General features: G+C 48.6%; 1 protein-coding gene across 1 annotated transcript; it reads right to left on the reverse strand.

Moving 5' to 3' along the window:
* Window positions 1-7495: 7495 nt before the first annotated feature.
* On the reverse strand, window positions 7496-59476 carry SLC14A2 (solute carrier family 14 member 2; the record flags this gene model as incomplete). Its single annotated transcript, XM_080820976.1, has 19 exons — window positions 7496-7696; window positions 10631-10680; window positions 11776-11910; window positions 12577-12724; window positions 15460-15652; window positions 16450-16578; window positions 16939-17128; window positions 17834-17993; window positions 18694-18776; window positions 20874-20996; window positions 35925-36096; window positions 36596-36645; window positions 38365-38499; window positions 39559-39706; window positions 44042-44234; window positions 48451-48579; window positions 53207-53396; window positions 54579-54759; window positions 59327-59476. The coding sequence occupies 19 exons, from the start codon at window positions 59474-59476 to the stop codon at window positions 7496-7498; spliced, it is 2760 nt and encodes a 919-aa protein (XP_080677102.1).
* Window positions 59477-71666: the final 12190 nt, after the last annotated feature.

Here is a 71666-nt window from a genome sequence, read left to right on the forward strand (position 1 = left end):
TTAAGATTTTATTTATTCATTTGACAGACAGAGATCACAGGCAGAGAGAGGGAGGGAAGCAGGCTCCCTGCTGAGCAGAGAGCCTGATGCGGGACTCGATCCAGGGACCCTGGGATCATGACCTGAGCCAAAGGCAGAGGCCCAACCCACTGAGCCATCCAGGTGCCCCGGAAGTCAGGTGATTCTAATCCAGCAATGACCTCAGAGTCTGGACCTTGACCCAGCAGCATCCGTGAGATCTGGGAGTTTGCTAGAAGTTTAGATCCTTGGTGCCACCCAAATCTACTAAATCAAAATGTTTGGGGGTGGGGGCCAGGAATCTGGATTTTAATAAGCATTGCCCACTATGCTCATATGCACACGTTTGCAAACCATAGCACTACAACCGGCAGAACAAGGGGGAGGGATGACTGGAGGCAACATCCTATTTCTGAGTTTACACCAGCGGTTTTCAAAGTGTGGTCCCTGGTCCCCATCATGCCGGTACTTGTTAGAAATGCAAATTCTCAGGCCTGGCGTCGGACTTACTGAATCAGAATCTGGGGGTTGGGCCCAGCACTCTGTTTACAGAATGGTATAGGTGATTCTGGTGTGTGTGCGTGTGTGTGTGTGTGTGTGTGTGTGTGTGTGTGTGTGTACACGTTGGAGGGCTACTGGTCTACCACCCACCTGCCTGACCTTAGACAATTACATGATCTGGGTCCAATCCACAGACGCTCTGTAAGAAAATGATGGTGGCAAAGGATATCTGTAGAGGCTTGAAGTTGTAACCCATCAAATGATGACATGCTTAGGGTTGGATGGTGGGTCTGTTTTGAAGAGTTCCTTCCCCGAACACAATTCAGGAAGTCTATGTTGGGAAGTTTTGGAGGCAAGATCCAAGCGGCCGGCCTGCCTGAGATTCTGTGGGCTCATTACATGTGCAGGAGGTTATATGTTGGAAACAGATCATAAGATCTAGCTGGCATGAGCAAATGGGCTCTGCAGAGAGACTGAGTGGGGAGAGGAGGTGTTGCCTTTCCCCAGTCAATTACTTCCCCAGGGCCTCTAGGTGCCCATCAGTGGCTAGTTCTCAGAAAAGATACACACAACAACAACAACCGTGTGTATGTGTGTAGGTGTACTTATATGTGGATACACATTATGTGTGATTTCTGTACGAATGCATACATGTGTGTGTATACACAGGTGGGTTCGTCTCTGTGTGCGTGCATATGTGTACGTAATCCGGTAAGAGCCTGTGTATAGGTATCTGTGTGTGAATACGTGTGTGCATGTATGTGTGCGTGTGCATATGTGTGTGTGTTATATGTGCGGGTTTGTATATTACAACCACTATCCTTGTAGGATTTGCAATCTAACTGGAGAAAAGGCCATATAATTGAAGTGGAGGGATTAAGGAAACGGGGCCTCTGGGCAGTTCATTTTGAGGAAGTTTTCCTAAAACACGTGAGGTAGGAGAGGAAGGAAGGAGGACAGTCCACATGGTGAAATGAGGGGATGTCTTGGTATACCTGCACTTGGGTCACACCCGAGCTATGTCCAGTGTCCAGCCAGTCCTTTCCTTAGCATCTTAATGAGAAGAAGAGGTTCTGATCTGGCCCCTCTGGCCTGAACACTCACATTTTAAAGAAAACCTACGAGATGATGTCCAGGCTGTCCTGGGCATTTCTGGTCACTGGGACTGCCTGGAATCTGGGGGTAAGAGTGTGAGCCCCTTGCTCCCTGCCAGCGCCACGCGCTGATGGCTCCTGCAATGGGCCAGTTACATTTCAGGGGTTCTTAGTGCATCATCAACACTACACTTAGGCAGTCATCGTGCTCATTTGATGGGTGATGAGCTGCAGGTGAGGGAGCAACCCCAGCCAGTAAGGAGCAGAGAAAGGCTGCATTCAAGCCGGGTCTGTCTGACTTCAGAGCTGGGACCTTTCCACACCTAACCTAGTGGACTCAGCAATTAGGTTTGATGACTGGGGGTGCGTGGGTTGTGTGACTTTATCATCTCTAAGCTCCCCACTCTTCGTGAATCCAGCTGATAGTCTCAACTCCACTGCTTTCATTCTCTACAACGACAAAATTTCCCTTTCTTTCCACATTTTATCTGAGACTCTCAAACATTCGAAAAGCAGAAATATGTAACATGCTCATTCTTGTGGTTACTCTCGGGATTGCAATGTTCATCTAATTTGGAGGCGAAGTGCAGAATTATTTTAATACATAAAAATACATATTTTAAATGTTATGGTGTGGCCAGGATGCTTCCAAACGTTGGCTCAGGCAGAATGGAGCACTAGGGGGCTTTGCAGACTGACCCTGCCCCAAGTCTGGGGCCACTGGGACACAGTCAGCCGGAGGCTCTGACCGGCTGAACAGAGCAGACACTAAGCCCCACACACTTAAGATTTTTTTTTTCCGGCAGAGCTGAGTTACTGGTAGGGCTTAGTCCTTGCCTGTCATCTTCATTGGCCCAGGGAAGGCATATTCATGTGAATGTGAAAGTGTGCGTGTCTTTTCCGTTTTATACTCCACTGTCTTTTCTCTTTTTTGTTTGTATGAGTAATTGCAAACTGCACATTGTTGTTTGGTGGGCATGCATTCTTAATTAAAGTAAATGATATTGATCATAAACATCACATTCTGATTTTTCGCCCAGCACTACTTGTTAAGATCCGTCCACACTGCTCTGTGGTCCTGGGCACCCACTTGCTGCGGGGGCTGCAGGGCACGTCCCACCCCCCTTTGCCTCTGCCTTCTCAGGCTTTCCTGCCATGGTGAATGCTGGGACAAAGAGCCTCCCTGGCGGCCCACCGTGGAAGCAGGACGTACTTTCCCTGAGCACCGGGCGCACTTGGGAGGAGAATTTCTAGGTCACAGAGGGTGTGTATACATAACATGACTGAATACTGAGGACCTGCTCTCCCAGTGGCTGCCCCAGCCGACTTCCAACCAGCATTTTGGGATGGTCCCAAACTTGCTTTGTAGTGTGATGATGATACATGGTCTATGTTATTGATATTCTAGGGGTGCTTAAGAAAAGTTTGTGTTCCCTGCTTGGTTTTTGAGGAGGGGGGATGTTGCGTGGGAGGGTTTAGAATCCTGTGTGTAAATAATAGCTCACACTTACTAATTCTATTGTTTGTATCTCTGATATCTCTGTTCCCTTTTTGTTCTCTTGATGTATCAGTTTCTGAGGTTTCGGTAAAAGCTACAATTACTGATTTGTTTATTTCTCCCCAAAGTTAGCCAACTGTTGCTTGGTGTATTAGAGGCTGATTGTTTATGTAATGTATGTGTTTGTGATAATTATGTACTCTTGTCCCGTGTATGTACTCTTGTCCCTCTGGCAACCACCAATTTGTTATCTGTCTCTATGAACCTGCTTTTTTTTTTTTTTAACAAATTCATTTATTTATTTTTGGATTCCACATATAAGTGAGAACATATGGTATTTGTCTTTCTCTGTCTGACTTATTTCACTTAGCATAGTGCCCTTGAGGTCCATTCATGTTGTTACAAATGACCCTGTTGTATATCTATTCCACATTTTCTTTATTCATTCATCTATCAATAGACACTTAGCTTGTTTCTATGTCTCAGCTTTGTAAATAGTGTTGAAATGAACACGGGGGTGCAGATATCTTTTCAAGTTAGTGTTTTTGTATTCTTCGGATAAATACCCAGGAGTGGGATTGCTGGGTCATAGGGGAGTTCTACTTTTCATTTTTTGGGGATCCTCCATACTGTTTTCCACAGTTTGCATTTCTGCCAACAGAGAATGAAGGTTCCCTTTTCCCCAGGTCCTTGCCAACACTTGGTGTTTTTTGGCTTTGATACTAGCCATTCTGACAGGTGAAATTATATTTCATTGTGGTTTTGATTTGCATTTTCCTGATTATTAATGATGTAGATCATTCTTTGTTTTAAAACTTTTTTTGCCTTAAATTTCACTTTTCTTCTTTTTAAAAATTTTTAAAAGATTTTATTTATTTGAGAGAGAGAGTGAGAGAGAGCATGAGCAGAGGGGAGGGACAGAGGGAGAGGGAGAAGCAGACTCCCTACTGAGCAGGGAGCCCGATGTAGGGCTCGATCTCAGGACCCTGGGATCATGACCTGAGCCAAAGGCAGACACTTAACCGACTGAGCCACCCAGGCACCCATTAAATTTCACTTTTCAAAGACCTAAACTTTCTTTTGGTCCATATTTATTCATTTATCTTATTATTATTTTTTTTGGTACTTAAACATTTATATCTTTCTGTTTTAAATGCTTTTCTTGTGAACAGCAAATTGTGTAGACTTTTCTCAAAAGCACAACCGAGGGTCTCTGTCTTCCAGTGGTTAATTTAATAGTTAACATTTTTTCCTTCAATTACTGTTATATTATGATGAGTTTCTACCTCATATAAATTTTTTGTACTTACTATCTTTTTTTTGGTGGGGGAGGGACTTTTTCCCCGCTCCTTTGCTGCTTTCCACTGGAAAGATGGAATTTTCTTGTAGTTCAAAAATTAAAATTCTAGGGACGCCTGGGTGGCTCAGTTGGTTAAGCGGCTGCCTTCGGCTCGGGTCATGATCCCGGGGTCCTGGGATTGAGTCCCACGTCGGGCTCCTTGCTCAGCGGGGAGCCTGCTTCTCCCTCTGCCTCTGCCTGCCTCTCTGTCTGCCTGTGGTCACTCTCTCTGACAAATACATAAATAAAATCTTTAAAAAAAATGTTTAAAAAAATTAAAATTCTAACTTGGTTCTCATGGTGGTTGCTCTTATCACCCTTCTGTTCCTCCTTGTGGACTTCTTAAACTTGTCAGTTTCTATACAAGCCAAGGACTCTCAAGGCTCTCCTGCCTCTTTTGTCCACCCCCGTCATTTAATACTCCACTCTAGACTGTTACGGGTACTTTCCTTCTATTTTGGTCCTAAAGAACAACAAACATTACCACGGTGTTCAACCTCCCTGCACTTCATGTGTCTCTTGCAACATTTCCTGGATTTGTTCTGTATGGATGCTTCCAAGAGGTGTGTTTTCAGGGTTGAACTCAGAGCAGGTCAATCTTCTAAGCTGTTTTTAATGCCTGAGACTGTGCTTGCTGTCTTGGCCAATGTGTCCTGGCAGATGCCTTCTGTGTGTGGAATGGTATCTATGTGATGTTGCTGAATCGAGTACCCAGTTTTCTGAGCCTCTGGTCTGGAGCCCTATAGTGGTTCTTCCCGCTGCACTGGCCTGGCGGTGGTGTGCGGCTAAGCCGGCTGTCTGGGGGAGGGGGGGATGCTCAGAGTTGTATTTTACTGACTTCTGTGGCGGAAATGCTACCCCCGCAGCTGATTTCAAGCCTTAGATGTGGCGGGAGAAACACACTGGCTTGCGCAGCCGGCTCCTGGGAACTTGTGGAAACTCTGTCCTCTGTTGGCGCCTAACGGAGGTGCTGATACAGACTTTGGAAATCCTGTGGCCTTCGTACATTTTCACAGGTTGAATCCTTTTATCCCGTCTGTTCCCACCTTGCTTGCTATCCTGGGCCAACCCAAGTTGCTGTATACGTGAGGATACTGAAATCCTTAGAACAGCTGAAGGGATTGATTAGTGGTCACTAAGCAGAATGGTATGTGTGTGGAGGGTTTCCTGCTCTTCATAAACCCAGATTATAACACTTGGGTGGAAAATGAACAGAAAAGTGCTATTTTCATGGTTTGATGTCATCACTTAAGGGTTCTGGGGCAGCTGAGTGAGCTGCGAGCACGAACAGCCATCCGGGGAAATTCCTGGATGCCTGATCTTCAGAGAGCCACAACTCCGTGGTCGTTAAAATACAGCCCGAGACCTTCTTGGCCTCAAGGTGTGATCACAAACTCAAAGGTAGCCTCCGGAGTGTGACTCATTCCCCTTTCCCATGTGGGGGATTTGCTTCCAGCAGGAAGTGTTCCATTTTCCTGGAGAAGTCATAATGGCTAGATTTGATCTGGTAGAGAAATAGGCAGCCCAGGGCTCTTGGGATGACGGAAGATGGCTGGGATCTCAGGGCAGACAGAGGAAAGAAAACAAATGTAGACACTGGCTTTTTCCAAATGATGGATTTTGATCAAATGTGATTCTTTCCTTAAAGCTGCATTTATAGAGGGTGTGTCTCCTGCCCCTCGCCTTCTTCCCGCATCTTACGTCCTCACCCCATCAAGCTAAATTGAGAGTGTAAGATGGGGGGGGAGGGTGTCCCACTGAGGAGCTGGGGGAGGTTTATTCCTGTCCTGTGGAGGAGGGGTGGGAGGGCTGAGCCACGCGGCTTCCCACAGAGGGGTCCTGTGGGTTAGGAGCTCAAAGCTGTAACCAGAGTAACTAAGTAACAGGAGTTACTGGCCATTCAAGAGGGGCTACATCTGTAATTTGGAGATGCAAAACTAAAAGGCTATTCCCTGAAAAGTAAGGTGTGTTGTTAATAACCCGTACTTTTACTCAAACAAAAAACAATGACCGTCATTTCTGTATAATTCCCTTTGTAAGCAAATCAGACCCTCTTCTGATGATTTGTAACCTATCCTCACCTTTTGTCAGACACTTGCTTGACCATGAAAAACTCCTCAAATGGGTGATGTGTGAACACGGTAGGTGAGCCCCATTTTAAGAAAACCTGGTACCATCTTGCGAACTTAACCATTTAATACGAGAATGCTGTGAATACTACAAAAGAAGATACATTTGTTTAAAACATGATTTGAATGTTGAAAAAGATCAGGTTTCCTCTTATGACATTTCCAGAAACATTTCTACCATGCAAAGGAAAGCATGTCGGCATTTCCAGTGAATTTAATTTCCTAACACCAAGTCTTCTCGTGACTCAGGAACAAATCTCAGAACATGAACATTTTCTTGCCTCTTCTCCAGGTAAGCCCTCCATCTATTACTTAGAGTAATAACTTGATGGTCATGCTGGTTTTGTCAGTTTATGGGAGAGAGAGAAGAGTCAACACTGCTGGGGTGGGAGCTACAGTCCCTCCCTGTCCTGAAACTAGGAAGTCAAGGCTGAGAGCAGGGATGTGCTCACTCAAGAGGCAGGAGCTCACTAGAGGCAGAGCTGGGGCAGAACCATCCCATCACCTTCCAGGCTGATGCATGTTCCCTGTTACCATGCATGGCTTCATGACATGCCTGAGTTGGAGGCCCATGCTGCCCATCTCTGTCTCCTTCTTGATGAGTTCTCTTTTGGGAGGTGACTTATTTTGCAGAAGAGGGCAAGTCCCGTCAAAGGGAGCTCTTCTGGAGTGAGCTATGAGTATGAAGTCTAAACTAACTGTATCTTTGATAAGTATTGTACATCTTAGAACTGAGAGGTCCCTAAATGGTGGCTATACACGTATATCTCTATGTGGGGGAACAAATAGGGTGTAGGCTTGCTTGAGGGGAAAATCACAGAACAGACAGAAGGGGAGGTTGCATGGCTTTCAGCCTGGGGACCCGGACAACCTGCTGAGGGCTGAATGTACAGTGACACGTTTTGGAAAAGGCAGCCTAGGAGACGTCATAGGCCTGGTACTTGGTTATGGTTGACGCTCTTCTGTTTTTCTCCTGGGATAGGTAGTAGATTCGGTTGGCCTCTGGGTAGGTGACTTTGCTGAGTGGAAGCTTGTAGATGGCCGGGTTGTTGGTTGTCAGCAGCAGGAAGGTGAGCGCAGAGAGGCAGAAGGGCCAGGTGCACGGCGGCAGTCCAAACTGAGTAAGGGGTGGGGGGACACAGAAGAGAAGCCTGGTTATATCACATGCTTGTGTCTGTTTCATCAGCCTTTACCAACCCCCTACAGCCCTGTGTACCGGACAGGAGGCTTCGTGGGCAATGATAGGAAGAATACTTAATTCTTGACCAATGTAAACACGCGTCAGTGCTCTCCACCTGATTGCAACAGGTTGACCAGCATCCTTCAGAATGCAGCCCCTGGGACCCTTTTACAATATGGCTTTATGTAGAAATCCTGTTTTGTCTTAGGCTGTCTGGCCAGGCTATTCCTCCAACACTAGGAATATGACCATTGTCTGCCTTCTCTCATAGCCCCGTGGAAAGAGTGGCTTTGGCAGCCATTTTGTAGTTCATGATCTTTTTCTCTTTGGTCACAGCTGATTGGACTAGAGCAAGTCACTTGACCCAAAGGCAACTTCCTCAGGCAGATGGCCTGGGCATTGGATTCTTTTTTGAGAATTTGAACTAAGACAGACTGAGCTCTTGGTCTGAAAGGACTGGAGAACCTTCCAGTGCTGGGTGGCCACTGAGGACTGTGTGCACTGCAGAGAGACACAGGGAGACAGAACAGACATTTGGAAAAAGGCAGAGACATGACGTCCTTGTCCCAGAGGCTGGAGATGGAGGGCAGCCACCTCTCTTCTCAAGGGCTCTCCCATTCCCAGCTCCCCTTCTTGTGGTGTTGACCTATTTTTTATTCCTCAGGTGCCCTGAGTCTTTTTGCTATGCTTCCCCAATCTTCCTTGAGATCACTTGAGTGGAGAGCTTGCTGACAAGGAGCCTGCAGACTCAACTATGAGGCAGAACAAACCATGTCCCCCCGACCCCCAACCCTACTTCATTATAAGTAGTAAACACCTCAGGTAATACCACGTGCCTACAATGTTCGTGTTCAGAGATGGCACTCCTGGATGGGACTTGGGGAAGAACAATGGCAGCCAGACCTGTGGCCTAAAAACACTCAAGCATAATGAATTCCACCCAATGAGTGGAAATGAGTCCCCAAAGCCCTGCTCACACTACACAGTGTGTTTTGGGAGGCACCCCCCGAAGCCCCACAGTGGGAAAGGACAAAGGTCTAGAGTCCCACAGGCCCAGATCTAACGTCTCTGCTCCAACCACCTTGTTAAAGGCATTTCAGTCATCTGAGACCTATTTCCTCAAGTCAATTAGGGATAGCCATGTCTATTCAGAGAGTTGGCACCTCGTGCCTACTAAGGACCCCATGAATAGCCCTCAGCACGTGGCCATGACCGTCGAGCAGAGGGTGGCACAGTGGAAGACAGGCCGTGCATACACGTGCCAGCGAGAAAGCAGAGGAACGGAGCTCCTAAGTGCTCCTGTCTCTGGAGGACTTGAAGGGGTTCAGAAATGTCACTCAACATTTTTATATCCCGTTCCTCAAGGAGATTAGAAATTCCTTCAGAGTGAGTAAACAGCCTGCCCTTTTTCGTATCCCGGAGAGTGATCCCTACAGTGTCTTAAACATCATAGGCACATGGAAAGTAACCTCGATTAAAAAAAAAAAAAAAAAGTCTGAATTGAGCAGCATAACTTCTAACGTCTCCGCACCACACAGAAGAAAGGGCCAGTCATCCTGTAAGTGCCCGGGATCAGGAACAACAGCCCCGTGTTTGACATCCCTTTAGGACCTTGCCCAAGGAGGGCACGTGACACCAGGTCACTGGCTGGACACTCAGGTGTAAGGACGGGCACGCAGAGGATGTGAGAGCCAGGGGCGCCCGGAGCCGTTGAGCCCGTCCTCCACGCGCGTGTTAACCCGGGCGTGCACTGTTCAGCCCCAGCTCTCACGTTGCCCACGGCGGCGGCTGGCGCCCTCAGAGTTTTGTTCATTCAGCATTTCCCGAGCACTGTTCTGTGCCGGAAGCACAGTAGGTGCTAGAGATGAAGATGAGAACCCAACCGGCCTCGGCTCGGAAGGAGCACATCGGCGAAGGTGGAAGACGGGGAACAGGTACCGCGCTCGTCACACGACTGTGTGCCCAGTGTGGCAGGAGAGGCGCAGACACAACTCGCTGGGGCCCAGAGGAGGATTTAGTCCATGAGGGGACATAGGATGATATCAGAGAAGGCCAGTTCTCTTGCTTAGAAAATTCCTTCCTAGGCTAAGTTCAACCTGCCCAGTTTTACTAAGGGTGAAGAAGGGATTCAGACAGGTGTGGCTCAAATGCCCACCGTCGTCCCCATTTTCAGGACTACTGGGACTTTTTCTGGTTGCTTTTATAAGATGTGCCCTTGAACCCTTATCCAAAAGCGGGAGGCATTGACTGCGGGCTGAGCCCTGAGCCCTCTACCCCAGGATGTGGGCCCTAACCCGGGGTATGTGGGGGTGGGGCTGGCCAGGCAGCTCCTCCCACGTCCGACACAACCGCACACCAGGCCTCAGACAAACGGGGGCTTCTTGGACGCCTACACGTACGTACTCATAGCTCCCAGCTCTGGCTTCTCTCAGGTAAGGCTGGGGCTTGGTTGCCTGTCCTCCCTGAAGGCTACACTCACAATTCCCTCAGCGCTTAGTTGTCAAGGGATGAACAAAGACGAACGCTGGCCCGCAAGCTAGTCGGGCACTTGATCTATACACACACACAACAATTAAATAATAAAGATTTAAAACTAGATCTAGAGGATGAGGCCACAGAAAGAATTCGATTTAAGAGCTAATGCTCATCCAGTTGTCCTCCTATAAGAAGCTCCCCTGACCCAAAGCTAATCTGACTGGACCAACAGTGGACATTTAAACTTCCGAGACCCAGCTCTTTCTGTCTGGCAGGTGCCGAGGCAGGCCGTGTAATCTGAGACGAGAGGGCAGAGCTGGGGAAGGGCTCCTGGAGGAGGGTCTCGCACTGGCTTCGGGGAGTGCCGCGGCACGTTGTCAGGCCAGGCCGACTCACCACAGACAGCACGTTGGCGAGGGCGGCGCCCAGGTAGGCCGCGAACAGTGCTGCGAAGAGAACCAAGAAACAGGCCAGTGACTAGCAGTGTCTCAAGTTCAGCCCACACATCCCCCCCAAGACATGGAGGTCATAAATGCTATCTCTCCGAATAAAATCGAACTTGAGTTAGGATTCTGTTACTTGACAGCTTTGAAATGTGTTCAATTCCAGGCAAATGCCGGCACAGCAAAGATGGCAGATGAACTTTGTTAGGAAGGGCCAGAACGGAGCCATTATGGTTCTCTTGGGTCCCACCACCTTGCATTCTAGCAAAGGAATATTTAGCAGCATAAACCATATATGAAAATTTTACTATACGGCCAAAGCATGCGGATCCCAGAACTCCCTGCTGGAATATTTCATCACAAGTTATTAACAGAATATGGGTTTCCAGGGAGGAGCAGCACCCTGAAAGCGTGAGGAAGACCATGGAGGCCCACTGCCTCGTCTCCCCGGCTCTGCCTGCAGAGGGCACGGCCAGGCTGGGCGCTGGGAAGAGCCAGGAGCTGGTAAGAGGTGAGGGGGCTCTGTGAAAATGGTACAGTGGAATTGGGCTTTGCTTCTAAAGCCTGTTTCTCAACTGAAAACATCCCCGTTGTCCCTAAGATATTAACAACAGCAAACCTTTATTAGACAGTCACTGAGTACCCCTACCCTTCAGCATTCCTACAATGTAAGCATTATTTGGAAGATCCCATGATCAGTGTTTATGTGCTTAAGGTTAATTACTGTAACTGATGTAAATCGCCTAATTCTATACATAAAGATTAATTTGTGGAAGTGTTGCTCTGTCTTTCAGCTTCAATCACCAGCCAGGAGAGCAGCAATCACAGAGACAGCCCAAGGACAGCAACCAAACAACCACCATCTCAAAATTTGGTCTTCATACTGGCTGAGCACTTTGTGTTCCATGAAAATAATTTTTACTGGGTGAATCATTAAGCAACCATTCAAAAACAGTTTTCGATAAAACCCTTTTACCAAGCAAACAACCCTCCCATTTATCTTTGGAGGATCCACAGAATTTTCAGGGCAGCTTTCCCTGCAAGGACAGGCATGGGTGGGGCATGCAAGGTGCAGAGGGGTGTGGTGGCGGTCCCTACCGCAGGCGATGGCCAGGACGTGCGTCTGCCAGGTCAGGACGTAGAACATGCCTCCTATGGCGATGCAGGCCAGAGTGCTGTTGAAGCCGCACAGGCCGAAGTAGATGGAGTCCAAGGGCGTTGCTATAGTGAGGGCTATGAGAGAAGACAGGCATCGGTGTTGAGTTTGGGGGGTGCATCCCATGGGGCTCACCTGCTGGCCCTGAAAAACCACACAGAGCTCAAAGCCTGGACCAGCCATTCTCTTAGGCATTTGTAAAAAAGTTCGTATTCAGTGAAAAAATAACTAAAAGGAACAAATGGCTATAGGGCCACATGAGTGCTAGTGGTGAAGCTGTTAAGGGTAGGAGAGAGCTTTCAGAATAAGGACTCTGCAGTGTTTCTAAGTAATCCAAATAAGTTCTTCCCCTGTCAAGAAAGAGGGCTTTTCCTTCTTTACTGATATCTTCATGTTCTCTACTGAAGTATCATCCATCAAGGTAAGGCATAAAACACAAACATGCCTGGAATTGATTAACTTCTCTTAGGCTTTAAATTTATACTAAGGTGTAAATGGCTAACCACCAAAGACTTTCTGTTCTCTGTTCTCTATTCACTGGAGAATATTTTGCTCAGAGAAGTATTAAGGCACTGGCACCCGAGGTGGGGAAACAGGATATAATGAAAGGAGCAAAAGTTGGCAGGAATCAGCACGGGACGGTGGGAGGGGATGGGTATAGAAGATGTGTCACCATTTCCTTGGAGCTGACTCCAGATATTAATAACCTTATGGCTTTATTAAGGGGTAGTGGTGACACTAACCTGCTAACATCCCCACGGTAGAGCCGATGGCAGCGTGCAAGCAAATGAGAGGGGACGAGATGAACAGTGCTATGAGAAAGATGCCTCCGGTCCAGGGGTTGTCACAGCCGTAGACCTGGCCGATTCCTACAGGGATGGCTCTCAGAAGCTGCAGCGACAAAGATCACATGGGGTTGTAGAGTGAGACCAGAGACAGCTGGAACCTTGGCTGGAAAAGAGTTGTGCCAAAGCCTCTATGCCAACATTTTGCAACAGATTTCCAAGATACTTGTATCCAGATCGATGAGCTCTAGAAGGAACACAAGCTTTTCTGTTTTAATCTTGAGTTCTTAGAACAGTAGGAGTTTAGGATGTCAAGTTTCTTTTATTGAGGAAACTTAAAATATTTAGAACCTGAGTGTAAGACACTGAACTTAAAATATTTAGAAACATGAGTGTAAGACACTGAACCCCCAGTGAAGAGAAACTAGAAACTTAAAAAATGAGGGTCTTATCCATTACAAAATTAAGAGATGTCTGATCAAAGTTGGTATTTAAAAACTCTCTTGTAACTTAAAAAAAACCCCTAAAATTATGACTAGAAGGCTGAATATGCTATGAAAAAATGGTTGTTCATGTTTCTGAGAATAAGGTGTCTGGGCTGTGGTCACATGAATCCAGTCTGGGTGAGCAGCTGGACGCACAGGAGAGTCCCTGAGGGGTTAGTATCATGGTCTCTGCTCTTTTGGTTGATAAGCCAATGCAGTGGTGGCCGACAGATGAGCACCCGGCTGTGTGAGGCCTCCACATAGCTCAGGGGAGCAGGGCCTGTCTGGGGAGGTGAGGGGCTGGCTGAGGCAGGGTCCACGGTCTGTGGGCGTCTGTACATGTGCTCTCCAGTTCGAGAAAAGGATCCTGGGCATGCAGCCTTCCCCAGCACCTGGGGTTGGGTCCCATGGTGTGGAAAGTTGGCCAAAGGCCCTTAAGTTTGGAGGGCGCATAGGGGAGAGGTCTCCATGCAGGACACACTGGGGTTTGTCTCGCCCCTTGGGCTGGGAGCTGAGAAGAAGCAGAGTCCTGGGCCAGGGAGCCCATATATTCCAAGGAGGCAGCTTTTCTCTCAGCCCATTGCCTTCTGGGGAGATGCTGCCCCTGGAAGTGTGCGGAGATGGGAAGACACTGCAGGAGCCTGTGGTCGGCCTAGGGGGCCCTCCAGACTCAATCTCCCATGACCCCAGGAGCAGAGAACAAGCTGGGGGCTCTGGCATTACCATGTGGGTGCGGACGGCAAGTGGGACCGTTCAATACAGAGCCAGTGGTGTTGGGCAGTGTAGACCCAGCTGGAGACACCATCCAGGGAGCCCTCCGGGGGCCAGAAAGCAGAGGAACTCACGGGGCTTCAACCCTGTTGAGAGTTTTAGACCCTCCTTCCGACATTAACTTGACTTCTTAACACTCAAGGCTCTCATGAGTGATCAAAAAGATAAAACATATTAGTCATTATCATAATCCATTTAATTGGCTAGAGAGTTACTTTTTAAAAGGCAACCACCAAAGACAGAAATTTTCTTTCCTGGAACTTTGGGGTTCTAAAGTATTTGTACAAGATTCCTTAATTGTTTTTCATTTCTACAAAATTTCTGGATATGTTTTTCATTGAAAATGTGGTGTGAAGAATGTATAATGTGTTTACCTTGCCTTCTCTAGCAACATGAGCCCATAGCCAGTTAAAACGATTGTGCCTTTAAAACTGATCGACAGGGTAAACACCAAGAAACGGGAGCCTAGTGAGTAAATTGCCAACCTTTTCTCACCTCTGGTTCATGGAGGTCCTCACATACAGACACACAAATCAACAAGGATGAGGCCAATGCGATTATTTCTTTTCCTAAATAATGTTTCTTCGTGCAAACGTAGGGCCTTTCTACCATGCTGTCGTCTACTATGAAATGCTTTAAGAAATGAGGCATTGCTATTTCTGAAAGTTCTTTCAACAAGCCCAAATGGCTTTGTGGTTAAATGACAGTAAGAAAGTTCCAGGGATGCCTGGGTGGCTCAGTGGTTGAGGCTTCGGCTCAGGTCATGATCCCAAGGTCCTGGGATCGAGTCCTGCATCGGGCTCCTTGCTCAGCCAGGAGCCTGCTCCTCCCTCTGCCTGCTCTGCCTGCTGATTCCCCTGGTTGTGCTTTCTCTCTCTCTGACAAATAAATAAAATCTTAAAACAAAAAAAAGTTTCAGAGCAAGCCCCCGAGCATGGGGGGTAGTCTAGTATAATGGAGGACCTCAGCGAAAATGTGTCTTGTTAATTATCTTGGCTGACATGCAGTAGGCCAGCGTTACATACAATATACTTGAACACATGTGAAAAGCTCTGCTCTCTAGACATTTCTTCGTGGAGGAACACCTGTGCTTTACGGTGTCACCACGCCTCAGAGAGCGAATGCAAGTCTCTCGGGGTGGCAACAGAGACGTCGTTTGCCCACAGGTGGTCGTGTGAGGTGTGTGTCTTTCATGATTCAGTGAGGCGGATGGAAGAAAATATACAGCATAAGCTGGAGGAAAACGGGAGAAAAGCATCAAAAAGACTTCTTTGAGAAGGAAGAAGGAAAGAAGCGAGGTGTAATTGTCAGGGGGCCAGAGTGCTGAACTTGACTCTGTGCTTCACTGATTGGCTGTGTGACCTCAGGCCTCGGTTTCTGCCTCTGTGCTAGGACCTGTGGGACCAGAAACGGTCCTGTTAGCTCTTACGGAGAGGAAGGAAAAGGCTGGTGGCCGAAGAGAGACCGCACGCGAGCCCCTCACACTGTGTGGTTGTTAATAGCCATTCCCCGTGGAGGACCCGTAAAGGCCACTTTAATGTCGCCTTTGGACAGATGCTGCCCTTCTGCCTTCCCCAACACTTACCAAGGGCACTTGGACCTCTGACCAGGTGATGTTGGGCGTGGAGGACGCAGGCTGCAGCAGCGTCGTGGGGAAGAAGAGGTTGTAGTGGCCGGTGGCCGCCAGGTACAGGGTCACGGCGATGTTGAAGGGCAGCGTGAAGACCGGGAGGTCCCACTTGCTGAAGACGGTGCCCAGGGCACTGGAGAGGATGGGGCTGTGGCAGAAGCACAGGAGACTGTTCAGGAAGCTCCGGCTCCGACGTTAGGCCGAGCAGGAGCGTTTTCCCCAGGAAAAGCAGCCTGCCGGGTACCTTTCCCCGCCTCCTCCCTGGGCCTGGTGCACTGAGAGGGCAGACAGGCTCAGCTTCAGAAAGAGGGCTTTCTGGGGCTTTCTGGAGGAAGACCTAAGGCAGAGAGCCACAGAAGCTCCTTGAAAAGTCCTACAGCTCCATGTTCAGGCGTGACAGGGAGTGGAACCGTAGTCTTTCCTTCCTTCTGTCAACAAATGTTTGCAGAGCAGCTGAGAGCACTGAGTCTCCTGGCCAGAGTGCCCCGTGGCTGATTTCTGGAGGTGAAGGGGAGCCGAGCCCTGGCCCTCTGAGGGCTCTGCCCAGTGCTCCTTCTGTCTACATAGGAGGTTGTCCTGGGCAGGTCAGGGCATCCCAAGGAAAGCTGGGTGGGGGACAGCAGAAGGAATGAGAAGTTTTCTAGAAACTGACAGGAGGCTGTGGTATGGCTCTTCACCTACATGTGGGCCTCGGTTCCTTTCTCTGTGCTCTGGCTGAGTAGGACCAGAAACCTTTTTACATCTTAAAAAAAGCAGAGTGAAGGATGGTAGGTACGGAGATATTGTCCACAGATCACCTAGCACAGTGCTGTCACTGTATGACATGAATCATTATTTCCAGTGGGTGTTTCTGATATGCCAACTAAGCCAATGCCCCCTTAAATTTGAGTTTAGACAGACAGGGAGCTGGGGTGAAAAGGTTGGCAGCCCCAGGAGCAAACTTACCATGACATGGACATCATGATGACAGGGAGCAGAAGCCACCAGTAATAGTTGCCTTTGTCTGAGAACACGGCCATCAACAGCCCCACCAGCACCCCGTTGTAGCCATGGAGTCCCGCCATGATGGCAGACCTGGGGGGACAGAGGAGGGCTGGTGGAGCGGGGTCTTCCCAGGGCCTCCGGAGGGGTACTGCCTCCTCGACTTCCCTGCTGACCCAGATTGTTCTCCACTGGGGCCCGTCTGCACACACCTTCCCACGGATGGCCCCACTGGGAATGGGAAGGGAGGACATCAGCCCTTTGGGTTCCCCTGGGCGATGTGGAGCTGTTACCAAGTAATGAGGGAGTGACTGGTGTCAGTTATGACTGTCCTTAGTTTAAGGAGTTTCTGAGCTCAGAGGACAGCAGTGAGGGGATGGGAATGTGGCTTGTGGTCCCTGCAGGAAGTGACCTCTGGCCTCATTCCCGGACCCTGGGTGTCCCGGAACTTACTTGTCCTGGCTCAGGATGAGGGCTGTCAAAGTAGACACAACAGTGCCCAAGCAGCCCGAGATGGCCCACCAGGGGTTCTGGACGAAGAGGCCGAGCACGATGAGGACGCCGCTGAGGGGGTTATTCACAAACATCACCTGGGACGTGCCCCGGAGGACCCAGTCGAGGAACTGGAACACTGGGGATTTGTCTGAAATGCAGCCAGGGCAGGGAGTCAATGTTGGGGTGTGCCGGGCCTGCGCGGGTCCTGGGTGGGTGGCTGGGGGGTGCGGGAAGTTTCGCTTCTGAAGTGGGTTCACAGGGCGCCACACCCTCCCATCCCCTTCCACACAGGGAGGTAAGCCGAGAACCCAAGAGGGCACGTGAGGCCCAGAAAACTCTTCAGAACCATCGCCAGCTGGTTGTGGTCTTTACGTTGGTTTTTCAAGGAGTGGGGGGATAAGGTGCCCTGAGCTAGCCGTCTCCTGTGAGAATTTTCAAGAAGACCATCAGAAAATGCTCTTGCTGCATAGCGGGTGTCTAACCCATGGCCTGGGCTCTGGGAGGATTGCAAGAGAGAAGACTTAGTCCTCCTGAGAGTCATCCATAGGGCGGGCAATTTTTTATTTTCTATTTTTTTAAAGAATGCCGATTCTAGAATCCCAGGCCTAAACTCCCAGTGGGGTACGTGTGAAAGCACGGCCGCTTGGTTCGGAAATGAGGGCTCACACACTGACACGTCCTCACGTCCCAAGAGTCTGCGTGTCTGTCGTGACAACAACACTCTCATCCCTTCTGAAAGACCACAGTCACAGTCTTTCCCTCAGTGTGATCTACCAAGGACCGTGTTCTTGGGGGACCGTTGGAAGTGACACTCTAGGAGCAGGGTCAAGGGCTTTGCTTGCAGGACCTTTACCTTTAAGCCCCTCGCCGCACTCCTTCATCTCCCCTGTGATGTAACTGAGGGCTCTGCTGACCCTCTTCCCACTGGCCGCCACGTGGCTCTGAATCCAGGAGGCCTTGGACGTGTTCGCTTCCACCTTTATCTCAGCGCTGTCCTCCATGGTGTCCAGATCCTGTCCAGGGGCAAGAGAAGGAGCTCCCACATCCTGTGCTGCCCACGCTGAGAAGCCACATCTGCGCTTGCTCAGGGATCGAGCTAATGTTTTCATGTGGTATTTAGTGAATCATCTCTGTTTTTCCAGAGATAGGAATACCTTTTGTTTTGTCTGACGTGTTACCGCATCAACTATGGGCAACAACCCTGCAGTACAAGACACAGTATTTCTCCTCATCCTGGGGACGAGGGCTCGGGCATGGGTGGAACTTCAAGGTCAAGGTCAAACGGTAGAACTGATATTTAACCACAGATCTTTAGGCTCTTTCTTTCAACCATGACTACCCCTATACCACATTCTTTCCAGAAGAAATCATTCCCCACCCCCAGCATGTCTCGTCTTCAAAATTTAACTGTCCGTAAAATTAAACATATAAAGATTCTGTGTTTGAAAATTGGCACCAGCTTGTTTCCTAAATGCTTGAACGCCAGATTTAGGGGAAGACAGATAATAACTAATTCAAATCAAAGGAATATGAAATTCTATAAAGTAGTCTATGAAAAATAGTCACTTTTATCCCAGGTAATAATGTTTCTGGATATACGAATTAAAAATCTTTGTCTACATCAGAGGGCATCTTTTCCAGACATCCGCTCCCTAATCTGCCGCAGGCTCCATGGCTCGGGGCCTTGCCCAAACTGGGCCACTTGTGACTCACCAGCAGCTCAACCGTGGGCTTCCGGTACTGATAGGGACAAGGGTCTTTGGTTTGTTTCTCCTGGTGGTCGCCTTTTCCAAACACTGGAGTTGAAGGAAAGCACATCATCAATTAGGACACCTCTACCCTGGTGCATTAGCAGCAAATTTCTTGCAGCTGAGTTGATATATTCAGTATTTCCTATTCCACTCGAGGAAGCCCAGAACTACTGTGTCTTGCAGCCGGAAGGCCCCATTTGATTTTTACTGGTCAAGAACCCATTTGGGTCAAAAACCTACATCTGCATGTAAACAGGACATTTTACAGGAATTTAGGGAACTCGGAGACTTGACTGACCTTTAGTTAGGAGCCTCTGATTTAGCTCAATCCCTGTATGTTTTGGATGAGGCAACAGTGCATTGGCCATGATCCCCAAATCTAGGGTTCTTTCCTGCACAAACGTGTAAGTATAGAAAGAAAGGAAAACTTGGACGTTTTCTCTCCTAAAGTATTAAGCTGCCTGAACCATGTAAGGTCTGGGTTTGAATCTGACTATGACTCCAACTGGATGACCTCAGGCTGCTCTGGTCTCTTTTTTTGGATGTATATCTGGGAATTTCAGGTATTTTAGCCGTAACTGCTGCTGGGTTAAATGATGTCCACATCATGCCTTGAAACAGATTTTGGCATGTTCTTGTAATTCTAGAAAACTCTTGTAAAGTTGCCATAAACATATTTTTGTTATTACCAGAGAATTTATTTTTAAGGATGACCAATTTTAGTAGGGTTTTAGGCATCCTAAAAGACCTTTGGAAGTTTCGGTCTTGGTGCTTTGGTTCCCTCTCGTGGTCATGTGTGAGGATGGCAGGCTGGGCTCAGAACACCTGGTATTTTTAGACCGAATTGGGCCTTCCCACTGCATTCGTGAGCTTTCAGGGTACCGACGCAACAGAAGGATGCATCAACGGCACTGTGCTCCCATTTTTGAAGAGACAGGGGCTGCAAATACCTGTGTGGTTGGGAAGCTACACTATGTAGGACAAATTAATTTTGGAAGCTTTGAAAGAAAGAGTAGAGCAAAGATTCCTCTAGACGCTGAAGCCAGTGTGTGTGGCGTCTCAGGGGACCCGCTGCTTGTGTGTGAAGCTCCTCGTGTCTGCTGTTGAGCAATTCCCACTGAGCCATGTCCCAGGCTACTTTGTACTCCCTACTAGGGCCTCCCCTTCCCCAACCCCCAAACATGGGGATAGAGGATGTTCGGAAGGGGACTGTTAACCTTTTGAGGAAAGCCACACCTTCTTCTTGCCCTGCCGGTGACCTCTGTCAGATACAAACCCCTGGGCCAGAGGGTCCCTTAGATGTCTCAATGTCCTCTCCCCTTGCGTGATGTTTTCCCACACCCCCAGGCCCGTTTCTCTGGGTTGGCCACTTTGGGGGGGAAATGAGGAGGCTTAGATGAGCTGGAGCAAGAACGTCAGGGACACACCTTCTGGGAAGCACGTGACGTTGTAAAAAGGACTCTCACTGGTCCTCCCTCACCTTGTCCCTTGCAGGCTGTGTGACTCTGGGAGAGGCCATTCCCCTCCCTGAGACTTAAGGGGCAGAATGAGATTACTCCTCTGCCCTGGCTCTTCACGTGGCTACTTTTGCCTCTGATTGGGGAGGACTCCTCGTGCGTCCCTCCTCTGCCCCCGGCTCCTCCCTGGCTTCTCCCCTTGCTCATTTTGGCTCCCTCGTGGCCTGTGGGAGCCCCCTCCCCTTCCATGGCTCTCCAGCTATTTCCTTGACCTTGACATCTTGACCACTGTAGGTGAGAAATTTCACTTCTAGTCTTGTAAGTGGGCACGTGGTTTGTGGTTTGGCAAAAATTAGAATCTCATGGGGAGCTTTGGAATGCCCTTATGCCCACCCAGGCTGCTCCCCAGATGAATTAGATTAGTGTCGCCAAGGATGGGACACAAGTGATTCCAATACGCAGTCAAATTTGAGACCTCCTGAGTTGGCTGCTTGTCCCAGTTCCAGCATCACGCCCCCCCAACCGGGCCATGGCTATGGTCAGAGGTTGGGTGTGATAAGAATGAGCCTGGCCCTTGTGGCTCTCCCTAGTGTCCTAGGAAGTAGGTTCTGTAGGTACTGCTACTGTCCCCATTCTAGAGATGAGTAAATTGAGGACCTGGGAGTGAAGGGAAGGCAGCACCCACCTTTGCTCCTCCTCCGAATGGATGACCACTCAATGTGGAACACGCTCCTGGGCTTGGGGGGCCCGGCCTCCAAGCCCTCATGGGCCTTGGGGCTTGCTGTGGCTGGCTGCTCCCTATCGCCACCTAGCCAGGGACAAAGCAAGACAGGTTAGTGCCTGCCCAGGTGCGCACCTGGTGAGAGCCAAGCAGGCAGAGTGGGGAAAAGTCACAAGCAGGGGCCGGAAAGGCAGGAGCTGCGGGGGCTCTGAAGCAGCAGGTGGGAATCGCATTTGTGTCTGTGTCAAGCCTCCAGCTTCTCCTTTACCCTCACCCCCCGCCCTGCCACCAGTAAAACTTGTACTTCCTTTCCCCCCAGAAACTGTCACAGACACGTATACATGTGAAGAGAAAGATGAGCCCTATTTCTCCAGCAGGAAACTACTCAAAGACCTACTCGGCTGGCCCTGGCCAGTGTGGATGGCGGACCCTCATTGGCCGCCGTTCCTGTGCGTTAGCCTGTGCCCTGTCCTCCGTTTGGGGCAGAGAGTGTGTGTGCTGGGGGTCCTCGATGCTGGCTGCACGTTAGAACCACTGGGTGTGTTAAAAGATGCCCGAACCCTATCCCAGACCAATTAAAAACATTCAAGTTTTTATATGCCCGTCATATTTAAAAGATGGCTCTGACATGCACCTTGGGCTGAGAACCGCTGACCCAGGTTCTTTCTACTCAAGATGTGGCCCCGGGGCTGGGAGCACGAGGCTCATCTGGGAGCGTGTTACCAATGCAGAGTCTTGGGTTCCAGCCAGGCCAACTGAATCAGAGCTTATATTTCAACCAGACTCCCCCAAGGCATGTTACAGTTTGAGCAGCCCCCATCTATGGAGGTAAGGGTCCTCCTGGAGCTGTGATCAGCTACAGTAAGCTCTCTGCTGGACTTTGTTATTTCAGATTTCCACACGTGGGGAGAGCACGGCACACATCCCTCAGGACAGGGTTTCTCAAGGCAGGGCCTGAGAATGACGGTATCCCATCACCTTGGTGGTTCGTTGCAGTGCGCGATCCCGTGTCCACCCCATGTTGATCAGCTGAAGTACGTGGTGGTCCCCCAGGTACGCAGGTTTAACACTTCCTACTCGGGGCTCTGGTGTACTCCGGAGCTCGAGGATCTAGCGGCTGCCTGGAGCCGTGGATGGGAATTACACTTGGATGAACTGGAAAACTGAGGCTCGGAATGGTTTCTGAAGCTTCCTAGATCCTGCCTGTGCGGTAGCACTGGGCCATAACTCCCTAGGCTGGAGGAGCTCCCTGATCCCGAGCTGCAGAGACACCTGGAACATCAGCCTGCCCACGGACAACCCTGCAGATGGGTTTTGTGCCGGGGACAGGGACTGAGGGGGTGGCACGCGTCATCCGACACGGCGGGATATTCTGCGGGAACGCCAGTCCCAAGCACTCTTCTGCCAGCTGGAAGGGCACCTCTGCTGGCCCGTCGCTTCTCGTTTCTCACACGCCGAGTGTCAGCTGCCCCAGCCACCCCTGGGCAGAGTGATATTCTGACATTAGCCTCTTAGACTGAGAACTGCACAGAACTACAAGATCACAGTCTACCTCCTGTGTCCTGAGAAATCAACTGAGTCACACGGCTTAGGAATCGTGGCACAGCTGGGACTTGCTCCAGGTCTCCTGACACCTGATTTGAGGCTCTGGAAATGGTGGCAGGAGGACTGGTTGCCCTTTCATGCTCTGGCCCGTCACTGTTAGCGTCCCAGATTGGGCTCCCTGCTCCGGGCCCGGGAAAGTGGGGGCAGGGCCCATATTACTGTGTGTTCCTTGGGTCGATGTCCCAGCCACAAAAAGCAAAAGCAAAAAGTATTTTTCTTTCCCTTGAACGCTTTTTTGGGCCTTTCTTTGGGGAGGTGGCGTCAAAGAGGGTCTGACATGGAGTTGGTCCCAGCTCTCCCGTGGGTATGACTGAAGTGGGTGACAGCAGCCTCACCCGACATGTGGCCAAGAGTTGAGAAGGAAAAGTGAGAACAGGTGCCACCAAGAACACGAGATAAATTCACAAATTTCCCGTTTTTGAAAATACTTAAAGCAAGGATGATAGCCGTTTACCGCTACCTTTGGGACAGATTCTCAGGACTTTCCTAATGGAGAAAGGCGATTTCAAGACTATCATGAACACATCTGTCAAATATTCTCGAAATAAATATTCCACTGGTGTGGTGGGGAAAAAAGAAAGCAGCAGTAACTCTGGCCAGGAACCAGAGTCACTCATTTCCGCAGGCTGTTTTCACTGCCAGGCACGGCGCTCAGAAACACACAGACCTCCGTCGGCAGCCCTTGCAAACTCAATCCCCAGAATGATGGTGGACATTTTGGAGGGATACCCTCTATTTCTTCCTCATCCAGTTATGAAGATGAGACAATGCTTGCAAAAGGCTCTGGAAAATAATTTTGCAGGGCTCACACGTCAGATCCCTTTCCAGTGAGGCCACTGCCCTCGGATGGCACATGGCCCTCCGCAGCAAGCAGGAGGGCTCGCTGTCCCAGTGCACAACTGCCTGCACTGACTCTTAGCGTGCCAAGTGTCAATTACGTGTTCTTGTCTGTCACCTTCACAGGACGGTGAGGGCCTTGGCAGCCCGGGTTATACCCCATTATCTTGGCTTCCCCAGCACCCAGCATAAGCCTGGTATTCTGTAGGCACTCAGAAGTATTTGTTGAATAAATTCATGAGGGATAATTACACTACACACTCTAGTTTCTGAATGGTATAAGGAACAGTCATTGGCTATTTCAGGGTCTGAGCTATTTTTAAGAATAATACATCTCATTGTCATTGTTAAATGCTTGATAAATATTGACATAAAGGTGAGAACCTTTCGTTGGTTGACAAAGGTAATGGCTGAGTCGAGTAGGGTTTTGCAGTTCACAAGATAAGAGCTGATTATTTTCAGTGGCACTTGGATAAAAGAAAGGGAGTTTACAGATGGTGATACAATGCTGGGCCATCTGTGACCAACCAACCAGAAACCCAGGAATCCTGCAAGAGTGGCCGGGAGAACTCAGCTAATGAGATAGAAGAAAACAGACCACTGAAGACAGAGATATTGCTCCATGGGCTATGGGAACTACGTATTACAAGGTCCGTTCTGTGTGGCCACTAATCCCTAAGCACTTTGGAGGTGGGGCTGGGTGTTCTACGGTCCAAGAGTAATTTTGTTCATAATAACTTACTTTCTTGGGTTCCTTCAACTTTTCTCCCCCTAACATCATGGCACACCTGGAAAACAGTGCGTGGCATGGTGCAGTGAATAGGTAATGTTGTTTATGGCCAGAGGGCCTGCTCCCACGGACTCAGGGTCCACCAGGCCCACCTGGCTCCTTAGAAGGCCAGCGAGGGCTCGGTGGGTCCAGCTTGGCGTGCGCTGTGGCCCATGGTTGGAAAGGCTCTGTCCTTGGTAGCCCATGGGTAGACTTAATGGCTGAGGAACTCCTTGGCCTGCCCTCCTGGTGTAGGAGTCATGGCTCTTCTTCTCTGATGAGCCTTATTAAGTAGCCCAATGCATGTGGCTTCCCACTGCCATTTCAGGGGCATGGTCCTTGCTGTCGAGGACTGCCACCACCCTGTGTTTTTAAAGGCAGGGGTCCAGCAGCCTTTCTTCCCACCGACTCACAGAAAGCCCAGTTACGAGGCACAGTATCTGCTCAGAAATGCGATTCCTGGAGAATTGGGTCCCATCGTACTCCTACCTCTACTGATGCCAAACATACAGAAATAGTCAACTGTTCAAATCCCAGGGGTCCCACCTGCCAAATACAATTTTGAAACCTAGCCCATTTTCTTTGAAAGGAACTAAACAAACCAAACCATGTATGACATCGTTCAGAAGAGGAAAACTGACCTAGTCCGTCTTGCTGAAAATCATTCTTTACTTGGACAGGCCCATGCTTAAATCCTTTCTGTAAGTTGTCTTTCTCAGATTTTGAACAGATGTTACTGTCTCTTGCAGGTGGTTCGATGCCATCCATACACCGCTTGCAATGTCCAACATATGGAGTATCTGGAACCCACTATTAAGACCCATTTGTCATCCCTCCCCAAAAAAGAGTTGCCTCCCCCAAACCCCACTCCAAACCTACTTGTGTATCATTACATTTGTGACACCCAATAAAAGGCCAAGGAGAGTTCTGGGCCATTGTACACCAGCTCCTTCTCTGGTAGCATATTTCCATATTCCCTTTCCCTACATCCTCTTCCCTGCCCCCTTCCTCTCCATTATCTATGGCAAACATAGCTAATTAGTGATAGCAGTCTCTCCCAGTAAGTTCCCAAACAGCCTCAGACTCCTTCTTAACCCACTGCTCAGACAACCAATACTAATTAGTTAGAATTAGCACTTGAAAGTACACTTGAAAGTTTCCCACCCTCTAGCATTAAAGGAAGGTGTAGCTACTGTACACGTTTGAGAGAAGGGGTGTATCAAGGCCAAGGTGTAGCTTTCCAGCAGACGCCTGGCCACAGGCCCTTCAAGTCTCACAGGATAGCCTTTTCTCAGCAAGTTCACCAAAGATCCTTTGGTGCCTGTTTTGGAGATCACATATCACACAAGGTTGTCCAAGGAAACCACATACCATAAAAGGTCATTCTCTGATCAGATAACTTCAATATCCTGGAATGTTCCAGAAACACCTACTCTCTGTAGCTTTCAGAATATGTCTACAGTAATCCAAGTTGGCTGTGTGAGAGAGGGGCACCAAAGAGAAAGGTTGTTAAGCTGGGAGGTTAAGATGTTTGTAGATGCTCAGATGGTTTAGTTCTACTGGCACGTCTGAGGAAGGGGTACAGGACCTGAGGGGAAAGGCGAAGATGCCTGGACCAGGTACCTCCACCTTGAAAGCAGCAGGTAATGATCCCTAGGAAGAAAGTTTTCAAATTCACTGCATTAGCCTCCCACAGGTCAACTCCACATGGTGCTGCCATGGGAGCCATCCTGATGTCAGAGTTGTGGGTCACAAAGTTGTGGAAAGGATGACAAATAGTGTGAAGACTCACCCAGCGAGCAGCTAGCATGGTAAGGGGATTTGAGGGCTGATGGATTAAGTTGGTTCCATCACCAGGTGAGCAAGAAGAGCTCAGAGCTATAAGTTAGGACCCCTGGACTTCTGTCCAGGCTCTTTTATCACCTGGACAGGTCCTTGGACAAACCATGGCTTCCTTATCTACACAGTAAGGGCTTTGAACTGTATCTATTTAAGATACTGTATCTATTTATTTGTATCTATTTAAGATGTATCTATTTAAGGTTATATATTATGATAGAGATATAGATAGATATAATGTATTAAGATACATTAAAATGTATCTATTTAAGAACTGTATATATTTAAGATGAGCTCTTCCAACTAGAAGCTTCCAGAATCTAAATTCTCTTTGGAGTTCTTAGTAATGCTCCCTGTTTTAGGATGAGCTTCCCCAGACACCGCAGTGCAACAGAAGAAACAGAAAAACATCAGCCTTCCTTTTTTTTTCTCTTCCTCTGAAAAGTCAGATGGTCTGTTGGCTGCGGGGCATGAGGGGGCTCTGTGGTTCAGGTCTCCCCCACAAGACCTCTTACCTGGGTTCCTTCTGATTTCCTGGAGGAAATCCACAGGACTGGAGGAATCTAGATCATCGGGATGTAGGAAGAAGCTTCTTTCCAGTTAGGTGGCGTTTCTGGTCCTCAACTCCGGATGTTGGACTGATCCCTAATCCCAAAGCCCTTCACTTCCTGGAGCCCGCCTGCCCATCTTCTTGCTGTAGGTTCACTTTGCATTCCCTGACCCTATGCCTGGCACACGTCTTCCAGTTGAGAAAGGGTATCATGGAGGAAGAGGGAGAGGAAAAGCAAATGTTCTTTCTGCAGCTTGCTCTCACTCTGGCCTTCCTGACAGAAGATTCTTTCTACACTCCCTGAGGAAGACTGGCTCTGGCTACCATGGTTCCCCCACCTGGTTTGATCAGCAGGTTTCCTTTAAAGGGCCAGAGCCAGAGATCCTATAGTAGGAGCTTCCCTGTCCTCCCTCTGTTACTCTTCTCATTAGAAATTCGCTCCAGCACTTGCCTTTAAAGCATCATCTAAGTGTTGCCTCCTCAGGGGGCCAATTTGCCTTCCAGCCTCAATAAACTCCCTTAGTTCCCTATACACGCAGGGCACAGACTGGGGGACCTTATTGCCATCTCCACGGAAATTTCTGCACAACCCGATACTAGATGCTGTCTTTCTGGTTCTGTGGAAATTTTCAGACCTTTGCTCCTTCTCACTTATGCTGACAGGGGTCCTGAGGACTCACCACGGGATCCTCTCCAAGCAAGAAGGGCATGACCTAACTACTGCCTCCAGAAAGGACTTGAGGTCTATATATTAGGAAAGGTGACCCTCCCACATCCCAAGGGGCTGTGGGGTCCGGTGGGCTGGACCAGTTTGAGGAGGGGGGCCCAATCTAAACATGTTTTGTTTGGCTTTGTGGTATGAGGGGTCAAGCATCACTCCCCTGCCTCCAGTCCATCCCAGGTTTGTGTACCTTCCCCCATACACACATGCATGCACACACACACATCACACACTCATTGATGGGGTGTGAGGCAGCCTACCCAGGTTTAGAAACAAAACCTCACATTGAGGAAATTAGCTACACCTGAGTAGACAATCTCCCTACTGACGTCAAAGGCCCCCTTCCTACCGTGCCAGGTGTTTCAGAACTGCCAAAGAGGGGATTTGATCACAGAGGTCCCTCTGAAGAAGGAAAGCAAACAACCAGGGGAGGAGCTGGGGGGGGGCCCCACATTCCAGGGACAGGTGTGGAGCTGAGTAGAGATCAGTCCCGTGCACAGGGTCCTTACTTTGGTATTGCTAGTTCAGGATGCATGGATGTCTGCCAACCACACTTTTCCTTGTCCCCCAGCAGGCAGCTCTTGGATCAGTTCTGCATGCTCTGGTCTTTCCTGAGGGTTCCTGAACTTCTTGCGGTATGTTTCCTCCAGCCCCCTAATCATCCATCTTCCCTGGAAGTGACAGGAAAGATGCCATCATGGAACCAGTTTGAAAAGACTGGAAATAAGTCTCCCTGAGGAGCCATTCACAAGTTCATATGCAGCCCAGGAGCCAAAGTAGACAAGTAGAGTGTCTGTGATACACACCAAGGGTGGGACAAGCACGTGCTGTCCTGGAAGAGAGAAGATCAAGATGGAATCTTGTCCCAGGTGAGTCTCACTGAAGGCTGCAGCTCATATAACAATGGCTCCCCAAGACATTGGTCTATGCCCACAGATTATTTCCTTGAAGGCTCAGTCAGAATTCACTTCAGAAATGAGTTTTATTCACAGCCTCCTGGCTCCCTTCAACTTCACATTACCAGTCTTATAGAGGGAGGAGGGCTGCATTGACCACTGGGGAGGTGAGATTTCTCCAGAATTGGCCAGAGTTCAGGTGGAGTAAGTGCATGCTGGGCTAGATGTTCTCCAAAGAGCTACGATGTCCTTTACTTCTGTTCCAGCAGCCTGATCAGCGGTATGAGGGGGCTGAGGACCCCTATTTATCAATTTACAGGGGGCAACAAACACTTTTCCAGCAATCCCTCATCTCCCTCCTTGGGGCCTTGCAATTCTAGTTTCACTAGGGAGAGAAGTGTTCCCTATGGGTTCTTCTATCTTCTCTGAATGGCAAGAGGTGTGAAAAGCCAGGCAAGTAAAAAAAAAAAAAAATCTCACATAAAAAGTGAATGCTTTTCAAGTTGCCAAATGAGACTGTGGTTTATTGGGTAGAAATCACACCCTCACTGAAATGCCAACTCCTAACTAGTTTAGATTATAGTTGTCCCCAGACCCTCACAACCTTTACGACCCAAGGAAACAAAGCTCGGACTCATATAAGAAGCACAAACAAACTGGGGCACATGGGTTTAATGTAACCACAAATACAGGCCATGATGGTTTGAGTTTCCAAATGGGCAGATCTTAGAAAACTGACCCAAAGAAGAACTCCCTGAGAGGGGAGAGTGATAGAGGAGAGCCGTTCAAAGACAAGGCACGGTTGGGTGATGTTGGCACCTCAGGCTGCATCTTGTGTGAACAAGTATGTTGAGCATTTTGGCAAACTGTAGGAAAAGCTGTAAAGGCAAGAGTGGTACGCTCTTACTACATTTGGTCTCCATGTTATTAACTTTTTGCCATTTCCGCGATGCCTCCTTCCCATTCCTCTGTAGGGATTCAGGGCCAGAGTATCAGTGAAACTAATGTTGGAAGAGAGAGGCTTGCTGGTCAGCTGGTCTACCCCTGGCCAAAGCGAGCATTCCCAGCAGGCCTCTAGCCCTTGTCCCTGCACTGCCAGAACAGGGGACTCAGGGTCTCACAGGACTATTTCTCAGTCAACTTCCATTATAAAAATGTGCTCTTCTCCACGGATTCCAAGTCTACCTGCTTATCAGTCCCACTTAGTTACTCTTGCTCTATCCTCCGAAGTACTACTGAGTAAGCTGACTTCTTCCACATGCTTACTGCACACGGCAGATGGCCATTTACGGCTGCCTTTCTTTCTCCAAGCCAAATATAACAGTGTCATCATCTTTCCTGATGAAACAAAGTGGCTTCAGACCTCATTCACCCAGCTTGGTCTCACCTAGCATGTCCTCCATTGCCAAAGACTCTTTCAAGGTATGCTACCCATTTTTTTTTCCCTTTGTACTTTCCCCTCATTTTTCATCTAACCTATTCTCAGAAATGACTCCTACAACTTAAGATGCAAATGATTGATCATGCTTACTGTGTTACCTTCCCAGCACTGTTTACATTTTAACAGGTTCAAAGCCTTGAACTGAAAGGATGGCTGGGAATGTTTGGGTATCAGGTAATGGCAAGATAGAGGATAAGAGACGAGGTACAGAAATCTTCCTGGGACCCTTAATGTCATGCTGGGTACTTTTCCTGAACAGAAGACCAATCCAACCAGATAATTCACTCAAAATAATGAAACTGTGAACTTCCATGGCTCAGGCAACTGTGCTGTTATCCCCATCTTCACCTCAGGTGAGACTACTCACCTGGCCAGATGAATTCCCATAAAATGAATTCCTTGAAGGCAGGAACTGAGCTGATTCTTTCCTGGCCAAGCAGTGTCCTGAGTAACATGTTAACAGTTCCTCATACATGTCTTCTAGATGAATGAGTGAATGAGGTCAGACAATAAGACAAAGTTTCCAAGGGGCTGGCTCATGAAAATTGGCAAGTGGCCTTGGGCACAACAAAAGAATAATATAAACAGACATGGAGATTCAAGATTCAAAATCCCAAAGATTTTCTGAAACGAAACGTGATTTTTGAACTAAAAAATTCAACTTATCTCTTGAATTGAAGAAAAGAAAGGTTACTGTTGGGATCTGAATTGGTGGCCTGGAAGATCAAATGGAGGAAGTATCTTAGAGCAAAGTAAAAATACAAATGGTAAAAATTGTGAAGGAAGCAAGCAACTTGGAGCAGAGGTCGAGGAGACTGAGTATGTGGATAACAGGCATTCCAGAGACAGAAGAAGGACAAGATGGAGGGAGAGCAATAATCAGACAAATGTTAGAAGAAAAGCTGCTGAGCTGAAGAAAGACTTGAGTTTGCAGATTGAAAGGCAGGACTGATGAGACAAGACACACATTTAGGCTTGACTTAATAAAATTCCTGAAATCCACTGGAGAACATCTTATGATCTCTTAGAAAGAAAGAATATGCTATTTATAAAGGAAAAAGAATGATATTGACATCAGTAATTTGTAACACCTGGAAGTCAGAAAATGGAAGGACAATGACTACAGACAGCTGAGGGAAAGGCTGTGACCCAGGGATCCCCCCCCCCCCCCCCCGCCCAGCCAAAATGTCACTAACTTGCAAGGGAGAAACTTTGTGGATGTTCAGAGTCAGAGAACATGTCCCCCATATTCTGTCATACAGTATTTGAACAAAATACTCAATATTCAAACAAGAATCTAAACAAGTAATAAATGAATCAGAACAAAGACCATGAAATAAGGGAAGGTGAAGAATAAAGGAAATGGTGATAAAAGGTAACACGTCCACTCTACATAGTAAACTCCACATGAACAATGATAGAATTACCAGGAATCTGGGGCACAGGGGCCCCATAATGATTTTGGCAAAAAATAAGAGGCAAGGGGAAAAAATTAAAAAATGATAAATAATCTCAGCAAGATCCAGGGGTGGGTGAAACTGGAGAAGTGAGTTGTGATAAAAGTAAAAATGGGGGCTCTGGGGAGGAGAAGAGTGAATGTGGTATATAAGGCCTTTAGTTCCTCAGGGTGGGGAAGGAGCATCAGAGAAATGGGAACTCTTGTCACAGTAAACTATTGACATCTTGTTTTTATATGACAGAGAAACATACTTTTGATCATGAGTGTTGGGAGAGAAGCAGGAACAACTAGTGAAAGGGAAAAGAATGGTAGACTTCCAAAATAAACAAAGGGAAGAAGGAAGGAGGTAGTAGCATGATCATACTTGCAAGATGAGGAAAGTAAAAAGATAAAGTAGGAATAGCCGATACATAGTAAAAAATAAAGCAAGGTGGAAGAAGTAAAACTAGCATATTGATGGTTACACTAAATAGGAAGTGGCTAAATTACCTATTCAATTACAGAAACACTAAGATTAGTTTAAATATAAAACATTGCTAAATGCTATTCTTAAGAAACATAGTTAAAAGAAAATGATAAAGATTGAAACAAAGGGTTAAGAAAACACTAGGAAGAAAGGAGGCTAGATAAGTTGGAATGAGGTTAAAAGCATGGAGAAGGATAAAATAGGTAGTGTGTAATAGTAAAAGATAACATTTATGAAAAATCAATGATAGTCATTGTCACTAGGCACCAAACGATATAACTGATACATATATGAGACAAATGTTACAGAAATGCAAGAGAGTTTCATGAAACTCTACATTTATAGTTGTTGTTGTTGTTGTTGTTGTTTTTTGTAGGCTCCATGCTGGGCCCAGTGTGGCACTTGAACTCATGACCCTGAGATCAAGACATGGGCTGAGATCAACAGACATTTAACCAAACTGAGTCACCCAGATGCCCCATAATTAAATTTTAATAAACCATTTTCAGAATTAAGATCCCATAGACGAAAAAATAAATAAGCACATAGAAGAATTGAATGATGCAATTAACAAATCAATTTAATATGTATTTCCTTCAAATCAAAAGTTTGCATTTTGCATTTCCAAAATCAACCAAGTACTTGTCTACAAAGAAGAATTCATATAATTCTAAAATAAAGGTTTTACAGGCCATCCTCTCTGCTCATAATAAAACTAGATATAGAAAGTTAAAAATATAAAAGATCCCAAGTGCTAGAAACTAAGAAATCACTCTTAAATAATTTTTGGATCAAAGAGGAACCAAGAGTAAAATTATAAACTATTCAAAACTGATCAAAGCAGAATACTTTATTCCCAAACATATAGCACACTGCTATAGCTATACTCAGAGGAAAATTAATGGCCTTAAAATGCCATTGTTGTTAAAGGAGAAAGATCTAAAATGAAGAAACTTTACATCAATTCTAAAACATGAGGAAAAAGGAACATTTAAATTTGAGAAAACATGAAAAAAACCAGAAAAATAAATCAATAAAAGAGAAAACAAACCAGAACTGTAGATAGGACAAATAAATCTCAAACTGCTTCTTTGAAAAAGCCAATAAAATGGATGAACCCATCACAAACTTGATTAAGGAAACGAGAGAGCCAAATTCCATGAATAACAATAATGAATAACAGTAGGGTAACAATGTTTTAAATCTAAAGAAAATGGATTATTTTATAGGAAACAAACTGAAGCTTGACCAAGAAGTAGAAAACATGATTATGTCAGTTAACATAGTAGAGATTGAAAGATGAGTCCAGATTGATGATTTGAAAGTACATCAGGACAACATCACTTCATGGCTGACAGCAGAACTCATCCATGGAGGAGAGCAGACAGAAATGGGTGGGGGGAGATGATGAGGTCAAAGGGAAGAAATGAGAAGATCTGGGGAGGGGATAGTGGAGAGAGAGAGAGGATGGTGTGATAGGGACAATTTCAGACAGTATCTCCTCTACTGCCCCCTGCTGCCCAACATATTCCTACTCTCTTTAATGACTATGTTCAGCTATATTTACGTTCAGCTACCATTTGTATAACAACCATTGTACAAAGGAGCTGCTACCTGGAGTCTGGGGGTGATCACAGCAAAACAGCCGGGATGCGTACCCCAAAGCTCTTCTCCCTTCTCTCCTGGCGGCTCACTCCTGTGCAACCTCATGTTGGTGGTGTCTCTCTGGTTAAGATTCCTGCCCCTACATATCTATCCTACTCATCAGTGGGATGGGAAGGCACTGGTGAAGGCAGGACAGGGCCACTCCAGGGAGTTCTCCAAACCGCCTACCACTATTTGGGCTACTTCAGAGGACATCTGGGCATCTGTCCATAGCCCATGGGCAGGGTGAGCTGCACAGGGCTGACTTTTCTTAGAGGGGTGGGGATTTTCATTTCCTCCCCACCCTTGTTCATGCCCACAAGAGAGATGCGGCATCTGCCTGCCAGACTGGCTTAATAAGATTTGTTCTGCTCCAGAAGGAGCTTGTTTGACCACATTTGGGAAATACCATCGATTTTCTGCTTCTTAGCCCCAAAAGATGTTTTTTAAAAACACTTCCTTCCTCCTGGACAACATCCCTTGGCAAGCGAATTCAGTGATTGACAATACTTCTTCCAGGCAATTCTTTCTTATTTCGAATTAGTAGATGTTTTCCTATTTTTACGTAAATATCTGGCCATCTTGATCATAATGCATTATAGAATTTCTAAGGCCCTGTGGTTTTTCCAGACTTGCTGGACATGCTTTTTCCTTTTTCTGAATTACTTAGCTTTTATCCATTTTTCTTCCCATGAATTTGGCAGCTGGCAATGCAGTTAACATTTAATTTCTACAGGGATGGAAGGGGGAACTTGGGAGGAAAAAAGCAACCCAGACACCTGTGACCAAAGTGGGACCTTGTTAATGACAGAGACGTGGGGTGGGAAAGAAAGGGAGAAGAGAGAATCTTGTCCAAGTGAACGGAAAGGACTTTTTATATCCAAACAGTTTTCCTGTCCTGGAAATCCAATATAAAGCACGATTAAAACCCAGCTTCTGGGTGCCTGGGTGGCTCAGTCAGTTAAATGTCTGCCTTTAGCTCAGGTCATGATCCCAGGGTCCCACTCCATCCTGCTCATGCTCTCTCTCTTTTTCTCTCTCTCAAATAAATAAAAATCTTTAAAAAAATCAACAAACCCCAGTTCCTGTCAGATCTACTTCTTGGGGTGGAGAGTCTCATGGACTTGAAGGAAAGGAAAGTAGATTTTCTGGGCACAGTTTGTCCGTAATGAATGAATGGGGCATCTGGTTCTGTTAACTCTTATTAGAATATCTGGGGGGCCTCCCCTCCCCTTTGGGTAATTGAGCCCTGTCTGGAAGGGCTGACATCCCTGTCCTCCGCAGACCACCTGCCCTTCACACGCCCCTGTAAGCCTGGGGTCTAGGAGCTTCCCTGTTCTTCCTGCTGGAGATGTCTGCACACTGAGCTGTTTTTCCTTCCTCTCATGGTGGTGCAGCTGCCCGCAGAGGTGGAAGCCGTGAGGGGTCTGGGGAGGGGTGGTTCCCAGACACTGCTGGTTAAGGAGGTCCTGGCTAGAAACGCCGGCACCAGGTCAAGGAGCCTCGGAACAGATCTTCCTGATTCCAGTCATACTAATCTCACCTTCCTAAAAATCTTCCACTCTCACCCGGCAGGTCTGTTGTAAAGACCTGCCCTCTGCCCACCAGCTCTGAACCGTTATTATGGCGGGCATCCATGTCTGGCACTGGCACACCTGGGCTTGTGGGCCGAATCTAGTTTCCTTGTTTCATCAAGTCTTGGAGCACAACCATGCTCATTCACGTATATGTCATCTAAGGCTGTTTTATGCTACAATGACGCAGGGGAGTCTTTGCTAAAGACACTGTAAGGCCTTCAGAACCCCAAATATTTACTATTTGACCCTTTCCAAAAAAAGTTTGCTGAACCCTCATATACATATAAGTGGAGACTGAATGTAAGTTAATGACTGTAATTGGAAAGTCAAGTTATGAACTTCATGGATAATTGTGCTTCTACTCAGGTTAACCATTTGTTTCAAATATCACAGAACCTCATAAAGCTTCCAACACCCACAGGCAAATAGGACAATGAGATACACTTCTCCAGCTTTTCACACGCTGAGCTCAGATACTTTTCTCAACTGGGATCTCTGCACAAAGTTGCTGGTTTGACTTATACTGAGACATGCTTATCCTTCATACTTTTCTCCTTTATAATAAAAGTCATATACGGGATTCTCATTTTTATGAATTGTTTCCTGCTATGAGATATCATCTTGCCCATACTCTGACCACTGAATATTCGAGACTGCCTATTTAGACACTCTCAGTGCTCTAACTGAGTTTTGACTTTAAAACTCTTATCAGTGTGAAATTCCTCTCTTTTATGTGACGCTGGGTGTCCTCATCGGCCACTAAGCAAGCGTACCTTCAATTCTTGGCTTGTATCCCCCGAATTCCTACCCACTCTGGGTCCGCTTGGGAACCCCTCGGCAAGGTCAGTGTTACAGCATCTATTATTCAGCTAAACACGCCACGAAGACCATCTTTGTGATCATCTTCCCAAAAGACTAAGGAGAAATGTTTTTGTTTGAAGACAATGACATTGAAAGCACACGCCTCACTTCTAACTCCGCAAGCTCATGCCAACTTCCTCTAATGTTGTACGTGGATAGTTACGGCTACTTGGGCAGAGAGAGAAAAATCAGCACCAGGGAAAGGGAGGTACAGGTGTGTTTGGTTCTAACAGGTGCTAGGAGAGGCACGGAAGGGGAGTGCTGCAGCCGGCTGACCCAGAGCTGAGACCACAGGGAGCAGAGACCAGGTGCAGGCAGAGAGCGTTTCTGCCTAGAAGGGGGCTAGTCACCACTGGGGGACTTCTCTTCACTGCTCTTCGCTTTAAGGTAGTAGGTGCGGTTGGCCTCCGGGTAGGTGACTTTGCTGAGTGGGAGCTTGTAGATGGCCGGGTTGTTGGTCGTCAGGAGCAGGAAGGTGAGCGTAGAGAGGCAGAAGGGCCAGGTACCTGGTGGCACACCGACCTGGAAGAAGAAACACTGGGGTTTGAAAATGGTCCAAGGCTCCAGGGACTCTGGGGGAGAAGGGTGTGTAGGATGTGAGGATGGGGATCCTTCTTCTCTTGTGATGACATTGGATTTTGGGTTCAGAACATCCGAGGAGTTCATCTAGGAGTTTGAGATGTTGGTACCTTAGGACACAGTCAGAATCTTTCAATGATGGAGCTGAAAATCAGTCTGGGGATCATTTCCCACATCTGGCCACACACAAACACCTCCATCCGTCCATGTAGGTTCCCTGCTGCTGGGTGTATCACTCTGGCGCACACACAGCCAACCCCAACATACCTCAGAGGCACAGGCGTGCAATTGCCAGTCCTTCTCTGGACAAAACCTGGATAAACCTTGACAGAGGCATTGTGTGGGTACTAGCCACCATAACACACTCAGGATTCTTCCAGAAACTGCAAATGTCCTAAAGCCCTGGCTGGGGAGGGACACGTTTGGGAGAATCCGAACTTACCACCGACATTATGTTGGAGAGGGCTGCTCCCATGTATGCACAGAACAGGGCTGTGGAAAAACAAGGACCACGGAGTCAGCTTCCCAGGGTCTGCCCTCATGCCTCCCCAAAGGCAGGGGTCCCGTCCTGTCTCCAGCAACCTCAGTGTCGGCAGCACACCCTGACATCTGGCATAGTTGCCTGACATGGTTATGGTAGTTATCTTTATGGGTAGGTGTGGCCGATCTCCCGCCAGACCGTGTGTTCCCGGGGCAGAGATGAAAGTCTTCTAGTCCTTCCCCACTTCCACGGGGAGTCCACACTTCCATGCATAGAGTCAGGGGTCAGTAAGCATCTTGTGCTTGTCCAAATTGACATTGGGGATGGTCTGGCACAGGTGGGGTGGCTGGATTATTATTGGTCTCAGGGTTGAGAGGTCAGATTATGTGAGCCCCCCAACAAGTCTCCTCCCACCCAAGATTCTGAGCAGCTATGATAGACCACCACGGCTGGACCTTACTGGTCCGTGATCTTGTCTTCAGGAGCCAGGCATCTGAGTTCACCCTAGGATGTGGCCCCGAGGAGAGTTAGGGGAGCTCATCCACACCCCCGTGCCTTTGGACAACCTCCTTCTGCCCCTTCACCTTTGTTCTTTCTGTTCCTCTGTCCAGAACACCTTCTCTGCACACCCTCTCCCCTGTACCTCCCCAATTCCCATCCTGGAAGTGTTGAGATAAACCCCATCCTCCCCCAAAGCCTTTCCAGATGGTTCTAGCCACAAGAATCTGCCACTTCTCTGAAGGCCAAAGGCAGTTACAGTCTTAGCCTCAAAATATCTGGCACTTTTGACTTGACAAATATTTACCAAGCCTACTGTCTCCCTGCTGGCTGCTGAGGGGAATACAAGGGACATGGAAGTCATTTACAGTCTCCACACATGAGTGGGGAGAAAAACAACAACAAAAAATGTTCTTCTGCCCTTTACTTGTCTCTAGTTTTGCTTGTTAAAGTCCTACTGTTTCCAGAGAATATAAGCAACTTCAGGGTGGGAAGACTGGTGGAAAGATGGGAGCTGGGGTTTGAATCTTGCTTCTGCCCTTAATAGAGGTGTTCCATGCCAAGTTCACGAACTCTTCTGGGCTTCATTCCCTCTGCCATAAAATGGGCCGACAATCTATGCCTGGTAGTGACCTTGGGAGGACTGAGCTCACATGTGGTGCTGGGGTCCAGCTATAATAAGGCCTCTAGCCCATTTCCCCTGGGACAGCACGCTGTTTACTCCATGGGAATCAAGCTCCCACAGTCCGATTTTCTGCAACCTCAGTGCTCCCAAGCACGTCATCTCACTGGGACTTTCCAACAATCCTTTCAGACACCACAGCCTTAACAGTTGTGTGATTACTTCTCTTCTGCTGGGTGTGGCTTCATGAGGATGTGGTCACCATTGCATCTTCCGTGTCTAGCCTAGGGCCTGGCACTTAGTGGTGCTCTGGAATGGGTTGTGTGATGAAAATATATTACACCAGGACACTGACACTAGCACATGAGGAAATGCATGTGTGATCTCCTTGTAAACTTCCAACACTGTTGTAATAGCAGTAAGTGTGGTTGTGGCTCTATTTGACAGAAGAGAAACCTCAAGGACCCTGGTATTGGGACCCAAGCCACAGGTCCTTGTATCCCTGCTGTTGAGTTCCGATTCGTGTCTCCATGGGTTTCACATAACCAAGTAGGGAGGGAAGGAAGGAACAGCAGAGTGACATGGCTGCCATCTTTCCCCAGATACCCACCACAGACGAGGGCCAGCAGGTGGGTCTGCCAGGTGAGCGCATAGAACATGCCCCCAATGGCGATGCAGGACAGGACACAGTTGTAGCTCCAGAGTCCCATGTAGATCGTCTTGAAGGGCGTGGCCACCGTCAGGGCTGTGGGACAAGGTGTGTTGTTTCTGGCCAGTTCCTGGTCCCAGCACAAAGGCCATCTCATGGCTGGTGTCAAGTCTCAGGGTGGCCTCATCTTGCCATCCTCCCCATCCTCCTCCCTCCTCCCATCAAAGAAGCCTGTACACACGGCATCTGGTCTTCAGGAACCAGCAACCAGAAGACAGCAGTGGTTTCCAAACTGTGTTTTGGAGATTTCACACAGAGGTATGACTACTTCCAAGGTGAGGGGAAGTCAAGGTGTTGGGATTCTAGGCCTTCCCCACTCCTTTGGCCACAGCAACTGCATTTTTAGCAAGAAAGCTTTCAGTTGAGAAAGGTCGGCTTCAAACAATTGGGGAAAAGTATGTATGTACACATATAGGCACAAGGAGATAGAGAAATATTACAGTGAGAGGGTAGGATGCAAACAACAGGTGAATCAGGTAAAGAATGTACGGGGTGCTTTGTGTACCATTCTTCTTTTTGTAATTTTTTGATTAGTTTGAAGTTTTCAAAGAATTTTTTTAAGTTCTGCTTCCAAGATGTTTCTGACAAATATTGGAATGAGTCAACAGGATCCTAGTCCCATATGCTTAATGCCAATTTCTGGCTCTGCTGTCCATCTAGCCATATATAGGTGCGTATACATACATATACATACATGTAGAAATAGTAAATCACATTTGTCAGGTAGCAACACAAATTTTGAGAAATCATTTTCCTTTAGTGTCCTTGACATTTCGAAGTGTTGGGTGATTTATACCCCTTGGTCTGCTACTGCTCTCCTCCTCTCTGAGTTCCCCTCCTCCCAGCCACCAGCTCCCGGGGGGCTCAGTGAGCAGCCAATCAGGTCTTCAGCCCCTTGTGTCTCTCTACATATCCCGCTGTGGCAGTCTGCTCCCTCTGGAGACTCCAGAAAGGGAAGAATACATCCTTCCCTTGACAGTGTTCACAAACGTCAGCGAAGATCATAGATCTAGAACATTTGCCACGTGTAGGGATGGAATGACCTCAGGAAGATTATCCCAAAGCCCTCCCTGCAGAAAGGGGACTGTGTCCTACCTGCCAGCATCCCCACAATGGAGCCAATGGCGGCATGCAGGCAGATGAGTGGCGAGGAGATGAACAGAGCCACCAGGAACACGCCGCCTGTCCAGGGATTGTCGCAGCCATACACCTGGCCGACCCCGACGGGGATGGCTTGTAGCAGCTGCAAAATCAACAGAATCGGGTCACTGGAGTGTGAGCACAAGCCGCAAGGACCAGGCCTTAGGGTCAGGATGGAGCCATTCCTGGTGGGGCTAATGGGATGGAACGGGGTGGAGGCAGCACCGGAACCCTCCGTGTGTAAGAGAACTTGGGAGGAAGGACACCAGCTGGAACAAATCGCTCTTCACTTCACCACCTAGCAGGCATCTGGCATCCCCCATGCGAAGCCAGGCAGGGCCCCCCAACACAGGTACTTCTGAGGTACACATGACTTCTGCTCTGAGGGGAGAAGCTTTGAGGGTACCTCCTCTCTAGACTGCCATTGGGGGTTTCGGGGCACTAAGATATTTTCACTAGACTTTCTGAAATCCTACAAGTATTCCAGGAATATTGGAAATATTTTAGGTCATTTTGATGATTGCTTTAATCTAAGGTCTCCCAGCTCACTGACAGCCAAGGCCAGGCTAAAGCCTCTGAACTTGATCCCTAGTCTACAGGTGGTTGCTGTAGGCTCAATGCTACCTCGGGTGTTGTGGGGTTCTGGGAAGGAGGAGGGACTTCCCCTGCTCCAGGAGCCTCTAGCGCTGCAGAAAGGTAACGTGAGCAACTTTGGAAAACAGAACAAAGCCAACATTCCTGAGCCTGAGAGTCCTCTGCTGGGGGCGGTCAATGGAGATGGTTAGCTTGGCAGCCTGGTGGCCCTTTCCTCCGCATGCTGAACCATCCCCATCCGACAGAGGGGGGGAAGAAGGAAAGGAGGGAGACTGGCAGACCAGGCAGGGCACTGGCCTGGGAGCTACGGGCTCCTGCCTTCAGGGGCATCTGCAGGAGCTCACGGCTTGATGGTGAATGTGTCACTTCTTCCTGCTGGGCTCTGGTGTCTGCCTCTCTAACGGGAGGAGGCTGCCTTAGCAGATGATCTTCCAGCTTTAAAATTCTGCTGTCTCCGCTCCATTACTAGGTGATGTGACCTCTTTGAGGGCGGGGCTTCTTTATGGCTGGGTGCATACTAGCCTCATAGATGTGTACTGAGTGGCGCAGGGGTTTCCAAACCTGGCTCTACGTTGGAATCATCTGGAGATTTTTTTTAAACATATAATGTATTATTTGCGCCAGGGGTACAGATCTGTGAATCATCAGGCTTACACATTTCACAGCACTCACCATAGCACATACCCTCCCCAATGTCCCTCACCCAGTCACTCTAACCCTCCCTCCCCGCAACAACACTCAGTTTGTTTTCTGAGATTAAGAGTCTCTTACCACCTAGAGATCTTAAAAAAAAAAAGAAAAATGATGCCTGGCTCCTCCCCAGCACTGTGACTTAACCGGTATGGGCCTGACCAGGGCCTCAGGAGATTATCATGGGCAATGAGTTTGGGGACCCCCGGGTTAGTTTCACATGACCTACTATAGGAGCTGGGAGTTCATTGGACCTCTCCCTTTGGGTGAAATTTTGGACTTTGTAACAAACTGATTTAATTCTGGAGTCAGTCTGATTTCTTTAGAGAATAGTGTTTTGAGCTTTTAATCTTTACCCATCCTTGTCTCCGGATGGGTGGCCTTTCAGTCACCGAGCCCCATTTGGGCCAGAGCCTAGAGCCCTGGGCTGGCATGACAGCATGGGGGTGCAGCTCATTTAAGGGAGCCCCAAGAAAGCTTCGTGCAAGTTCAGGGAACAGCTTCTGTCCGGGGAAGGGGTTAGAAGTCTACTCAGTAACTGCTCTATGACTTCCCCACCCCTGAGGAATGCAGGCTGTCGAGGGGGTTCCAGCTCCCCCCTTCCCCCTGGGAACACAGGTTTGAAACGCAAGCAATCAAGAATGAGAGGAATGAGGGGCAAGTAGCCTCTGAACGGAGCCTGGGTTCAGAAAGCTGCTTCCTCTGCGGGGATCCGTATTTTAGCTTGGTGAACTGCGGCCCCGGGGCTGCCTCCCTCCCCTCCATCTGCTTTCCAGCACTCCGGGGTGAAGGTGTGAAGGCAGTCGGGTGTGCATGGAAATGTACTGAGCACCGGCCTCCTTCCTACTCCCTACTCCAGACGATTCTCTGGTAAAGACGACAGTCTGGATGAACAAAAAGGAAGCCATTCTCGTCATTATTTTAAAGAGAAGGAGGGAAGGGGTGTTGGGCTGTGGATGGTGTGGAAGAAAAGGAGCTGGAGGTCAGAGCAGTGGTGTGTTGGGTAGCTCGGATGGTGAGCTTGGGCCCACGTGAATTTGCGGCCTGCCACTTTCTAGTTATGATGAAGATGAACAAGAGGCCTCTCTTGTCTGTGGCTCTCCCCCATCAGCACTTGTGGGGTGGGTGGGGGACTCCGGGGCCCTTCTCTTTGGCAGCGCCACCTGGAGCCCACCTCACAGGTAGGGCTTGGGGACAGCAGGTCTGGGTCTCTAAGGCAGTGCGCCTAACTGTCGGACGAGGACCACTGATGATCCTATCAGAGTTAGGGTTTTGCCCCTGCTCCCATCCCTGCTGTTTTCCACTGGAGAGGCTGGGCTTTGCCTTCAAGGCCATTCTTTCGGATTTTGACCCTGACCCTGACTCTGATCATATCCATGCCCCGGCCCCAGACAAAACTTTACAAAGACAACATCTTTAAAAAAGGTTTTGTGTGGGGGCACCTGGGTGGCTCAGTGGGTTAAAGCCTCTGCCTTCGGCTCAGGTCATGATCCCAGAGTCCTGGGATCGAGCCCCGCATCGGGCTCTCTGCTCAGTAGGGAGCCTGCTCCCCCCTCTCTCTCTGCCTGCCTCTCTGACTACTTGTGATCTCTCTCTCTCTCTCTCTCTCTCTCTCTCGCTCTCGCTCTCAAATAAATAAAATCTTAAAAAAAAAAAAAAAAGGTTTTGTGTGGTTGGCAGCAGCATTTGCCCTAGGGCCCAGGAGTCTATCCTGTTCCGAGAGGCTTCGGGTCAGAATGTAGCCCAGAGCCACGCTGCCCGCCCTGCCCTGGAAGCCGTGGTCCTGGAGCTGAGCCCCCCGGGGGTTTCAGTACATGTAGACAACAGGCTCGGCCGGGTGGTGAGGGCTCAGAAATCAGGTTGTCCCAACAGTACTGAAGACATGGGTTATGTTTGCAAGCAGTCAAAAGGCAATCATGGAGAAGATATTCTGAAGGACTCTAGAAAGTCAAGCCAGAACCAATGGGGGAAAGATGGAGGGGGTTGGATTTTGGGGGAAGGTAGAGAACACTCCGGCACTTAGTAAAGACACCCAGTGAGGGCCGGACTGCACGGAGAAGCAGAGGGTTCCCCTCACTGTGGGGGCTCCGGCCGAGGTGCCTGTGCTGCCTGGGACGAGGCAGGTGGCAGCTCGCAGCCTGGGCTCTGCAGCAGGCTGCCTGGGTTTTATGCTCCGGCACAAGCTGCAGTTTGACCCTGGACAACTAATTGCCTCTATGCCTCTGTTTTCTCATCTGGGAATGGGGACGAGTTCAGAAGCCGAGGGCTTGGAACAGTGCCTGGTACATAATAAGCCCTCGTGTGAGCGCTTAGCTTTCTCTATTGTGCATCAACGAGGCCAAAGGTTACAATTCTATGTATTTAATCTTACGTTAGATTTTTGTTACATCTCTTTATCCCCAGTGTATAGACATCAGTAGAATAAATAAATATGTACATTTATGATAGGTGGATGTAAAGTAGAGTTTCTCAACTTCAGTATTACAGCATTTGGGGCTGCATAGTTCTTTGTTGTGGGAAGGGCTGTCCTGTGCGTAGCAGGATGTTTGACTGCATCCCTGGCTTCTACCTGCTCGATACGGGAGCATCCCTCCCCCCAGTTTAGACCGTTTAAAAAGTATCTGCAGACATTTGTCCTGCTCAGGAGGAAAAATCAGCCCTGCTTGAGAGCCACTGAATGAAAAGTACATGAAAAATCATCCTCATTTTCTACTGATAATATCTTTAAAATCCTAATTTTAAATATTCATTTTGGTGTCTTGCCCCTCCCCCCAGCCATCCATCTCATTTGGTATTTCTCCCCGAACCCCACCACTGCGTAGCATCACCTTGGCACTTGTCTGTGCCCTTGTTTACTGTCTGTGTCCCCGTGGGGAGTGTGCACTGCAAAAGGGCAGAGAGGCTGTTGTCCTTTCACTCCCCATGTATTCCTCATGTCTGATAATGTGCCCGGCATGTATCGGGTCTTCAGTGAGGGTTTGGTGAAAGAGTACAGGGAGCCGGCAGTGGCCCTTCCCTGTCCTGTCCTCGCCCATGGCCATCATCTGCAGCTGCATCTGGAGAAGCGGAGAGCCTGGGTAATCCACAGGCTGGTTACGGAGAAGCTGTGTGACGGAAGCAGGGGTCCCAACTCATCTGCCGCTGGGGAACTTACCAAGGGCATCTCCATCTCTGTCCAGGTGATGTTGGGCACTGAAGACATGGGCTCCACCAGCGTTGTGGGGAAGAAGAGGTTGTAGTGGCCAGTGGCCGCCAGGTACAGGGTCACCGCCATGTTGAAGGGCAGCGTGAAGACCGGGAGGTCCCATCTGCTGAAGATGGAATTCAAGGCACTGGAAAGAAGTGGGCTGAAGATGAGAAGAACAACGGTTAATCTGTGCTCATCCTATCCTTAGCTTTATACCGTCTTGTCGGCTCTGGCCACAGTGCTGCCCACTGTCCCCTCTCCTTGGCACGGCCATTCCTGACTTCTTTGAGACTCTAGTGGTCCAACTTATCTGGAACTGGGAATAAAGTGTTTGATTTAAGGTGACTCTTTGAGAAACAAAATTTTAAAGTGTTATAATTTGTTTTGAATAGAAACCTTTATAAATTAAATATCTTAAACCAAGAATTGGTTTCTTAAACCAAAAAAACCAAACAAAATGTCATCCTTAGAAATACCATGGATTGGGGCACCTGGGTGGCTCAGTGGGTTAAGCCTCTGCCTTCGGCTCAGGTCATGATCCCAGGGTCCTGGGATCGAGCCCCGCACTGGGCTCTCTGCTCTGCTCCCTGCCCGCCCCCCCCCCCCCACCGCCCCGCTTGCCTCTCTGCCTACTTGTGATCTCTCTCTGTCAAATAAATAAATAAAATCTTAAAAAAGAAAAGAAATACCATGGATTGCCTTTGGATCATCAAGATGGACAATAGCTACTCCTGCGTTGTGAGAACATTGTAGAAGTCTGTCCTCGTGGGAAGCAGCTGCTATGGCACGTGCAGGTCATGTGTGGGCTTGGATTCAGCTCAGATGTTCTGAGCTACTCTGGAAGCCACCCCGTGAAGACAGAAACTTCAGTTGTTTGTGTCCTCTCTCTTCTCGGCCTCTTCCTTGGGAAGAGCATGCATTTTGGAGGCAGACGGAGCTGGGTCCAAATCCTAACTATTACACTTACCGAGTGAGCAGCACCAGGCACTGAAGCTCCCTGAGCTGTACTTTCCTTGAAGGGACCAGCCACGGGAGACCCCTAGCCCCCCACATCTTCCACACTCAGCGAGCTGCTGGACGGAACATGAAGGAGTCACGTGATCTGGCTGACTGGTCTCCTTTCACGACCACGAGTCCCCAGTGGGCATTTAAGACTGCCTGAAAACCCCACCACACAGCTCCAGCAAATGAACTCTGCAGCTTGCTGAGACAAATACTTCACATTTTCTCCTTTTTCCTCAAAACTTCACTGCTTCCCTTTAGTTTCAGCTGAGCACCTTGCTTTACTTCTTTGAAGGGACAGAAATGACGAGATGGGAAATGCTTCATTTTCCCAACCATGAGCTCCACACACTCCAATGGCCCGGCTCCCACAACTTCTTCCTCTCTGCTTTTGGCGCATAATGAGAGTGTCCCTCCTTTATTTTGCCAATTCTTTCCCTTGTATTTCAGGATCCAATCTGTCTTCAAGACTTCAGTCCTGCAGCTTCAGTCTCTCCTTTTTCTCTAGATCATTCCCGTAAGTCTACAGCAGGCTTTAGTATCTTCTGCCTGTAAACATTCCCCTCCTCTAGCCGACGTCCCCTCCAGACAGTTTGCCCCATTTCTCCACTGCCCTTCACAGCAGTTACTGCTCAAAAGATTGCTGTGCCCCATCTTTCTACCCCCCTTTCTTTTCTGAACCCACTCCAATCACGTGTGTGTTCTCCCCATGCCACGGAAGTGGCTCTGGTCCAGTTCACCGATGACATCTATCCTGCCAAATCCATGGCCATTTCCTGCTCCCGTCATTTGACAGCTGGACACTCCCGACGGGATTGAAACACCTTCTGTTTGTGCTACCACGACTCTGCCCTTTCTTAGCTTGCTTCTTCCTTCTCCAGCCACTCCCCATGACCTCTTCTTTGCGGTTATTCCCCTCCTCTGCCAGGCATCCAAATATTGGAAGATCCACCCTATGGCTCTGTCTTGGGTCTTCTCTTTCTTAATCTTTTTCTGGGTGATATCCTTTAATCCCATGGACAAAGTATCTTCTGTATGCTTCTGCCCTCCAAATCTTGACTGTATCACAAAGTTCTGGATTTGTACAACTACTTTGTAGATGCTACGTAGAACATCTACATAGATGCTTGTAGATGTTACTTCGTCAACATCTCTCCTTGGAAGTCTACAGCCTAATTATATCCGAAAGGACTCTTGATCTGTGCTGTTTCCCACCACCAACCTGTTTCCCTCTGTGTCTTGTCCATCAAGCCAGGTGCTCAGGCTGACTGCAGGAGTACAGTGAATCTTCTTCGTTTTCCTACCCCCAGTACTCTGTAGCCTCCCAGCGAGTCCTACTGCCCACACCTTCCTTAAAATACTCTCTAAGCCCAACCATCTCTCCCCACTTCCCTGTGTCTCACCCTTGTCCAGACCATTCTCAATTCTCTGTGGGTTCCCGATGCTGCTGCCAGCATCCACTCTTGCTCCAGTTAAAATCCCTTCTCCACATGGCATGGGTGATTTGTTTAAATTTAAATCATATCCTATCACATCTCTATTTAAAACCCCTTTAACTGCTTCCCACCACAGTTGTAATAAAAGTCAAAAAGTTTACTGGATCTTCAAAGCAAATGGGGTCTAGCTCTCGCTTCCTTCTGCCCTCACCTCCTGCCACTCCTTCGTTCACTGGGCATCACCCCCCCCCCTCCCTGCCCCATGGTCTTGTTTCCTGAACACGGGCACTCCTCTAGTTGGGGTCTGCATCAGATCTTCAGAGGGCAGCTGCCTTTTATCATTTAGGTGAAATTGCCCCCATTCCCTCTACATAGTGGCCTTCCCTGACCACTCACGTCTGGAGTCACTGGACTCACTCTCTGTCCCGCTCACCCTGTTTTGCTTTCCTCACAGCACTAATCAAATCTTGACAAGATCTTTTTAATTAATTACTTGGGGACATTATTTCTATCTAAGGCTCTAAGAGGATGGAGACCATCTCTTGTTCACAAGTATCCCCAGCATCGAGAATAGTCCCTGCACATAGCAGGCACTCAGCAAATATTTGTTGGCTAAATCTGGAAAATGGCACTACTGATACCTACCTAATGGGCTGGATTTGGGGTTCTACATGACTAGATTAGCGAACACACTGGAATCACCGCACAGAGTTGGGTGCTGGATGCTTTTTTGTCTGTTAAGTTGGGGCATGGGGGTAGGGGTGAGGCACTATAGACAGACGGCCACCGGGGACAGAGTGCCTGCGGAACTTGCTCAGAGATTTCATCCGTGTTGTTCTAACCCAAATGTGTGTGAATGAAGACAAGGTCTGCTACCCGGGTCATGGGGGCAGTTGGGGGCATTGAAACCCCCACAGAGATGACTACTGCAGCTTTTTGTCCCAGTGGTTTCAGAAAGACAGAAACCCTAAGAAGAAACATAAATTGCCCAGAATGCTTAATGTAATTCATTTACAAGCACTACTAAAAAGTAATAACACAGTACTTAAACTAAATTAAACTAACTGGTTTTAGTAGCTCCAGAAACCAAGGAAAGCCATAGACTTCTTAGAGATGTTAAAAATTAGTCAGCCTGTCTCGGAGCCGCAGGGTACAAACTGGAGGACACGGGTCCCTTTAGGCTCCTGCCCTCTGGGGCTGGCAGGCCTGCGAGTCAACCCAGCCTCAGGCACCACAGACCAGCAAAGAAGGGATGCAGGTGAGCTAAGGCCTAGCCCACCCAGGCTCCCCACGAACACTGGTTCCCAAGACCCTTCCTCCTGACTTTTTTATTCCTTTGCAAAATGACGTGATTGCACAGCAGGACCTTAACTAATGCTTCTCGTTCAAAGATTCTGTGCTTTCATTATAGACATTCTGCTCCAAGAGTGATTCTGTCCCAGGTGAGTTTGTAGCTTTTCTGTCTTGGTCAGGCCACGGTTTAGATGATTCCCGTGTAGCCTGGAGGCTCTGGGTTCATCAACAAAAACTTTGTGAAAGTATGACCTGGCACCAGTTACTTAACCTCTTCATGTCTTGGTCTTCCCTCCTGTAAACTGGGGACAACAGTAACCTTACCTGGATTAGCTCTGTGCCTGGCTTGTAGGAAATCCGCAATAAATGTTAGCCTTTATTATTAAAACTATCATTCAAGGAAGATTATTAGCACCATAAAAAACCTGTGCTCATTGCTGCTCTAAAGGGTTCCTGTTAATTCCAAAATAAAAAAATGATCTGCTGTGTCGCAGTCACATTCATGGATCTTCACTGCATCCTGTGGGACAAGCCAGTCTGACGATGAAGCCCTGGGCTCCAGGGGGTCCAGGTCCCCGTCCAGGGGAAGACGTAAGCACCTCGGGGCCCCGTGGGTCTGTGAGCAGAAGGAATGAGGTGTCTCACCAGGTCATGGCCGTGAAGGTCACAGGAAACAGAAGCCACCAGTAATAGTCCCACTTCTCAGAGAACACGGCCAGGAGCAGTCCCACCAGCATCCCATTGTACCCGTGGAGGCCGGAGGCGATGGCAGACCTGGGGGGAGGGGGAAGAGACAGTTTGCATTTTAATTTGGTGGTGCTTGTAGGGCCCCCTTGGGACTCCCAGGAAAAAGTCAGCTTACTCCTGATTCTGGGCAGTCTCGTGGCTGCCAGCACCTTCCTATGCTTGGTCTTAACCAAAAGGCCAAGAAGCGATTGCCAGCACCTTTCTAGATACGCCCCTCCCCACAGCCCCAACTACCCTGCTATTCTAGAATTAAGTCTTCTCACTGTGTCTGAGTTCGGCCCTTAGCTTCTCAGGGGGTTCTCGGACTGCTAAGTATAGTGGGGGATCTAACAGAAACCTGAGGTATGACACTGGGCATGGTGTGTGTGTGTGTGTGTGTGTGTGTAGGAGACAGTGAGAGGGGAGGAAGAGAAAGAGGAGGAGAGAGTGCATTCTGACAGCAGACTGCATTGTGTGAGCTGTACCTGTGACCTGTCCTCCCTCCAAGGACGACAGTGTGCCCCAGAGTGGAGGAGCTGAGCCCCCTGGGGATGTGTCCATACCTCTCCCCTCTGCAGGGCAGGGAGAGGCCCAGAGGTGGGGAGAAGCCAAGCCTGAGTCTATTCTCTCTTCGTTTCATCAGGGAAGTCTATGTGCACCTAAGCCTCTCTCCCGGATGCTAATGAACACTGCCTTTGATCCTCGCTATAGCTCTGATGGCTGGGAGAGGGGAGTGGGATGACCGAGGGACCAGGCAAATCACTGCAAGACACCTGTCTGAGCTTCAGCCTCGTCCCCGTCCTTGACTGGAAGTTGCCCAGGCTGGAGCTCGTCTGTCTGACAGCATTGTAATAACAGACACCAGCGTCTGTCTGGTGCACAGAGGGCTCTAGGCCCTGCCTAGTTGTGGAATGAACGTGTGTGAATGCTAGAGTTCTTCACTGAGTGACCATGTGTGCCCAGCAGAGGCATCTGGAAGCAGGAGCTCCCTGGGAGGGAGGGAGGGAGCTCTGGCGAGAGGAGGGCAGAGGCCATGGCTTAGGTCTGGAAGGAAGGGAGCTTTCAGCTCTGCAGGGGCCAGGAGATCAGCTCAGCCGGACAGGGGGAGAGGGGGAGCAGCTGGAGGGCGGGAGGGGGCGTCATTACGGAGTTGCCAACAAGAAAAGCCAAACACATGGCACTTGTGGGGGGACACTTGCGTGGGACATGGGACAGTAGGTGGGCTGCTCCTGAGGCCATGAACATATGGAGCAGCTGGAGACAGGTGGGGCTTGGGAGGGAAGACCACTGGCGCTCAGAATGTCCTCGGGACTAGAAAATCTATCTGAAAAGCAGACACTCATGTTTGGGAAAAATACTTATTTTTAGATGTGTTTGCATTTATCTACGTTTTCCCTTTTCTGTTTAGTGTTAGAATTTAGTACTTTTTTGGTTTTAATACCAGTTGCTTCAGGCAAACTGAGCAAAGACGCCTGGCCCCTCCTGGGAGCTGGCCTATAGCCCTAGGGGCAGAGTGTAGGGGAAATAGTAAAAACAAGGGAGCCCAGGGGAGACAAAATCAGGGCCACATCCAAGGGCTCCCTCCACAGCTGCCCTCCCTGGAGATGTCCCCTCCAAGCTACCAAACCTTTGGTGGCTCCTGGGTTTGGTTGTCAAAACGAAACCATTACCTTATGTTCCACTCTGACCATCAAAAATATTAAGGTAGATTTAAACCTTTGGTGGCTCCTGGGTTTGGTTGTCAAAACGAAACCATTACCTTATGTTCCACTCTGACCATCAAAAATATTAAGGTAGATTTAACCCCAATGCCAAAAAGGTCTTCATTAGCACCATGTTCCATCAGGACAGTGAGGCATTAGTGCTGCTGACCTTGATGAGTTCCTCTCTCTGAAGTACAGTGTCTGGGCTAGTGGGGATAATGTAGCAGGGATAAGGGGAGACACGGGGCTAATGCAGGAGGTGGGGAGTAGGACTGGTGGACAGGAAGTAGGGGAGGTCATGGGAATGGGGGTAGGGGAGTAGGGGTGGTGGTGAGGGTCCATGGTGGTTATGATTAGAACACGCAGCTGTGTCAGTGCTTTCTTGGTGAAGGCAGGGTTCTTTGGAAGGATGTGCATGTGGATACACCTGGACCTCTGACCTTTGACCCGATGGTGTACAACATGGTACTGACCCATCAGCAACGAAGCTGGAGTCTTTTCTAGGCACTGTAGTAGAATACGGAGCAGTCAAAAGGGACTTCCTGTCCTGAACGTGCTTACAACATTGCCAGCGAGAGAAGCCTCAGAAAGCAATTAGAGAACCATCCCATATTGTTATTGAGGTATGTTCTGGGGTTGTCCAGTGAGAAAGGAGGGTTCAGAGAGCACTGAGGTAATCAGGGGTGGCTCCCTTTAGAAGGGGGATTTAAAAGGATGTTAGGGTTAGAGAGGCAAAAGCAAAAGTGCTCAATTGGGAAGAGTGGGATGCTGAGTGGAAGATGTGGGGGGACCCAGCAGAGAAAGCTTTGGAAACCAAACTGGCACACAGTTGTCTTAGGGAAGATGTCTGGGAGGATTAGGCAGGCATGGTGGGTGACTCCACTACAATCCTGAGGTCCATGAAGCAGCTCTTTGAATGGCCTGGCAAGTTTACCGGTAGATTATGGTTGGGAAGAAGGTCAGAGAATCAGACTGTCAGCGCAGGAAGGGACTCTGGCTCCTTAAAGATGAGATAGTAAGTCGCAGCTCTCACAGATGAGGACAATGGGGCCAGGAGGGGAAGCACTAGCCCAAGGTCACATAGCTAAAGAGGCAGTGGGCTGGACAGAGCTCAGGTGAGTTTTACCAAACGGTGATGAAGCAGTGAGACAAGAGTTATTTCTGCCAGCTGCCCATGAGACGATGAGGAGGAATATGGAAACTACTGGTTGAAAAAGAAACACAAAACCCTGGCTGGAGCCCATTTTTTATGTCACACACCAGATCTGCACCCCAAAGAATTCAGCCTCTCATGCATCCAATTTGGAACGGCCTCCTGGCTTGCTAGAATCAGCGTGGTCCCCCAAGGCCACCTGAGAGGTCCATGAACGGCTTCTCAGGGAGACAAGTTGACTCACAGATTTGCCTTGGTGGCATCTAGATGTCACGTGGGCCTGGAGGAGGTGTGATGATGGTCACAACACAGTCACCTCTGATTATGTCCCACTCTCTGGGTTTACAAGGGAGCCTGTGGCCTTGCTGTCCCTGCTGTCTATGTGACAGGGAGAGCACTCACCTCAGCCTGGAAGATGCAGGCCATGGGGTCCCAGCTCAAGCCCTGCCACCCGCTGACTGGCACCCTGGGTAAGCGCCTGGCCTCTCCCAGTTGTCTTTCTCTTACTCGTGAAGTGTGGATCCTCTTACCTTCACTTTCTGCCTTGGGCAGTGGCGGTGAGAATCACATGAAACAAGGCATGACAGTGCTTCTCAATCTTTTTGACAGAAACCCACGGTGAGGAGGGAATATATTTGGTAGCATGACCTAGTTCTCTCTCTCTGTCCCCCTCCATATTTCCCCCACAAACACAACATGTCCCAACATTAATGAAACAAAAATTTTGCAAAATATCTACTACATATGAAAGACTCTATTTTAATTTATTCTATTATTTTTTAAAATTTTTTAAATTTCTTTTCAGTGTACCAGAATTCATTGTTTATGCACCATACCCAGTGCGCCATGCAATACGTGCCCTCCATAATACCCACCACCAGGCTCACCCAACTTCCCACCCCCGCCCCCTCAAAACCCTCAGATTGTTTTTCAGAGTCCATAGTCTCTCATGGTTCATCTCCCCCTCCAATTTCAATTATTTTAATTTTTAAAAATGCTATTGACAATTAATTCATGATCCACAAATGAATGCATGACCCCCAGATTGAAAAACACTAAGAATTTGGGCAATCCCAAACGTCTTTGATCATCAGAAGAACCCAGAAGGATATTGTTAAAAACACTCCTTCCCAGACCCAGTGAGTGGGACTATCTGAGGGAACACAAGTGGTTGGCTGAAGAAGACACATTTCTTAACAGTCAGCCCAGGTGATTCCAGGCATCAGGAACGTTTGGGAATGTTGGAACAGCATGGGGCAAAGTCTGAGGAAATGCTCCCTTATATAAAATGCTACTTGTTCTTGTTCCTGAATTTTGTGGCCACCAGTATGGGGGTGGGGCGGTGCTGCCTCCTGCCTCCACTCTGCACTCTCTCTCTCTTCTCCCTCCCTCCTCTCTCCCAGATCCCATGTTTGTAGCTCAAAGTTTGCCCTCTCTCATTTCCTACCAACAATCAAAGAGAGACGTCTGTCTTTTCTGAGCTCTCCAGAATATACTGTCTCTTATTATTCTGAGACATTTCTTGCCTCAACTAGACTGTAGGCTCCATGAGGGAAGAGCCTCTTAAGTGTTGCTCTGCATTTGCCTCCCAGGGAGTGTTTCCAGAAGGAGCTACAGTCAAAAGAAATCTAGTGCTGTCACTTGGTGTAAGCACAGGAGTAGTTTAATTCTACAGAGAATTCCAGTGACTGGTTCAAAGTTGATCTTCGGGAGACTTTGGGCTGGCTGGCTGGTAGGATAAGATTGGCCAGTCACTCATGTAAACACTTCTCTATCTGTCCAACTCAGGACCCTGCAACCACCGCAGACAGGGACCTACCTGTCCTGGTTCAAGGCGAGGGCAGTTAGGGTTGAGACCACGGCCCCTAGACCCCCAGTAATCGTCCACCAGGGATTCTGGATCAGGAGTCCTATGAAGATGATGAGTCCGCTGAGAGGGTTGTTGACAAACATCACCTGGGCAGCCCCCCTCAGGACCCAGTCCGTGAACTGGAGGGCCAGAGGCTTATCTGAAAGAGAGCGGCAGAGCCATCAGCAGGGGCCAGCCTGTGCTTCCCTGCTGGACCACTGGCTGGCGCGGCAACCAAGGCAAACAGGGATGCGCGGGGCCAGGACGCTTCCTCTCCTTCGGCCTGGCACCCAGCCCAAGTCTCCGAGTGGCGAGGCAATCAGTCCACAGTGGATGTTAGTTTTTGCCATACAGACTGAGGCACCGTGCTGAGACCAATTTAACGCCGTTCCAGCCATCAGCTTGGTTGGCAAGGAAGCCTCGGGAGCTTTCCAAGGGAAATTTATTGGTCCAAAGGAAGGGGTGAGAAGGGAAGGAAACTCTCTTTTTGTGTTGTGCCATATGACTCAGTTGAGAGCTGTATCTTTTTTTTTTTTTTAAAGATTTTATTTATTTGACAGAGAAAGACAGAGAGAGAGGGAACACAAGCAGGGGGAGTGGGAGAGGGAGAAGCAGGCTTCCTGCTGAGCAGAGAGCCTGATGCGGGGCTCTATCCCAGGACCCTGAGATCGTGACCTGAGCCGAAGGCAGAGGCTTAAACCACTGAGCCACCCAGGCGCCCCTGAGAGCTGTATCTGAGCAGCAAAGAAAGGAGTCTGGAGGAAAGGAGCTGGAAAAGAAATGCTTTTAGCCCAGCGCTGCAACTGTATTGAGTTAGGACTGGGGCGGGGGCAGGGGAGAAGCCAGGCCTAGAAGAGGGGATGTATATTTTATCTCATTCTCTGGTTCGGTTTCCAGGACAGCCTCTACAGGTGTGGGTGAGGAGGATAGGGGTGTTTATTGCAGTATTTAGATGAGGGAAACTAGGAGAAGAAAGATACTGAAAGGAAAGAACGAACCTTAGAACATGGGGGAAGGCCACGTCCATATCTTCTTGGCACACAGTAAAAAGGTGTGGAACAAGGGAAGGAACCACTGGGGAATGGCTTATACAATGCTAAGGTGGTTGTCCTGAACCTATTCCGTGTAGGGGCGAAGAATTTGCAAAGAACTAAAATCAGTGAAGTGCATTTAATTCTGAAACCATGGGAATTCCAAGTTAGTGGGGTACCTTAGACCCACACACAGACCACTCAGGGCAGGAGCACGCCAACTGTGAGAGTTCGCGCAATGGGTGAGCGAGGCGGCAGCTTCCTCCAGCCAGGTCTCAGGGAGGCTGTTTCTTCCCTGGGTGTTTGCTTACCTTTCAGCCAGCTCCTGCACTCCTTCATCTCCCCCGTGAGACAGCCCACTGCTTGGAAGAGGCCGATGCCCCCCACGCCGGCAGAGCCTTGATGGGCTGCCCCGCTTTCTCTCCTTTTACTCCTTTCACTGGATTTTTCCATTTTCACAATATGGCTGTCTTCATTGGACGACCGGAGATCCTTTTAAGAGAAACCGTGACAAACTATCATACAATACAGCTTTCTGAGAGCAGGAGCACTTGGGGATAGGGAAGCTTGTCAGCTGTTCTGATAAAGATAAACGATCATAAGACCCCTGTCCACTCTCTACCGCTGCCCAGGGTGCCGCACGCAGGCCAGTCTTCCAGGTCGACTGCGCATTCTTCACTGCAGGGTTTCGTAAACGTTTGCACTGTGGATCCCTTCTGTCAGTTTGGTAAGACCACGGACTTGTTTTCAGAATCGTGTTTAGAAATGAATAAAATAAATAGGATTGCAAAGAAAACCAGTTATATTTAAAAATAAAAAAGTCTGTAATAGACATGCAGGTGCACCCAATCCAATGCCTGTTATAATTTTAAAGTAGCAATGAGTGAGTACATGGGGCCAGTACAGACCACATGTCAGGCCACAACATAAATAAAACATTTTTACAATAAAAAAGTACGAATAAATTTAAAGGCATTGAAATCGTACAAAGGATGTTCTCTCTCTCTCCTTTTAAAGATTTTATTTATTTGAGAGTGAGAGAGAGAGAGAGAGAGAGGGTACAAGCAGGGGGAGCAGCAGAGGGAGAGGGAGAAGCAGGTTGTCTGCTAAGCAGGGAGCCTGACTTAGGTATCCATCCCACAACCCTGGGGTCATGCAGGCAGACAGTTAACCAACAGTTAACCACTCAGGCATCCCTGTTCTCTCTCTTCTTTAAAGATTTTAATTTTAAGTAATCTTTACACAAAAGGGGCTTGAACCCACATCCCCAAGTTCAAGAGTTGCACACTCTGCCAACTAAGCTGGCCAGGTGGCTCCAAAGTATGTTCTTTGATCATGATGGTGTGAATTTAGAAATCAAAAGCAAAAGGAAATTTGGGAAATAGTGTGGCAATTAATCCACATGCTCCTAAATAATCAATGGATCAAAGAGGAAATCAGAAGAGAAATTAGAAAAATACTTGGAGATGAATGAAAACAAAAACACAATCTATGAAAACTTATGAGATGCTGTTAAATCAGTGTTTGAGGGATATTGTAGGTGTAAAGATCTATATGAAGAAAAGAAATATTCTGCATCAACAACCTAACCTTTTACTTTAAGAAACTAGAAAAATAACAGTGAACTAAACCCAAAGCAAGTAGAAGGAAGGAAAAATAAACACTATCATGAAAATAGATGAAATAGAAAATAAAAACTATAGAAAATCCATGAAACTAAAAGACAGTTCTTTGCAAGGATCAGAATTGACCAACCTTTACTAGATTGACCAAGGGAAGAAGAGAAGATTGAAACTATCAGAATCAGAAATGAGAGAGGAGGCATTACTACCAACTCTCAAGAAATAAAAAGGGTTATAAGAAAAAGGACTCTAAAGAAATGAATAATTGTATGCTAACAAATCAGATAACCTAGATGAACTAGATACACTCCTAGGTAGATAGGCACAAGCTATCAAACTGACTCAAGAAGAAACAGAAAATCTGAACTGACTTACAACAAAGTAAATGATTAAATTAGTAGAACAAAAACAAAAACAGCAAGCAAAACACTCCCTACAAAGAAAAACCCAAGTTCAGATGGCTTCACTTGTACATTCTGCCAAATCCTTAAAGAATTAATAAATCTCAAAAACTAGAAGAGAGGGCAATACTTTCTAGCACATTCTATGAGGCTAGTATTACCTTAACACCAAAGCCAGACAAAGACATCACAAGAAAGAAAATTATAGATCAATCTGCTTTGTAAATACAGATGCAAAAATCCTTGACAAAATACTACCAAACCAGATTCAGTAATATACAAAAATAATTATGGCCAAGTGGGATTTATTCTCAGAATTCAAGACTGTTTCAACATATAAAAATCAATAATTATTAATATTAATGAAGTGAAAGAAAAAACCCACATGATTATCTCAACAGACAGAGAAAAACCATTTGAAAAATTCAACAACCTTTCTGGATAAAAACATTTAGCAAATAGGAATAGAAAGGAAATTCCTCAACTTAATTAAGGCTATTTACTAAAAACCCACAGCTTATATGTAATGGTGAAGGATGGAACGCTTTCCCTTTAAGATCAGGAATGAGAGAAAGATGTTGGTTCTCGTCACTTCTGTTCAACATTGTACTGCAAGTTCTAGCCGGAGCAATTAGGTAAGAAAAAAACAAACAAAAGGGACCCAGATTAGAGAGAAAGAATTTAAACCATCTCCATTTGTGGATGGCACATTCTGTTTTATGGAATCTTCTTAAAAAATCTATTTAAAAAATTCCAAAAGACTATTAAAGTTACTAGACAAGTTCAACAAATTTGCTAAATAGAAGATCAACATATAAAAATAAATTTTATTTTTATATATAGGCAATGAACAATCCAAAAATATAATGAAGAAAATGATTCTATGATCGCATGAAAAAGAATAAAATATTTTGGAATAAATTTTAAAAAAAGGCCTTGTATACTAAACTGAAGATTTTGTATACGTTTTTTTAATACTAAAAACTACAAAACATCAAAAGAAATTAAGGACTAAAATAAATGGAAATATATCCTATGTCCACGGATTGGAAGACTTGTTAAAAATGTCAGTACTCCTTAAGTTGATCTACAGATTTAATACAATCCCTATCAAAATCCCAGTTGCCTTTCTTTTTCCTGCAGAATTGGAAAGTCGGATCCTAAAATTAATATAGAAATTCAAGGGTCTCAGAGTAGATAAAGCAGTCTTGAAAAGGAAAATAAAATTTGGAAGACTCACAGTCTTGATTTCAAAACTTACTACAAAGCTATAATAATCAAGATAGTGTGGTACTGGCATAAGGACAGACACATAAATCAGTTAAAAAAAGTTGAGAGATCAGAAATAAATTCATGCACTATGGTCATGTGGAATGCCAAAACAGTTTAATGGAGAATGGATAGCTTTTTCAATAAATGGTGCGGGGACAGCTGGATATCTACTTGCAGAAGATTGAAGTCAGACCCTCACTTGACACCATATTCAAAAACTAATTCAAAATGGTTGAAAGACTTACATGTGAGTATTAAAATATAAAACTGTTAGAAGAACATAGGATGAAATCTTTGTGACCTTGCGTAAGAAAACAGTTTCTTAGATATGACACTAAATGCATAAGCAATCAAAGTCAATATAGATAAATCAGACTTAGAATCACAAACTTTGTGCTTCTAAGGACACAACCAAGTCTGTGAAAAGACAGAGTGGGAGAAATTATTTGTGAATCAGATAATGGGCAAGGGCCCAATATCCAGAATATATAAAGAACTGTTACAACTCCACAATAAAAAGACAAACGACCCAACTGAAAAAATGGGCAAAGGACTTCAAAAGACATTTTTTCCCTAAGAAGATATACAACTGGGCAGTTAGCACATGAAAAGATGCTCAACATCAGCTTGAGATTAGGGAAATATAAATCAAAATCACAGTGAGATGTCAGTTCACATCCACCCAGGCCATTAATAAAAGGACAGTAACAAGTTTTGACAAGGAGGCGGAGGGACACAACGTGTACACCGCTGGTGAGAACCCACAGTGACGCAGCGACTCTGGAAAACAGTCTGGCAGCGCCTGAAAACGTTAAACGTAGAGTTACCATAGGACCCAGGAATTCCACTTCTGGGTATATACCCAAGGGAAAGAAAAATATGTATTTGCACAACACCTTTTACACAAATGCTCATGGTAGCATTTTTTTGTAACAGGCAAAAAGTGGAAACACCCACATGTCCATCAACCGATGAATGGGTAAATAAACTACGGTATACTCACACCATGAAATATGGTTTGGCCATAAAAAGTAATGATGTACCGATTCATGCTACGACAAGAATGCACCTGAAAATATTACGCTAAATGACAGAAGCATTTCACAAAAGCCCGTATATTATATGATTCCACTTACATGAAATGTACCAAGGAGGCAGCTCCACAGGGACAGAAAGCAGATGGGAGGGTGACAGGTGTGGGGGAGGGGAATGCAGAGTGATTGCTAATGAGTGTTTTGAGTTTCTTTTCGAGGTGATGAAAATATTCTGGAATTCACTGGTGGTGATGTTAGTGGACTTTGTAATTATGCTAAAAACCAGTGAAATGTATATTTTAAAGGGCTGAATTTTACGGTATATCGATTGTATCTCATTAGAAACAAAACTTTAGTGGTCCTGGGTCCCTCTCCACTGTATCAGTTCAGGGAGGGTTAAAACTTGCCTTTGGACACAGGCCTTCCTTTGGGAGCCGATGATAAGGTAAGTCAAGGGAGCAGGTCTAAGGGGAAGGATCTGGGGGACAGGCCGGAAGACTGGTGTGTGGGTGTGTGCGTTCCCTACTCGTCTTTAAAATCGTGTTGCACATAGAACCCCATTTTCCATCATAGGCCAAATAGGACCAAGCAGGGGTGTGACCCTGTGCTGACCGGGGACAGAACATCACCGGGCAGTGGCCCTTCCCTGCCCTTCCGTGCCATTATGCAATGCATGCCCTCCTCCCCCCTCCTTCTACCTGGGAGGCGTGCTGGGAGGGACACTCCTCACCTTCTCCTCGGGCATCTCCAGGAGGGGCAGAGCCGGGTGTGTATCCTGGGGGCTTGAGGGCCAGCTCGGGTTGGTAAACTCTGACTCATAGAGTTTGCATCTGCTGGAAAGAGGCTCGGCCAGGAGAGGCCTGCTGTGAGTATCAGACATTTCCCTCAGGGGGTGGTTGCTCAGAGGTCCTGCAACTGGAGAGGAAAGGGGGACAAGGGTGAGTCAGGATGGGGCCCAGAGGGACTTGGCTGAGGCTGGATGGAGTCCTCGGGAGGCGTGGGACCAAGCGCTGTTGCCAGAGGGGCCTGGGGCCTTACCTCCACCAGGGCGGTCCTACCTTTCAAAATCCCCCCATCCTCCCACCTGCAGAGGACAGTCCTTTTCTGCTATGAAGTGTTCCCTGACCACGCCGTGGGGACAGATGCCACTCTTTTTCTTCCGGCCACGGAGACATTTTTTCTCTACCTTTTATATTATCCATTGTGCTGTTTTACTGTAGCCTTTGTAAGCACACTTTCTCTTTGATAGCCACACATGGACCTGAGTCTTCCAACAGAGTGGGGATCTAAGAGAAACCCATTTTCTTACTTGCTGTGGAGCTTATATTGATTATGGGTTATGGGCTACCTCCAGTCTCCTCCCCTCTTCCCTCTGCCCTCAGTGCCCTTTCCAGCACCTTCCCCCGCGTCGTCCTTCCCCAGGAACGGCACTAAGGCAGCAGCCCTGGTATGATCTACTAGAAGCTGTGGGTGCCAGGCTGGAGGTCCCTCTGGGTGGGGCTCCCTCTCCCTTCACTACCCGGACTGGTGCTCACGCCATGACCAGCTTGTGGAGCAGCCTTTGCCCGCGGTTCTCAGTTTCCTGGTTCACTATGGCTGCCGCCTGGTAGAGCTTACTTCTTCCTACTCGGCCACCGTAGCCGTTCTCTTCTTCAGCCTCCTCCGGCTCAGGGATGTCTTCATTTACTTTACTGTTTCCTTGACAGGTGGCTTTGGACCTGCACGGTCCCCTCTCAGAATGACCTAGAGTTTTCCCTGTCGTGCCACGAGGCCTCCCCCGAGTTGCAAGACAGCGTGTCTGCGGACGGTGTTTGCGGATCCCTAACAGGGGTGCCGGCCTTCCTCACGCTTACCCCTGCAGCCACTGCTAAGGGACCGCAGGGTTCTCTTCCAAAGCGGAGGAAGTCCCCTTCCTGTGCTTGCATGGGTGCCCTTTCCTGGGGCGATTTCCTACCCCCGGTGACGGGAATTCTTGTTCTTCTCAGTTTCTTCCAGACCCCTCCCACCTTGCTGGTGCAGAAAGCCATCTTCGTTGAGGCTTATACGATTCCCTGACTGCTCGCTGCTGTGTTCCTGACTTCCTGGTCATTCACTCGTTCAGTGAAGAATTTAGGGGCTCCTACGAGTCATCTTCATCTCCACTCCAATAATTTTCAGCAACACCAATGTCTGGACATTGACACTGACCTCACCGACATCAACTCATCACTTCCTTCTCTGACTTCATAGATCCTTGTCTTCCTCATCTCCAGGGACCTTCTCCACCTCTTCTTTTCAGCCACTGGTTCCCATGGTCACCGCATGGACTTGACACCACACAAACCCTGAAGTCTCAAAGGTCTGCTTCTCACTCTAGACTTCCAGCTCACGGGGTCAAGTGTGCCGGCCCAGCGCTTTCACTGGCCGGAGACCTCCAGTCCCTCAGCTCCACCCACCCCGTATCCTCCCTTACCTCAACCAACTTAGACTTCACAGCCCATTATTTTTCTTCTCTCAACACCCTTGCTCTGCCTTCCCCACTCCCTCTCTCACGCTTCTCTCACGGTGAAATCCCGGCTGGGCTAAACCCTGCCCTCCAACTGGTCCAGGCTTTCATCAAGCCACTGAACAGTGCCCCAGAAGAACCGCGTCACTGGGTAGGCTGCCAGTGACGCGTAAGCTTTATGCTTACGCGGGTGGACTCTTGGCACTTCCCTTCCTGTCTCTGGCCAGCCCAGACCAGTTTCTGCTGCTGCTGCCTTTGTAGTAAGACCTCCATGTTGGCAAATCCAAGACAGGTTTTGGTCCTCGTCTCATGAGACTGCTCAGGGCGTCCACACAGCTGACCGTCCCTCCTCGACACACTCTCTCTTTTTGGCATTCATATTGATCCCCTCTCTAGCTGCTCCTTCACACTATCCTCGGCTGGCTTCTCATGTAAATATGAGCGTTCTCCTGAGCTCTGTTCTGGACCATTTTCTCTTCACTGGTACTCCTCCCCAGCTGACGTCAGCTCTCACCATGGCTTTTTCTTCCATCTGTATACCTATGACTCCCAAATCAAATATTTCCAGCCCAGTTTTGAGCACTGGCTTCACAGATTTAAGTGTCTACTTTACACTTGCGTGTGGATGTTCCAGAAATAGCATAAAGTTAATGCAAGGAAACAGCTCCTAATATTTCCTTCTCAGATCCTGTCCTCCCAGAAAGGTGCCCAACCCAGGACAAGTCCTCTCTCCGTTCCAAGATACTCCTTATAATACCCCTTCCTTCCTTCCTTCCCCCAATCCAGTAATTCTACCTCTAAAATACACCTGGGTGCCCACTGTCACCATTTGCCTGCCATTACCTCCTCCCTCTGCTCCAGTAACTCCTAAGTAGATATTCTACTTCTCAGATTTCTCCTCCACGCCCCAGGCCCATCAGTGCTGTCCTATCATTACTCCATGCCACTCACGTCTGTTCCTCCTTCAGTCCCTTTGATGGCTGCCAGTGGAGAAATAGGTCTTAAGCATGCGCACAAGGCTCTGCACCACCGTATTCCTGCTACGCTTTAGCCCATCCTAGGTCTCTCCTAACCCTAGTCTCTGAGCTCCACACTTGCCTCCTTTCAGTCCCTAGGTGCTGAGCACTTTCTACTTTGGGGCCTCTGCAAATGTTGGTCCGCCTGCCCAGAAGGACTCTCCCTTGCTCTTTGCCTGGGACCGCCTTCCTTCAGGTATAGTCTCCATTACCACTCATCAGAGAGGCCTTCCTGGATTGGTCCCCTACCATATTCTCCTGTTGCACACTCTCAAAGTACCCAGTGTGGTTCCTGATAACATTTCTTTCTTCTTTCTTTCTTTCTTTTTTTGCACCGTGCAATGATTGATTTATTTCTATACTGTCTATCTCCCCACCAGACCTTAAGATGCATGAGAACAGTTCTTGGTTCAGTTTACTACTGTATCTCTAGCTCCTAACACAGGGTCTGGCACATAGCAGATGTTCAGTGAATAAGTAGTTAAGTGAGGGAAGGAAAGGTGGAAGGAAGAAGAGAAGGCTACAGATAATTGCTAGAGTGGGAAAACTTCCTTGCAGAACTTTATGGATCACTGTGGGTCTCAAGAGTCTTGAATGGTTTAAGAAGGGCAAGGGGCCAACCAGCAGTCCTGCATGTTTGAGGCAGAACTCTGCCATGTCCAGCACCCGTCCTAATCCCCAGGAGTTGCTCATTTAAGCCATAGCTGATTTTAAGTGTGAGTTTGCAAACATCATTCAGATCCAACTCCTCTTTCTCACTGCCATTGCTCTGGAAGAGGGACCCCTCCTGTCTTTTGACCTCGCAGGTGGAGTTTCAGTGAGTTTCAGACTGTCCTGGAAGGGGCATGCTAGGAAGGTTTAGGAGAGGGAAAACCCGCAAGCCTGAGAAAAAATGGGCTATCTCCCTCTGGTGGCCAAGAGGTGATGCAGCATCCTGCTCTCTAGTTTCGCTCATTGTTTCCAAGCCATCCTGATGAAAAGTGAGGGGCAATTAGATATCTGGACACATGATCTGCATGACGCCATACATCTGGATGAACAGGAATGTTCTGGAAAGACCTTGTGTTCAATTCAGTGGCTGTGAATTACCTTTAAAATTCCAGTGGAAAAGTAACTCCCCCGCCCCCCCCCCCAAATGTATTTCATTAAATCTAAGAGGTTATCATCTGTAGGATGATCACTGTTTGGTGTACCATGAAGAAGAATGTGCTGCCAATCAAAATGGTCAGATGCAGACTGATTTGAGAAATGTTAAAATATGAGAACAATGTATATCATATAGTCAAGGAAATATTTTTTAGTGATGGGACTTAAGTATACGGGAGCTGGAAATAGTTATATTTTCTAGACACGAGACTTCATACACACACACACACACACACACACACACTTTTGATGCAGAGTTTATACATGATGAGTCCTTTAAAAACAGGGGCTTTATCTTGTTGATTTCTGTATTTGCATTGCCCAGCAGAGCACCTGACACATAATAAGCCCTTAATATGTGTTTAATGATTATGGAAAGAATGAATGATTGTACAAGGGACATACTCTCTAGAGACATCACCAAAAAGGTACTTTCTTCTCTACCTCTGAGTCTCTCCTGTATGCAGACAACATTTACATTTCCAGATGGAGAAAAAAACACCCAGGAAAGCAAAACGAGAATTATTTCTCACATGGATTTACCTCTCTGCACTTTCTAAAGCAAGCTTATCACCTTGCAATGGCAACGGGGAGCACAGACCCAGGGAAACCAGCAACCTGCTGCAGAGTCAGGGTTAGACCCGGCTCCCCAGCCTGGGCTCCCCACCCTTCTGCTCCTCCAACTGCCTTGAAGGGCACGGCTGGGGGATGCAGCTGGGAGGGGTGGCTGCCCTGGAGCCTGGGTCCCGGCCTCCAGCCCAGTTCTATTTCATAAGCACACATAGCCTCAGCAGGAACAACGTGATTGCATCTCCTCTGGGGAACACAGCGTTCCTCGGCCATGGGAATGTTTATCCTGTTCAGTTGGGGGAATTTTGGCTTTGGGGTAGGACTGGGACGTGCAGCAAGAACGGCCTTGTAAAGAGAAGGTCGCCGTGTCTGGAAGGAGCACGGGCTGCAGAAGCTGCGATGCCCAGTCTTGCTTTTTCTCTGCTGCCAGGGGCTCCGTGGGCCTCTGTTTCTCCCTCTTCAAAGGGCAACGTGGGACTTTTAAGGCAGAGGAATTGCTGACTTGGTTTTTGGCACGTAGTGGGTGCTCCGTGATTTCCAGTTTCCTTTCTTCTTGTGCTCCCACATTGAAGGAAAGATGGCTCCAGCAGCCAGATGAAGTACAAGCTGGCTGTCCTGAAACAGAACGCCTTTCAAAAGTTTCCATAAGGCGTTGGCCACTTGTTAAAACTGGACGGTGGAATCCTTGCCTGAGCCACGTCCCGTCTGCAGGCGGCCAGCCTCAGAGCCCATTCCCAGCTCAGCGCTGAGCCAGTGCGTTAAACCAGCTTCCAAGAACACATAATTCTCTGCCTGGCGTGCGGACGCTCTCTTCGGCGGCCCCCGCCTCCTCTTCTCCCTCAGAAACAGGGACGGAAAGGGCTGTTGGATCAGCATCCTCTCTCTCCAAAAAGCCAGGTCTTGCGTGTTTCCACCAGGAGGCGCCCCAGACACGAACGCCTCCGTCTCTTTGTTGAGTACCTACTGTGCGCCCTGGGACTCGCGAGAAGCATCGGAACCGCCATACAGCACGCTCGCACTGGGGCTTGGGCGTTGGAGGTCAGGGGAGGAGAGCGAACGGACTTTCAGCGCAGAGGGAAGGCCATGGCAGAGTGGACGCGGGGCCAGCTGTGGGAGCACAGCGCCGCTCTCAGGCGCAAAGGGACTGGGGCCCGGGCTTTCACATCAGGCCTTTGCTAAGCAAGCCAGAGCGAGGAGGACACTGTAGACTGAGGAGATGCCTAAGAAAACACACACATGGTTTGCGCCGGGAAACCCCAGTTCTAGAGCCTGCTGGAACACAGGGAAGGGTGTCAGCAGGATGAGGGTAGGAGGTCCAAAGCCTCCTTCTCAGGGTTCTGAAGGGTTCTCAGTCCCTATACTTGGACCCCAATTCCTCTTCCAACATTTGGAAACCATGGCTCTGATTCTATTGTACTCACTTTGAAATGCTCGCCCTGGCTCTTTTCTCTAAAAGACTATCTGTCCATGGTAGCAATGCCAGAGCATGCCCATGTTCAATGAGGAGGGGCTGTGTCCCCTCTAGCATATTCCTGGTGTCAAGGGAGAACAGGGACTTGTGACTGGAGGGGTTTCTTGAGTTGCTGGTGTGAATTAGTGCAGAGTCAAGGCTCCTCCCCTACCCCCACCCGTGGTGGCCTACTGGGTGTAAGTATGCCAGTGACCGTGTCATCGAGGGCTGAATCTAGAATGGGCTCATTTATGTCATCATCTATCCAGCTGAGTTTATGGAGGTCACAGCAGCTCTACAGAAGAAAATGTGATTAGCAGCTTTCCCAAAACATTTGCTGAGTTAATTGTGCTCGAGATTTTGCAATTGATACAATTATGGAAAACTGTTTCCATATATTTCTACAACTTCAGGACCGAAAAAGATATTCTCTGCCTCTCTCCAACAATGAAGGAATCCACTTTTTAGTGCTTCTGACAGTTGGCTGGTGTCCCACAACCCCACGAGGTAGGCTGCTGTCATTGTGAATGTCTCTGTACTACAAACCCTTCGATCTATGGAGCTGACATCAGTGCCTGGGAGTTTTACCCAGTGCTGGTTCTAATTCTGTCCCTCCTATCTGCAGAGTACTCTGTACTCCCTTTCCTACACAAAAGTGCTTCAGAGTTTGACCTAATCTTCTTCCTCTTGGGCAGAACTCTTGGTTTTCCTTCAGTTTGACTCACCCAACAAGGCCCCCAGACTCTCTGCCGTCTTGCTAGTGGATCTCAGTGGGTCCACTTGCTAGTGGATTCCAGCAGGATCAGAGGTAGAGACATGACTCTGGGAGGACCTTGCTGAGTCAGGCTGGGTCCCCAGGCCAGGGGTCTGCTGATCCCTGAGCCGAGTGGACAGCTGCTGAAAGGGGGAAATCAGCTGTTCGGGGCCAAGTAGATGCTGGAATGGGGGCAGAACGGGTCCAAGGATCATAGCTCAGGGAGGCCCGAGAGGGGATGAGGCCGGGAGAAGCCTGGTCCCTCGACAGGTGGGGAAGGGACCGGCCAGCAGCTGGGCTAAGGTGAGAGGCGCCTTTCTCAGAGCTGGCTTGTGTAAGAGGTTGGCTGAGAGCTGCTTCTTATTAGGGGGCTCAGAGTTTTTCTTGGCAGCTCAGCCCAGCGAGTCTGATGTGGGCTGAGAGGAGCCTGACTCACAGGGCCAGAGGTCAGATTGGTGGGAGGGGAGTCGGGGGGCAGCATAGTGTCCACCAGGCCATCTGCAGTCTGTCACGGAGACAGGCTGGTAGTCAGCGTTGTGGGGGCTCTATCTCTCTGGGTTCTTCTGAAAGGCCAGGGCTGGTGCCTGTAGCTGGGGACCTGACCAGCCCCCGGGGTGGGGTCGGGGGAGGAGGCCGGACCTGCTTGGATCTCCTCCTTAGATCTTGGGTATCCTTGTGTTTGGAAGGGCATTTGGAGGGGGTCGCCACGCCCTTCTCAGCGGACATTCTTTCAGTGGGATCACCCTTTGACATGGTGTAGAGTGAGCTCCTGCCTCACCACATCCCCAAACGAGCAATCACCGAGCCGTCAAATTTCACGTCAAGGGCCTCATCTGTGTGAGTCTATTTTGTCCTTCTGGGCCAGGCCCTTTCCTGCCCAGGTCAGCTCCTAGCTGGCCTCCCTGACTTCAGCTCCCCAGTTCCCCTCTACCTTGCCACGGGTGATGGATGAATTATCTTAAAACATGACTTGGTCATGCCAGTGCTCAGAAAGCTTCCGAGACACTTTGTCTCATGTCTGAGTGGCTTGCTACCGGAACTGGGTGCTTACTGCTTTTATGTTTTTGTGTTTATTTATGTTTTAAAATTTTTTTTATTTTTCAGAATTAATTAATTAATTTGAGAGAGAGAGAGAGCACGCATGCGCATGTGAGGGTGCAGGGAGGAGCAGAGGGGGAGGGGCAGAGGGAGTGGAAGAAAGAATCTCAAGCAGATTCCTAGCTGAGCGGAGCAGGATGTGGGACTCGAGCTCATGACCCTGAGATCATGACCCGAGCCAAAACCAAGAGTCAGATGCTTAACAAACTGAGCTACCCAGCCTGGTACCCCTACATTTTTGTTTTTAAAACAAAAATTTCAGGGTGCCTGGGTGGCTCAGTCATTTAAGCCTCTGCCTTCGGCTCAAATCATGATCTCAGGGTGCTGGGATCGAGCCCCATATTGGGCTCCCTGCTCAGCGGGGAGCCTGCTTGTCCGGCTCCCTATGCCCTTCCACCTGTTTGTTCTCTCTCTCTCTCTAATACACGAATAAAATCTTTAAAAAAATAGAATAAAGCAAAAATTTCTAGGAAGACATTTTGACTCTGTAGGTGGCTGTTTCGGGGGTGTCCCCAGAGCCCCTGAGGGCACCGAGTCCGGTCTTGGCATGGTTGGGGCTGCTTGGGGGAAAAGAGAAGGCAGCCATGTTCTTGCTCTCCCATGGCTCTGCCTTGGGGTGACAGGGACCCACCTGTGCAGGAACCACTCCCCTGTTTCTCTGTCACACGTGCCCCTGCTCTGGGCAGGAGCCCCCCTCTGGGCCCAGGGCTGTCTCAGGCTCCGTCTGTTTCCACGTGTGTCATTCTCCATTATGGCCTGATTCCGCCCATGCGCCCTAGCCCTGTCGCTGGCGGAACGCCTTCCTGACCCTTGGGCACCCTGACCTCCCTGTGGCCCCAGGCAGTGCTTGGGTCTACTTCCCACTGCAGTTGTCAGACACTCCATGCACACTTGCACTCCCATACAAGTACACACACTCAGATATGTGCATGCACGCACACACTTATACACACACATATACACGATACACACTCATGCTCGTACTCACACACACACGTGTATGTGTACACACACGCTCATACACACGCACACACAATGAATTCTGCGGATTTGGCACTGCTCTAACCCTTCCCGCACACGGTGTTCCTTACTCTACAAAGTACTCCCCGGTCAAGAGCTGCATTTGTTTCCCAGAGTGATCCATGATGGGGAGAGAGGCAGGGGGTGCGTTTCTCATTTCACAGGCCCAGGGAAGGGAGGGCAGTGCCCCGAGTGACATGGGGAGTGGACACAGTGGCTGGGACTGACTCGGCCTCCTAATGCTCAGGCCTGGGCTCTGTCCACAACAGCATCACTGACTCCCTTGCTGCAGGCCATGGGCTCTGCCCTGAGGACAGCTCTCTCTGCTCATGCGGAACCCTGGGGGCCAGTGGGTCCTCCATTCTCCCCGGGGCCTGGCTTTATGTTGTTGAGGTTTCTGGTGTTTGGCTTTAATGTGGACAGACACATGCCTCCTTTCAGGACCTGAACGCCGCATAAAGCTGGGACTTTGTGCTGTAACCCGGACCTGTATGCAGCCCGGGTCTTCCACTTGACAGGGACGCAGTTTGTCTACACTTGACCTCTCTAAGGACTTAGTCTGTTACATCCTTTAGGCCCTAGAGCTACTCCTTTCTTTTCAACAAAACCCTGGTCATGTTTTGCCGGCACAGACGTTTATTTTCTAGAACTGACACCGATTAGAGCAGGGAGGCAGGGCTGTCCCTGGGAGGGTGTGGAAACTCGGATAGATCCCATCAGGCGCTGTCCCCGGAGCCTCTGCTTCGGGTACAACTCAGAGTTAGTTAGGTGACATCGAAGGCCTTCTGGGAGACGGAGTGGAGGCGTTCTGAAGGGGCTGGGGGTGGTGTTGGGTGCCCACCGGACGGTGCTAAATCTCGGGTCGGAAGCAGGAGCCCGGGGGGCGCCACGGCTGGGTTCTCCCGACGCAGCCTCCGGGGGCCCCATCCTCCATCCTTTGGACGGCGCGTCTCAGTGTTCCGTAACGGGCTTGGGAGCCATTAGAGGCAGGGCTTCCCCAGTCACCTCCGGTCTTCAAAACTGGCCTCGTTTTCTGCAGGTGCTGAACCTGCGTTGCTGTTGTGATCTGGTTTGGTGGAAAAACAGTTGGGCAGTAGGGGGCGCTGCTGTTCGCAGAGCACTTCCCCCTCTCCCTTCAGTGAGCACGCCTCCCTGTAAACCCCGGGGGCTGAGATTCTCACCCTGGACCGTCCTTCGCTAGGGCTCCTCCTCCGGCTCGTGTGACTTCCGTGGTCTGGGGTGCGGCCTGGGCGCTGGGAGCCTGAGGAGCTGTCTAGGTGATGCCGAGGGGCAGCCCGCACTGAAAGGCAGTGCCCTGGACCTCTAGGGATCTGTCTATGCAGCACACTTCTCAATGCCTTGCTACTCAAGGTGTCTGTGGGCTGAGGACCAGCTGCATTTCCAAATGCAGGCTCTGGGCCCCTTTCTCAGAAGAGGAATCTGCATTTGAACAAGACCCTCAGGCGTGGGCCTCGAGGGGGCTAGTGCTCCTGCTGGGGGCTGGGGGTGTACTCTGGGTATGGAGAGCTACGTTGGAGAAGGGAACTGGAGTGTGCGGGGAGAGGGCCTGGGAACCATCTCCATTCATTTTAGAACTTTGGCTGAATGGTCAAAGCGTTCGGTAAACAAGGGAAACCAGATTAGATTTAGCAACAGCAAAACCAAAATGAAACCAAAGCTAGATTTACGACTTAAATTAAATATCGTTCGCATTCCCTATCTCCAGATGAAAGGAGGTGGCGAGCGCCCCAGTCCTTTCCAGCACGTGTCTCGGCCTGTCGAAGCTATATCCCTGCTTCTCACGCACCCCGCGCCGGGTCCTAGCCACGGTGTGCTCCCGAGGAAGCTGGCTTGGACGGGCTGCTCAATTTCTGAAATAAAAACGGAGCACCTGTGGAAATGGAGGCTCATCCCATTGTTGAAAAGACCTAAATCAAAAGCTCACGTTTGCCTTATAAATTCCTACAAGACCATAAAGAGGAGACACAGATGCGTCATGGCTGTGAATGGCCCCGAAGAGGACAGAAGCATGGACCTATGCTGGGGCGAGTCAAGGTTAGGAGGCTTTAGCTATGACATGTCATGCAGCCCTGCTGGGAACTCCAGTGGGAACGCTCGGGTGGGGGCCGGGGGGCTGCAGGAATGAAGGGCGCCAGTAAGAACATCCGCAATCAAACAGTGAGTTTGTGCCATATCAAAGAAGACAGAATGGAGAGAGCCCCGCCTGGCCTGGAAGGGGACATCGCATGGAGGTAGTGAGAAGAGTGTGAACACAGTTGGGATTGGGAGAAAGGAACAAGTGGAGGACAGGGAACCACCGGTAGACATTAGGCACGTGGCAGAGAAGGGGAGGGAATAAGGAGGAAAGAGGAGAGGAAAGGAGAGAAAACTCAGAGTCACAGTGCAGCGGGAGGGCTGACGTGCTGGCTGGAAAGGACGTGCCCAGAAGGGATGGAGCTGGACAGGAGGGGGCTGGGGAGACAGGTGGGAGCTCCTGAGCCTTTCGTCCCTGCTCCGAAGGGGCCACAGCCTTCTAGCTGCCAGACTCTCTGACGAGGCCTCTCCCTCCTCCTCCCTCCTTGCATGAATCCCGTGAAGGATGGAGCAACAGCCTTCCCGGAGAAGCGGAAGCGAGGCGATCCATCACACCGCCCTGTGCGTGGCTCCTGGCGCGCCATCTGGGCTCCGAGATAGCCGGCCCCTGGAACAGCTCCTTAAGAAGGAGAACCAGAGGGAGGCTGGCGTGGAAATGGGGACTTAATTCCAGCTTCATCTCACCCTTTCTTCTCCTTCATGCCTAACCAGATTTACCAAATGAGCTTTCCTCAGAACCCTGAAGGAGCCACTTGGGGTTGCGCCCGTTGACTGTTCAAGAATGTAGGCATTTTGCAAGTGTCGAAGACATTGCCAAGAAGCTTGTCCTCTGACCCCCTGCCGCTTGGCTGAGGTAATGGGAGAGATAAGTTGGCTATATTGAAGCAGCCAAGACTCTGCAGAGATGGAATCTGTCTGGACATCACTGGAAAAGAAATGGAGTTTGTTGTGAGATCTCTGAAGATGTGTTTTCTCGAGGGCATCCGAAAGGAAGGTGAGTGTAGATGAGCAAACCGCACTGGGATGGTCACAATGAGTGGAACCAAAAGAGCAGGGCCTGGAGAGTCCACCCAAATTCTAGCCCCACCACCTACCATGGCGCCACATGGGGGATGGAGTCCTTCTCGTCTGGGAGGCAGGATGGTGGTTACTACCTCATAAGGCAACACGCAGAGGGCTGAGCAGCCCACCACCCCACGTGCTGTAGGTGTCAACAAGCGCCACTTTCTGCCTATGCCCTCCCGGTTTTTCTGGGGCTGTTCATAAGCTCGAAAGTCTCCAACTACCAGGAATTTAATGAGACTGGATTTGCTGATGTAAATACTGAGAAATGTTGACCTTCCTAAAACACGAATAATGCGAATATTGCGCATTCAGTCAAAGGTGTTTGTTGAGTACCTACTATGTGCCAGTCACTAGACATTCAACAGTGAGCAA

The sequence above is a fragment of the Martes martes genome (assembly GCF_963455335.1).
Source record: "Martes martes genome assembly, chromosome: 13".
Taxonomy (NCBI): domain Eukaryota; kingdom Metazoa; phylum Chordata; class Mammalia; order Carnivora; family Mustelidae; genus Martes; species Martes martes.